Source organism: Puntigrus tetrazona, chromosome 17 (genome assembly GCF_018831695.1).
Source record: "Puntigrus tetrazona isolate hp1 chromosome 17, ASM1883169v1, whole genome shotgun sequence".
NCBI classification, from domain to species: Eukaryota; Metazoa; Chordata; class Actinopteri; order Cypriniformes; family Cyprinidae; genus Puntigrus; species Puntigrus tetrazona.
Window position 1 is genome coordinate 9977977 of NC_056715.1, and position 57721 is coordinate 10035697.

The 57721-nt window shown below is 37.3% G+C and overlaps 2 protein-coding genes across 10 annotated transcripts; both read left to right on the forward strand.

Annotated features, from left to right (window-relative positions):
- Positions 1–277: 277 nt before the first annotated feature.
- On the forward strand, positions 278–48768 carry rps6ka1 (ribosomal protein S6 kinase a, polypeptide 1). Of its 9 annotated transcripts, XM_043263056.1 has the most exons (23): positions 278–852; positions 10052–10096; positions 34945–35001; positions 37499–37615; positions 38996–39077; positions 39811–39891; positions 40667–40746; positions 40824–40930; positions 41379–41416; positions 41507–41649; positions 41751–41821; positions 42295–42383; positions 42545–42609; positions 42697–42799; positions 43429–43559; positions 44296–44424; positions 44626–44715; positions 44834–44992; positions 45741–45902; positions 46026–46102; positions 46207–46324; positions 46412–46549; positions 46631–48768. In XM_043263056.1, the coding sequence occupies exons 1-23, from the start codon at positions 790–792 to the stop codon at positions 46751–46753; spliced, it is 2268 nt and encodes a 755-aa protein (XP_043118991.1). In that variant the 5' UTR covers positions 278–789; the 3' UTR covers positions 46754–48768. The 9 variants fall into 9 exon arrangements, with proteins under 9 accessions (XP_043118991.1, XP_043118992.1, XP_043118993.1 ...); XM_043263057.1 differs by lacking the exon at positions 34945–35001; XM_043263058.1 differs by lacking the exons at positions 278–852; positions 10052–10096 and adding an exon at positions 33437–33566.
- A 2701-nt stretch (positions 48769–51469) lies between these two features.
- LOC122361417 lies at positions 51470–56678 on the forward strand. The gene has a single exon (XM_043262150.1). It carries the CDS (start codon positions 51884–51886, stop codon positions 52562–52564), a length of 681 nt encoding a protein of 226 aa, XP_043118085.1. The 5' UTR covers positions 51470–51883; the 3' UTR covers positions 52565–56678.
- The last annotated feature ends 1043 nt before the right edge of the window (positions 56679–57721 follow it).

Consider the following 57721-nt stretch of genomic DNA (forward strand, 5'->3'; position numbering starts at 1 on the left):
TTGTTAGTAGGCTATTATTGGTTTATAAACATTTGAGTAAAGTATGGACGTGGTTTGGAAGGTGGATTTTTTTTTCTTTGCACTCTAACATTTTGTTATTATTTTTATAAAAATAAAAGACAAAGTAGCTTTAAATGTTGCAGTTTACATTTTCTTGTGTAACTGATTGAGAGCATACAGCAGTATCAGTAAGTGGCCAGAGAGGGGCGTCAGTAGAGGGGTATAGTAGAAAGGGGCTGGCCGAGAACTGTCTTCAAACCAATGATCGGCTGAAGCTCATGCGCTTTTACACTGTGAATTCGGTTCAGAGCGGAACACACTGACAGCATCAGCTCTTCTTTTCCTCTGTCTGCGTGCACACCGATAGTGAATGTCAGTTTAGAGACCATCGTATTACAGCAACATCTTTTATTTCGGAGGGGACGCGTTTTCATCGCAGCAGACGCACGGCGCATGTTCCTTTTAAACCCGAGTCCACCTGTGTGCGAGTAACTGACTGGGAGAGATTTGTGCATTTCCAGGAACGGGGCTGTGCAACTCCTCTTCATCGCCGCACCGAAGGGAGAATCCGTCAACGTCATTTAAACAGGAATAACAGCTTCGGTTTTTCTACGGAGTGACTATGCGCGTCCTGTGCGGATTGTGAGAGAGAAAAGTCGCCCGTTCGCTCCAGATCCAAAAGGGACAGACCGGGTGGTTCCACAAGGGAATACACTGGGTTCGGAAGAGATCCGCCTTCGATTCTGAGCACTTGAGAGAGAGAGAGAGAGAGACAAGAAGGAACGCACCATGCCACTTGCTCAACTGGCAGAACCATGGCCCAAAATGGAGCTGGTGCAGCTGGAGACGGAGGTGAGAGGTGGTGAAATCACAGCACTAAAATTAACTGATTCAATGTGTCCTCGGGGTTACTCTATCCGAGCCAGAGGTCCACGTGTTTGTGTTTGGGGATTTCATGAGAAAATAGGCGATGATAAAGAAATGTGAAACATTAAAATAACTGCAGAGCACTAAACACTGGAGCAGAGTTCTGTAGGTATGGTGGGCTGTCTTTACTCGATGCTCTTTTGGAGCTCGAGCTTGACGCGCGGGGGTTTTGTAACACTTGAGGGTCATTCCACGGAAGGGTGTCCCACGTAACCATGCGTAAACAATGAACTGAACAATGGGAAACTCTCAATAACTTTAACTATGACTTATAGACATTTTCTTTTACGCACACACACACACACACAAGGTGTGGATACGTTTTGGCTGGTCTCTAACCTTGTGTTTCCAACCAGGTTATTAATCAGCCATGTTATTGTCCAGACTTCTGTTATCAACAGCTATACAAAAAAATTGTAGACCACAAATTATGTTTAGAAATATCAACAATAATTATCTTGTACTGACCACCTTACAATGTAGTGGCTTTGGTAAAAAGTCTAGAAATTAATAAATAAACTGCAAAACTGTCAGCCCTGTTGTGAGTCATAGCTTGAAAGCATACATAAATTTTTTTTTTTTTTTTTTGCTTGAGGTTATATAATGAAACTTATCAACGCTTAAGGAGGTTTTTTTAAAAACAAAAAGAAAGTTACATAATCTTTTAATTTTAAAAAGGCAGCGGTTTTGTGGAATGCAGCTTTTATCATCTTTGTACTGTAGTGGAAGCAAGAAATAAATAAATATTTATTATTATTTATTTATTTATTTTTTAAGTTGTGCTCAGTGAACCAGCTTTTTTTCAGTGTTTCTTGGTGTGCATTTTGACTTTGACTCGGGGGAAATGTAAAAAAAATCTAATAAATAATACAGAAGGTCATAAGAAAGTCTGAGAAGTTTTACTTTCTGAAATACTGTGCTCGCTAGAATTTGTGTAGCCAGACTGTGTGTGGCATGTAGTACAAAACTTGTATTTAAATGTTTTTTATTACGTTAAAAATATTAATAGCAATCTCACTAGTAGCCACATGTTTGTAAAAATTCACTGCTCTCTGTACTGTATGTCATTTTTAGCATTCATGCTATGAGATGTTTTTTTTTCTTCAAAAGCTTTATATTTCCTTTTGATTCTCAAAAATATATTCAGTATGCTAATTTGAAGAATCATATCTTTCGATCACACGCACAGACCGCAGTGATAACAGCTCTGAGAGCTAAACTCCTGCTTTATTTCAGTTTTGTACTATAGTCAACTTTCAGACGTTTGCAATGAACAGTACGAGAATTTGCTCCAGCAACTTCGGCTGGAGGCCAGGTTTATAACTACAGGGCAAGCTGAGACAATATGGCCTGTGATGTCCATGATTAATGAGAATAGAAGAAAGACAATTTAATAACTTTTCTTGCTCTCAGACTAATGCTGATCTCTTTTGAGAATCGCTACAAGAGACATGTTTTACAGTCTATTGTTCCCGTCATTGTAATCTGTTCAATTTTAAGTTTAAATTAACTTTCTTTTTCCCTTGCCTTCTGGTCGTTCACCCCTTTAATGGGATCACCAATCAGGCGACAGCAGGTTTGCTGCAGAAACATTTTCCGTACTTCTCTGTCCACCTGAGTGAATTTTTTTTCTTTAGATGAGAAAGAGAGGCAGAAATGAATCTAGATTTATACATTTAGCGGAATAACTGCTGATTAGAATCTTGCTAAAGCATTTCAGCAAGTACCACAAGCCTGTAATGTGTTTCCTGAAGTAAGCATGAAGAACAAGATACAACTAGAACTAGCTACCGACCGCCTGATTTGTATAAAAAAAGAGTTTTGCTTCTTGCTCTCTGGCAGTTTTTTGCATACCGTCACTGCTTAAAGGGCCTCTAAACACATTCATGAAACATTCTTAAGTGTTTAGGAGTAAGTTCTGAGTAATTTGTGTGGGGGGAAAAAAAAAAAAAAAAAACCTTCCCCAAAACTCTCCTCTGGATTTACAAATGCATCGGATTTGATATTTGAAATGTACTTTGATGAATTCCATTCATTCGTAAATAGGGTTCTCATGCACAGTCATTCACAATTTGCATAATCTCCACCTATGAATTACCGCTATGGGAACTGCGTGTCCAGGAACGCAGTGGAATATTCTTGTCTACTTTCTAAAGCTTGGCTCCAGTATATTGCATGAATGCAAAAATTACAATATAGCCATATACCTAACAATAAATATTCAATTAAAGTGTCCATCAAAGCATTTTTTGGCAGGCTGAAAAATGCCAGCTAGTGGTGCTTGAAAACGCTTTGGTGGCACAGAGGTTTTCCAGCTGAGATGCTTTAGTTGCTATGATTTGGAACACCCACAGCAGTAACGTAGAACTAGAATGTTGTTTCGAAAAATATTACTCAAAATAAAAATGCGGAAACCAGATTGGAGATTGGTCGGTGTAGTATTTGTCCCAGCCCTCCTACATCGATTGGACGGCTGGGTAAAAAGTGACAGTGACTAGCACTGCGTTATATCATTAGCTAAACAATTTTTCCAAAAAAACAGATCATCATAATATTTTCTGATGGCAGCGCATCAAAATCCAGTGTCATCAGTTTGCCAAAAAGAACACACATTTACACATGGCAAACACTTTTGTACCAACTAACATTTTGAAAAAAAGAACACTAATGAATTCGAAGATTTATGTCAGAACAGCTTTATGAATGATTTACACAAAAAATAGTTCTGCTCTTGTTTCATGAATGAGGCCCATTGTGTGCAATTTAACAAGATGCCTGGAAAACCGTTGCCGAAGTATCGCGGTTCCTTATAGTGACTGGTTACCTGATTGGTAACTATAACACTTATTGCTTTTAAAAAGTTACCCAAGCCTTTTGCTGCAGATGTGTGAGTTAATTCTTTTTTTGTTTTAGTCAGAGATCCTGCTGTTCACCTTTTTGTTGGCTGCCATGCTCTCTGGGGTCGTGTTTGTAATCATACATACTGCACAAAGATGATTGGTATCATTATTTCAAAAGCCTGTAGTTACATGGAACCTGGAGCTTGTTCGACAAGGACTTCCAACCCTTTGGAGATAAGATGCTGGAGAACAAAGGAGAGCATTTGAGGCTGTATGCTTCTATTTAAACGACAGGCGTTCTGTGTGCTCTAGGAGTCACAAGTTCTGTTCTCGCTCCATCACCAGAAATTTATTCCTGTGAACCCGGAGCTTCCCAGATTTGCTGGAAGTGTGTTGACGGTATATCATGGCGTATGAGGCCCGGTCTGTTCCACAGGGAGGGGTTATGTTTCACTTGAAAGAACCAGTTTGACTGTGTCCTACGAGCCAAGCTGTGAGCTCTGAACTGAGATGGAGCCAGAATTCAAGCATTAGTGTTGGTGGATTCGTGTGCATTGATCAGATGTTCTCTGCTCTAGATGCTTTCAGTTTCCTTAATGAGTTCTAACAGAATTATTAAAAGAATACAAATTAGATTCAGTCCGATTTCTTACACTTGCTTTTTTGCTCTTGCGTTTCCTCCGTTAATGCCACACATGCAATGCCACGTGCTTCCAGCGTATGTTCCTCGGGAATATGAGATTTTTAAACTGTGTGTTTCCGGTCTCAGCTGTCAGTGCGTGCAGCGGTTTGAAACATGAGAAGGCGTAGCAGTTCATGATGGCCGAGAATATGGAGATGATGTGATCCGGACTAGAAGCCGAATTTCATCCTGTCATCTCTTTTTAAATCCCTGCCACCTGTGAATACCAGTCAGTCTCACTCTTTGAAAGTATTAAACATTTATCTTTAATTCATCACAGTTTTAATCATTCGATTAATCTGTGATTCCTTTTGTCTTCCTTTCCTTGTCATGTCGTCACAACCTTTTCTTTCACATTACTCCTGCTGTCTGCCTCCTTTCTTTTAACCAGGGCTCACATATTGTGTCAGACCATCATCTTTGATGTGTCACATAGTCGTTCAGTCTTGTATAACTGCTTACCATGCAGCCTTACACGCTTGTCAGGTTTGACATTGAAATAGACACAAATGTTTTGTGTGCATGTCAAATGCCTGAATCATCAGCATGCTGACATTTCTGACTCATACTGTTTTTTTTTTTTTTTTTTTTTTTAATTAAAATATTTATTTCCTTTCATTAATCCTTCATTCATACATTCAATACATTTCTTATACAGTGGTGGAAAAAATGATTGGAACATTACCAGCTAATAAATGGTTTTAAGCCAGTTATTTCTATCTTTTGCTGTAGTGTGTCAGTAGGAAATATCAGTTTACATTTTCAAAACACTCGTTTTGAGGATTTTGTTCGCACAAGGAGTCTGACGACATCCAGTGCTCCACACGGAGATCTGAGCTCATCATCCGGTCTGTGTGGAACGACACGAAGAAACAGAACAAACTCCGACTAAATGCAGAAGAACTGTGGCGGCGTCTAAGAAGCTTCAAGAGACCTACATGCAAAGCTAAAGTACTGTTAAAGGTTTTAGGCACTTGTGTAAAAATGATGTAAAATGAAGCTACTGTCAAAAATAATGCCAAATAGATTTTCTTCTTCAGTTAACTTCTATTAACTGAATGAAATGTGACCATTCTTTATATTTAAAGCAGCTTTTGCCCTAGGTGCACTTTTTCAGGTTTTTCATGTAGCTTTGCATGTAGGGCATCTTGGAGATGTTACCGCAGATCTTCCGGATTTAGTCTCAGTTTGTTCCGGCTGTTGTCAGAATAATAGTTTCTACTGACGCACTACACCAAACGATAGAAATAACTGACCATATTTCGCTAGTGAAAACACTAGTGTTCCGATATTTTTATCCACCACTATTTACTTCCTTTATACATTTCTTTCCTTTTTAATTTAATTACGGTGTTCTACACTGCTCCTTTTCTCTCTTCTGATATCACTTCTGATGTGTCCCACTCAGCAGCATCACCTGATCTGTAGGTTAAAGGTGAGATTATGTAATGGCCTAGTTGCATGTTCCTACCGCTCTAAGGAACAGTGTGACCTGTTCGGGACTTCAGAAGCATCTAGAAACCCTTCTCCCGCTGTATCTGTCATTTTGTTGGCCCTATGAGGAAGTGAGTCACACGTAGGGACAGCTTTGACTTTTGATATTGGTTTCTTCAGGGCTTGAAAAAAAAAAAGAGTTTCTTATCCTCACCTATAGTCCATATGAGGTTAAAAGGGAGCAGCTGAGTTGATGGTTGACTGGACTGGCATTACATCATAGAAAGAAATCCAGGAAATACAGAAAGTTTCTTTTAAGGTTTTTTTTTTTTTTTTTTAGTTATTTTTATAAATCCCCTGTATCTAATTAAAGGCAATTTCTTATTGAGAGAAAAAAGAGAAAAAGACGGTTAAATTCTTAAATTCTCAATGAGTTTTACTTAAGGAATCGGATTTTCATTGGACATCAAATGGTGATCCAATTCGGCACCAAAATAGTTTATCATACAAAGGTCGAAGGAAAAATGTCTTTAAAATCAATCGATAGTCATTATGGTGTGAATAGAGAAATTGGCATATCTAACAGCCTCTTGAAATTTGATGGTTTCATGCTTCATAAAAGCCATTAATTCAAACCACAAACCAGATTTAGCCTTGTAAGGGAATTTATAGTGTATTTTTCATGCTTTATGAAGATGAACATGTCACATAAAATGTCCATGTTAGCATCTGTCTGATTTGACTAGCTGCTTCTTTCTTATCCTTTCCCAGGGAATTGAAAGGGAATTCTTTCTCTTTACTTTTGAAAGATGTTTTGCTACTTGTTTTATTATTTGCACTTATGTTGTTTTGTAGCAGCCCTGTCTAATTCTCCTGTGCTTGTTTCATTAATGGCCAAGTCACTTAAATACAAGCCTTTTAATTCCTTTCACACCTCTTTTTTTGCCTCTCTCACATTCAAACATCCTCTCACCTCTCTCAGGAACACTTTGGTCCCAATTACTTGCATGCTATTTCTGTAACAGGGTCACATTATAAAAGAGATGTTAATTTTTTGCAGACAACTTTTTTTTGTGCTTTCATTTGCATTGCATTGTCAAGAAGAGAGTTTCAGGGTCACGTGCGACCAGTAGCCATAATCTGTTACGTTTTGGGGTTTACGTGTTAACATAATAACATAATCTGTTCTGTTTTGTGTTTTTACTTTAGTTTGTTCATGCATTTTATTTACGTTTCAGCTTCTTAATCTTAGTATGTGTGTGTTTTCTTTATTATGTTAAGAATAGTTTGGGTTTGTCTTCCTAGAAAGCCAGAAGTTGTGCTTAAGTTTCACTTATATTCTGTTTGTCTTTTTAACCTCCTGAAAGCACACACGTTCTTTAGACACACACATGCTATTTTATGTGTGTTTTTATTTTGTACATATCTCTGACCTTTCACAAAATGCTGGTGGTAAATCTGTTTCATTCTTTTAGAGACCCTACAAAACACAGTCTATCGTGTTGTACATCTTGTATAATAATTTCAATAACCCGGATTCATTAGTGTTGTATGCATTAAATGAGTGCAGTGTTAATTAAGCACGGCTTATATCTCCTTATCGGTTTCATCACAGAAAGCTGATGTTCACAGCTCACTTTGACAGTATATTAATGATTTATGTAACTGCATATCAACTTTTGCATAATTCAGCTTATATATTAAAGCGCGTGTGAAGTGTCTAATGTCTGTGCCGCTAGTGTTGTAAAAACAATGTAAAAATGACATTTTTTCTTGCTCCTAACTTATGGCATTGTTCGCAAAGTAAAAAAAAAAAAAAAAAAGTAAGCTATTTTTAATGAGAAAACCTTGTTAGAAGTTGTATGATAAGTTGATATATTTCATGAGTCATGAAAACATACAGGCAATACAGAATTAATACTTATGACTTCAAATGATATATTGAGGTCTTATGCAGCAAAGTTGTTTATTTATTGTATCTTTTGTTTTTTCTATCGATTGTTGGGTTTGTGCATCCCAGTTTGTATGGTTTATTTATGTTGCTATAAATGTTTGTGGATGGCCAGAAGTCTCACTTCACAATTTGGAGACAATGTCTGGTCTTTCCAGTTACCAAGGAAACTTCTTTACCAGACCTCTTGTGCTTATTGTTGTCAAAAGTGACATTGACGGCAAACCGGAGCTTTTCTAAGACGAGTTTTCAATGAGCAATTTCAACTTCCAGAACACTTGAGTGAATCGATCTAAAGTCAGCATTAATGAACTTCGCATCCTTCGGAATCCTTGATCTTTGCCTGTTTTACTTTCTTTTCTTTTTTTTCTATGAACAGCCAGAAGTGTTTTCTTCTCTCCTCTTATTCTTTTTATTTTTGCTTCTTTCATTTCCTTCTCTTCTCGCTCAAGGTTCTGTGTTGAATGAAATTGAAAGCAATAGCCCGTGCAGGAAGCGATTCTTGTGTTTTTCTGCCGGGTCATGAGAAAATGCCCAGTTTGAACTGCAGAAATTCTACATGTTGGCAATTCAAAAAAACGAATAAACTGTACAAACATTCTCTCTTTGTCTTTACATGTTTAGTTGTTTATGAGGAAGATATTGATAGAACGATTGCTGATTTTTTTTTTTTCCTTATGTCAAGTTCTGATAAACTGTCTGTCACAGAAAAATGCCTATGAACAGGAAATATCACGAGGAAGTGCTGTCTTCAAGTTTTTTCTTTTTTTAGAATTTACATGTATTTTACATGTGTTTTGTTTCTGGGTGGTTATGGTTTGCTCTCACCTAAAGAGTCTTTAAGTTACTTGATGTTAGCCGCCCATTATCAGATACAATTCCCAGAGGCAGACGCAGACATCAGATACAGTTAATGCATTTTATTTTTAGCTCTCTTCAAGGCTTTTTACACTCTAATTAAAGTCTCTTTTAGGTAAATCTGTGAAAAGTTAAAAAATGCAGTTCTAGATTGAAAGTGTACAGTTAATTTAAGTAAACATATTTAAACCCTAATTCAGTACTAACCTAGAAGAAATACAGTATAAACAATATATAAATGTAAATGTCTTATTAGTGCTGTGCAGTGAAATCTGTGTCTGGGGTGCTTGTGACACTGATTCCAGGTATCCTGAGAGGATAGGATGCATTATTTATTTTATTCAATTTCCTGTATCTGAACAAAACAGAGCAAAATGTCCCTAAGCATTCAACCTCAATTCAAATGAAGACACAAACGTTAGTTTATTGCTTGTCACACACTCATTAAGTTACGATTTTCATCTGCTCAAGCCAAACGCTGAAACTAGAGACTTTAATGTTTAAAACAAACAACAGATTTGAGGGTCTCTGGTGTCCACCGTCTCTTCATATTAAACAGGTTAAATGTACATTTAATTGAATCATATCCTGCGATACGTGAACATTGTTGATCTGGAATGTTGCCTTCTGCGATCATGATGACCGACCTTATGAGACCTCTCCACTTGCAAAACCCTTGCTTCGAGTTAACCACCGTATTTATTTTTTAATCTTTTCTGAATAGCTCTGCTGGCCTTCTGTGTCCAAAATTGTGCAAAAACATAGTGAAACAAGGTTTTCACACCGCAGCTGTCAGTATAAAACAGTGTTTGTCCGATGGAGCAACAGTAACTAAGGGGGCGGGGTTTACCGATGGGTCAGTTCATTTGAAGAATCGCAAAAAGAAAGGGGGTATCTGAGCATATTAGAAGCAAAGCCTGTTTAAATGCCCCTGAAGCTGTTGATTATGTCATCTAGGCATAATGCGCTTTATAATTTTGACACCACAGCTGTGAGCCTTCAAGTACATGCATGCATGCATGCATAAATGCACACACAAGCTGTGGCAGTTCTCACGATAATAAGCCTGAGGATTCAGATGTAAACATGCCTGAACTTTATGTACACTATTTTGAAGATTAACGATTGCAATTATATATATTTTGCATACAAGTAAATGGAGTTTAACAAAGTTAAACCTGTTTTAAACGCTTCCCACGTGGCACTTCATGAAGTTTTCTGGTTACTGTACTGTACTATTGTACCTACTATTTGATGACCGTTCTTAATCATGCAAAGAAGTAAAGAGTAAGTAGTTGTGTCCAAACGATAGTGCAGCATATACATATATTCATGAATCTCTTTCTGCTTCTCTTTCAGAATGGGCAGAGCACCACTGAGGATGGGGTCACTTCAGCTGTTAAGGTAGGACCCAGCTTGCAAACACACTTTCAGATGTTTGGGGCAGTTATAATAGACTTATATTTTTCCAAAAACACCTAGAAATGCTTATTTCCCTGCAATTGCTCTTGTTGATCCGGCAGGTCTGTACGTTCATTCGTAGTTTGCAGGACAGATTCTTTTCTGCTGGTTCGCTCCTTATTATAAATGATCGCAGATTGCAAAAAGAAGGTATAAAAATGAATCAGACAATCATTTAGGCCTAATAGGACACATGGTCCGTAAGCTCAGCTGCCCCCAACTTTCTCACACTGGCCATGGGGTCATTCTTGACGTTGAGCCATGAATTTAAGTCATACTGCTGCTTTAGATTTGATTTGATTTGATTTATTCCGAGTGCTGTGTCTAAGAAACCTTGGAGTCTCTTCTGTCTCACAGGAGTGTCTGGGGGTATATTGGCAGCTTTCTGAAACAATCAATTGAACAAGTGCTAAGAAGAATTCAGTCTTCTGGCTCAGAGACTCTGAGACCTCTTTATGTGTCAAAAGGGGTTGGATTACTCATAGCCTCTCTGTTCCAGGGTTCATCTTGACTTTTTGCAGCCTGTCTATCTAACTGTTTGGGGAAAGCCTCTCTCTCCCTAATGAATCCCTGCATTTGTTGCGTTTTTATGTGTAATATGAGCCTGATGTGATGGACAGAGAGACAGCTTGTCTCCTCCCACAGCTTTCACTTTTTTCTGTCTTTCTGAACAGTGAGCTCACCTCAAAACTGCAGTACAGCTCAGTCAAGGTCCTGTAATGCTTAATACCTCAGAGACTGCGGCTGAATATTTTTGGACCTTTAATTTAGTCTGTCCAAAGACAAAATGACCTCACTTGAGCGAAAGTTTAATGAGTTTCTGTTATCAGTGAATGATTAAATATTATTTTTGATTATTACGCATAGCATTTAAGTAGTCAAGTCTATAGCCAATCAACCGTTGGCTAATTATTGATCATGTAACTAATTAGCATTTGTATGAATATGCCACTGCAGTACCTAAATTGGTTGTATTTCTTGAAGTTATTTTGCATAAACGTACCAGAGCTACTTGTGACTGGTTTTGTGCTCCAGGGTCACGTTTGTAGAAACTGCCAAAATACATTGTATGGGTCAAAATTATCGATTTTAAAAAGGATATTAAGTAAAGATCATTTTCCTTTACTAGATATTTACTGTAAATATTTCAAAACTTTTTGATTAATAATATGAATTCCTAAGGACATAATTGGACAACTTTAAAGGCGATTTTTCTCAATGTTTAGATTCTTTTTCACATTTTGAATAGTAGTATCTCTGCTAAAAATGGTCCTATCCTGTCAAAGGTCCTATTTATTTAGTTTTGAGGTTTAGTTTTAGATTTATAAATGCCAGTTTTGAAAACATTTTAGACTGGACACTTCTTGTAGTCCAGGCTCACAAATAGTAATTTATGTTTTGTTGGATTTTCATGATAATTTAAACATTTAAGCCTGTTTAAGCTAAGGACCGTTAAGATTTTTTACATTGTGGCTTTTACTTGTCTTTAAATTCCAGACCTTGCTTTTAAACATTTTATAACTTATCGCCATTATGGTTATTATTATTATTATATTATTACTGTCATAGATTTAATTTGATAAAAAATGTATATGGTGTTTAAATTTATGAAAAAGCATTTTGAAATATTTCATCATCATACACAGTTTGTTATTTGTATATCAAATTTTTTTTTTTTTTTTTTTGAAAAACTTGGGTGTGGGTCAATTTTTATTTAATTTTTATCATTATTATTTACAGTTGCTTTATTACTATTTTTACATTATAGTAATGAAAATAAAATTTCAGGTGGTATCTGTGTAAATAATGTCAAGTTAAATCTTAAAAAGGTTCTAAAAGTAGATTAGGGTCTAAATATACAGTCTTATTTCTTTTAAGTGTGATATTTGTTCTGGTTATCTTTTTGAGAACTAACGCAGCATATAGCAACACATAGCAGTACCACTGATAGTCTGAGCCCATGATTCATGAGTCCATTACTGCTGGCCGAATCACCAGCTCACGATCTGTCACTGGTTCCCTCGATACATGCTGATTGGTTGTTGTTGTTGTAAACACTTAACATAAATCACACAAGTTTTTATTTCATTGTACGTCAGCAAAGGGTCGTTGGTGAGGGTCATTTAACTGGTGATGAACTTAGATGCGATCTATGGTCGTCATAAATACAGCAAAGTCAATCTGTTTGAAAGGACAGAGCTGGCATGACAATACAGCTATTTGATCTGAGGCAAAATACAAACAAAAACAGACATTATGGCAGATTTACTGTGAACACTTCAAAAGTCCTCTACTCCTATCGCTTGTCCCTGTTGTCTAGTTTTGAATTGGGTCATGTGGATAAATAAATGGATGTCCGCCTGTCGAGGACTTTGTCTTTAGTCTCTTAGTGCAGCTATTTTGAAGCATCCTTTTCTTCATTATATGGGAACACCATGTCTAGGTGTAATATAATGATTTGTGAGTGGGAACAAGTGTTGAAGAGATAGATGGATGAGGTCAATTATGAAAAAAGAACAGGAACAGCTAATGAGGCGAATCCTGTTGCCCTTTATTTCACTCTCACTCAGTGTTTTATCTCCCCAGTGTGTTGATATTATTTGCCCTTGTTAAAGCTTTAAGTGTGTATTTTTCAGTGTTAAAATCCTTTTCTTTCCCAGTTTAAAATGCCATATAGATCTGCAATTAAACAATGAAAAGTATAAACACTTGCTGTTTATGAACATCACAAATAACGTGGCACAGCAATAGCGCCTCAACCAATGGCATGTATTTGGGGGCTGGAGTGTTTGTGGAAACCTGTTTAAAAACATAATTTTTCGGGGATAGTAGTTAGCCTGTGATCTACCCACCCTCGAGGCATCCTTGGTATATATTACTTTCTTCTTTCAGACGAATCCAATCAGAGTTGTTAAAAATTGTCCTGGCTCTTCTAAGCTGTATTATTGCAGTGGGTGACAACAGTCCAAAACGCTTTAAATAAAGTGCGCACATCCATAAAAAAAAACGTGTCTCACATGGTTCCGGGGGGATGGGGGGAACTCGTAGATGACGTAGGACCTCGGCGTTGCGTGATTATTGACAAATGCATACATCCTACTTCATTTGCTGGAACAGTCAAAATGATAACGCTTGAAAAAGGCAGGACAATTTTTTTTTATATACCTTTTTATTTGATTCATCTGAAAGAAGGAAGTCATAGGCATATACACCTAGGATGCCTTGAGGGTGAGTAAATCACTTTTATTTTTTTAAATTTATTTTTTCAACATGCCCACTTGAAGTAGATCTAAAGCCTTTTTTGCATGTCTTCAGCTGTAGGACCCAAGCTTCAGGATCAATACTGTGGATGAATGTTGCTAATAATACCTCAGTTCTCCTCCATCCTCCCCAGCGAGAGCGAGCAGGAATAAATAACTGCTTGTCCAGGAATTTCTGTCAGCCTGGGTCTTTAGTTGAGCCAAGTCAAGCATGACATTTCAGAGCCACAAGCGACAGTCTTAGGTGATAAGAACAGAGAATTTAATGAAACCTTATCATCTCTATTTCATGTCATTTTTCAACTCCTCACTTCCTTACCTTTTTAGTTTCTCATCATCTCTGACTTCCTTTGTCTTTAACCATCCCAATTTTTTTTCATGTATTTCTACAGTTTTAAAAATTAAAGATGCACTTCCTTGTTGTATTACTTTATACAGTTCTGTTATGTAATATTTCATTCTTTATATTAAAAACGTTTTTTGGACCTGTGGACCTGTAACTTTGCTCTCTTAAATTGTTTTGATTTGTAATTTAAAATTTTATCTTTTTATTATTGTTGTTGTTGTTCACATTTTTAACTTGAATTATTACATTAGTCGGCCCTAGTTATTTTCTGCCCCAGGTTTGCCATTTTAGTGAAACATAAGATATAAAAGACAGATTGCCTTTCTGGTGTCTTCTGAACCAAATGCACACAGAGTTCAAAACCTTGCATCACTTTCCAGTGTGAGCTTTGGCACAAATTGGCTGTGGTGACTGTCAGATCCCATCTTCGCATATGGTGAGCCTCATCTGCCCTAAGGGTTTTTGTAGGCAACATCATGCTATTCTTAGGCTGAACTTCATTGCAATAGTTTTGTAAGTTTCCATGGTTAATTTGTATGCCATTCGAAAAAATGAAAGCTAAATGATTATACAAAAGTTGTTATAAAAGCAAATTGACTTCACATTACATTTTTTCTAACAGAACTAAAAGCCTTCACCTAAATAAAAATATACCTCATCTGAGAATATAGTTTTAATAAAATGTATGCAAGATTAAATTTGATTGATTCTGGCTGCAAAACTGCGCACAAACATTTCATACTCATTTTAATAAATTAAGGTTTTTGCTTTATAATTGTCTCAAGCACACTGTGTACATTGGCTCCATTACATCTAGTCATTTTGATATAAAGTGGAAAACAATGATCCTCTTCCATTAGCTTGATAGTGGACAATTAATGGCAATGACTCTAACCATTACATAGTTTCCTGGGTATATAGAAGTGTTCTCATTTGAGCAGAACGTGTATGTACGGTTTTACAGTCAGCTAATCTAAAGCTCATTTTTTTGTAATTAGTAAATATTTTCCAAGGCTTGTGCTCTCTAGTCAAAACATGCTTCAGCTCCTGTGATCGTTTTGTTAAAGGGTGGTTCCTCATGCCTGGATTAAATTTGTCATATCCTCCCCGGTTTTTCTCTTTTCCCGGCCAAAATAATCACGTTGATAGCACAAAATATATACCATGCAATGCAAAACCTAACAACATGATTTGTTTTTGTTTTTTTTCTGGTAAACATCATCTTATCAGGAGGCTATTCGTTTACTAGTATACCTAATTTTTCTGTTTTCATCTTCACTGCTCCAGTGATGAAAGACAGACCTCTCCTCTCTTATCACTCAGGTTTTGAACATTTCTGCTAGTGTCTTTTGCCAATTTAGGGAGTCATTTCCAGAGCTGCCTTAGAAATTGGAACAGAATCAAAGACTCATGTTAAAATTGAAAGCGAGAAATTGGTCTTGTATGAGACAGTTCAGCTCTAGAGAGCAGCAGAAGTACTAAACTACGAGTCAATTTCATCTGATGGATGTATTAAGCTTCTCATCTGGCCTCGTGGTAGAGTTCAGTCCTCTTGGCTGCTCTTTCTGTGAGTGTATTTGCTGAAGTTTGTTTTAAAAAGTCCGAGCTGTTCTGTCTTCTGTTCTGTTCTGTTCCTCAGTTTCTAAGAGCAGGAACGCCCTTCGGGGAGTCTTCAGTCATTTGTTTTGTCTATAAAGTGCTGTCAGAAGTGCTGCTGCTTATTGTCTAGAGAGCGAGAGAAAAAGAAACAAATATTAACACGCATGTTGTTGGACGCGTAAATTGGGAAATATGGAGGGAATGTTCATCCAAAATATTTTTTGTACGTTTGTTTCAGCACTTAAAGATCTGCATGTTAGGATTTTCTTGCTTGCCTTCGCACATAGTCCTACTTGTGCTATTTTGCTGGATTTTAGAGTCCCTCGACATAGTCATGTGATTGTGTTTGTGTCCTCCATAATTGATGTTCATGTGATGTGTTGTCCTGTTTGTTATAAAATGTTAAATTGATGAATGTTGCCCCTGTTGTGTGTTCGCTGTGTACCGCTTTGCTGACTATATTGACCTTGTTGTCATGGTGTTTCATAATCGGCATGGCAACAGCATGAGATATCGATGCATTAAAAAGAGAGAGATAGAGAAGCAAGCGTGTTCAGCGAAACATTGCGGCTCATTGTCAGTTGTCAGAGTTGGAGTAAAAGGTTTTTAATGAACGCATGTTCATAAATACTAACTATTGGCACTAATGAGAGCGAATGGAGTCTTGCCATCAAAATTGCTTGCGTGTGTGTGAGAGAGTGGTTGTGTTAACATGAGAGGTTGTCTTCTGATATAAACACGCTCAATGTGCATAATGATATAAACAACAACAGTATAATCATTTTCAAACTCTTACAATATGTTTGCCAGCTAAAGACAAAAAATAGAATTCAATTACAATTTAAAACTTCCATGAAGTGAAATCGTTTGTCGAGCAAAACCCAGATTTTTTTTGTGTCTGTTGAAACTATATGTGGTCCCTCTAGATGTCTGGTTTTTGTTTTGTGCTGAACCTTGCCTGAACTGAGCGTAAACACTGCATGGCTCTATGAAGACTTTAATATTTAATAGAAGCGATTATGCTTCTACGACTGAACATTGGGCTTTTAATCACACGCGACTAACTATGCTCCTTAACCTACGCACACACACACACACACACACACACACACACGGTATGCCGTTCTTTATTTGTCCATTTTTGTGTGTGTGTACACTCCTGTTCAAAAGATTGGTTTTGGAAACATGTTTCTGCATTTTTGAAAGAACTATATAGAAAGAACTTCACCAAGGCTGCATTTGTGATGTAAAAATAATAATAATAAAACTAAAAATAATATTGTGAAATATTATATTTTAATATGTGTTTATTTTATTGGTTTTAAATAATTTATTATTGCGATGAAAGTGTAAAAACGTAAAAATAATTCTGATTCAAAATTTTCAAAACATTTCTGTGTGTTTAAAACAGTTGTGTTGCTTTATATTTTTGTGGAAACCACATTATATATTTGTCTTCTATTACTTTTTGATTTAATGCAAAATTGCTGAATGAAGTTAATTTCTGATCCCCAACTTTTGAGCAGCACTATTTAATATATAAAAAGATTTTTCTGTTGTCAAGAAATACTTTCATTGTGTGGAATAATTAACATTTCTGAGCTTGGAATCTATGATCCTATCGTAGATATGTATCATATTTGCTGTCTATGTGTAAGCAACTTGGACATTTCTACTAAACATCTCATTTTGTGTTCAGCAGAAAAGTTGTTCATGCAGGTTTGAAGCAACAGGCTGAGTAAATGATGAGGACACACTGTTCATTTTTGGGTGAACTGTCTCCCAGTGCTGTGAAATTCATGATATAGGTGGTATTCAACTTAGGACCTGTGTGAAATGGGGGGAGAAATATTTCAAATAAGTGAAACTGAGTCTGTGTGTGTGTTTGTGCGTGTGTGCGCACTCTCAGTGGAAGGGAATGGGGCTGGGGTTGGGGGGAGCAATAATGTCTTTTCCATTGGTGTGAATTTGATTAGTATGCGCTCTTATGCTAGATAATGGCCTTTTAGGTTCGATCGGCACAGCTGGGGTGCTTTGCACACCATAGAGTTAGAGTGTACACGTCTATGTTTAAGCCTAGTGTGTTATAGAAGTCTGCATGCGTGTCTTTGAGAAGTGGGGGTGTGTGTGTGTTTTTAAAGAGAGTATTTGATATCACTTTCAGCATCTGAGTGAAATCTCTTTGAGGTCATCCTCCCTGAAGAGGAACTCTTGTGCTTGCTCATCAATTTTTCAGCAGTCCCGGTCACTTTGTGTCGCTCCCCGGCACTGATGTTATCTGATGCCCTTAGCCTGTAGCGTGTTTGAACCCCGGTCTGTGGGTGAGAGTGTGTTTCTCATGATCGGTGTAATTAAAGCTTCTGTTTGGGTTTCTGCTGCACCGACTCACAAATCACAGCCAGGCTTAAGTGGACATCAAGGGCTACCTCTCATTAATAGTGAAAGATAGTTCAGTATTCTGGAAATGTTTAGTAATTTTTATTTTTTTTTTATACTTGGAAGCACTAAGTATAGTGATGGAGATGTAGAATTCTTTTTAGTCATGGTATCACGTTACCTTCTTTTATCATGATGGATGTCCAAAAAACATGACTGTGCCAATAAGTAAGATGATTTTTTTTTTTTTTATATAAATTTTTTTTATCCTCCACGAAAACCTAAACATTTTGAATTATCAAGATGTCTTATTTTTCAGGCCCATGCCCTCAACTGTTAACTGACTGTCCTGTATTAGCATATGTGAGCAATAGCTTGTTATCTTCAAAACCTATACCTGGCAACCAGTCTCCTGAATGTTGGGGGTTTTGTCTTGTATTTATTTATGAACTGTCCTGAATTTTATGCCTGTCTTTTTAAATGCACATGAGCTGCTACTCCCCACCCCCTTTTTCAGAATACATCTGCGCCATTATATCTTGTACGTGCTAAAGAAATCTGTTTCGATTCTTATTGTCATGTTTATCGCATTGAAATCTTGCATTTGGAGGACACAGACAGAAAGTGTCTGCTAAAGGCATGCGGGTACTAAACTAAGTTCTCATTCACACACAAGTTTACATTTTAAAACACACAAGTTACAAAAACAGTCAGTTAATTATGTCTGTGAAAGTAAACGGCTGGGAAATAAAGGACACGTTTATATTAGATCTGTGCGGCAAGGGGAGCGAGATCAGATGCTCTCATTTCTTTTCAAAGGCTTGCAGAAAAAGGCTTACTAATACAAAGTTACTGGGTTAAACTTTTTCCTGTTTTTTTGGTTGGTAGATGCACCAGGGATCTGATTTTAGCACTTAAAACCTGGAAAATTTTGATTTAACAAGTGTGTATGACACAGCTCTGTTTATGGCATTAAAGAAAAAAATGTGCTATTTCTTACCTTACTCCACAGAATCTCCTTTCAGGTGTAGCACACTGCAGTTTTTCAAACCTGTTATATAATATGGAAATTATTATTATAATAATATATTCCCATATATTAACATTTGACACATTTAAATTAGTTTTAATGTTTCACAGTGTCAGTGGGTCATTATACATGCATGAAAAATGCATAGCTACAGTTAATATTCTAGGGGGTCAGGAATCATCATAAAAAATACCAGGTGTTAATATAAGGATATCGTCAGTGAAACTTCTTGTACCACTGTAACAGTGGTGTGTGTGTGTGGTGGTGTTTTGAAAGTTGTCGTCGTCTTCGTCGTAGCCTTTATACTCGTCCTCCAAATGTCAGTTTTGTGCCCGTCACATTTTGTTGGTTTAAATTAACATTATTTAAAAAAAAATAATTGTATATTTTTACAATAACGATGCAATCAATATAAGACAATTATGAATCTCATATTGTCAGTGTTTTTAAGCATTTTACATTTATTTCGAAATAATAAATATTTAAATAAATGTCCTTTTTTTTCAACCATCTGGAATACTGTAAAGACTGGTCACAGATGTGGTGATATACTTTATATTTGACCAAGCTGACTACTCAACAAAAATTCCCACAGATTGTTTTGTTATATTAAGTCTATGTAACAAAGTGGTTATGTCCAAGTGTGTAAGATGTTTACATTTTTAAATGAGTCTTTTCATTAACACCATAATATGTTGCTTGAACACACGACCCATCATAAGCAGTCACATCCAATCATGTCCTCATGTGACTTTTCATCATTCATTCTCAGTCTAAACCCACCCCACACTTAGGACGGTCTGAGAGGTGAGAGAGACACAGGCTACTGCTGTCACTTTACCTGCTGGTATCACTGTTTGAGGAGCATTACTTTCGATAAATGAGCGATTTATATACTTTTAAATGTTATGTTTTGTAACATATTATACGCTTTAATTTTTGTTCTACAGATATTTTTTTCATCCAATATTTTAACGAGGTACTGCCTCCCTGGAGGAAGTGCTTCTGCATAGTTGAAGTATCGTGTGAATATCATGTAGCGTAGTGCATTTTCATATGAATAATATTTCATAAAATAATTCTGTCTTCGGAAGCAGCACTACAGGAACATGTTTCTGTTTATAGCAGAACTATAGACCTTGCATATTGAAGTCGAGCTGGAATGTGGGCAGAGCATTTTATGTATTTGTGGATTGGGTCTATAATAGTGTATGTATATGTTGTGTAACCATGGTGATGTGTAACCATGGTGACACTGCAGGCAAGCCAAGGGGTTGAGTAGAGTAAGTTAATGCTCTGTGTGTGTGTGTTTGTACGTTCGCTGTGAGTACAGGTCACACTCACTCACTCAGTCTGAGTAATCGCTCCCTTGAAAATGACAAATCGCCTGCCATCCTCACACTCTGTGTGTGTGTGTGTGTGTTCCTGTTGCAATTATGATCCACTTTGAAAGGACCCCCAAGCGGTCTGTGTTCATATCCTGTGCTGTGACTACAGGACAGTCTGTATGTATATGTGATCATGCTCTGTTTAACAGAATCTGCTCGGACTTGCCTTTGGGAGGAGATGTTTTACATTCCAGCATCATCAACTCCATCCAAGGAGAGCAAACTCACAGGTCCTGCTCCGAAAGACAGCCTGAGACATGAACAGAAAGAGGGATTGTTCTTTAATGGGATTTAAGGAAGAAAAGAGATGTTAACAGTAGACAGATGTCATCAGGTTTATTTTTCCAGCCTTCGGGGAAGGGCAGTAACCATCAAGATTTTCATGTTTTATTTCTACTTTTTGATTTTAATTCTGCATTAATGCTGCACGAAGGTAGCGCTGTTACATCAAATATATTTAGATATGAATTACTGCTGCAAAACAAATGGTTCAATCAATATAGAACCAGAAATTATAAACAAATATAATAAAAAAAAAATAATAATAATGATAAAGCATACAGTACATTACTCTTCAAAAAGTTGAAATTACTTTTCTGTCTTAAAATGTAGTTTATATTAAAAATTAAAATCTTTTGTAACACCCATCTTTACCGTCAGTTTTATAGAATTAATTTGTATCTTTGTATTATGGTAAAAATAATGGCTTTAATTTGCACAGAACCAAAGCATCATCAGAGCCAGCATTAATGCTCTCGCTGCACATCATGTAAGCCGTACATTTTTTTTTGTAAGTGGTTGAATATGTGCCGTATTATTCTGACTCCAGTCAGTCGATTCGATCCAAAATATGAAATGAATTAGGTCATACTGTTCTTATTTGTAGAGGTGTTGTGGGAGATCTTTTATCGTCACAGACATTTCATCTGTGGAAGATCTGACTGCAGCACTCGAACGCTGTTCTTTTATGTCTCTCATGAGTCTTTGACTCTCACTCTGAATTATGCTCCTTCATCTATACATTTCTCAAGCTTGCACACACATGCATGCTAAAAGTGATGTGTTAAATGAATTTTAGAGCAGTGCTTGTTGTGTGTATTGCTCTCTATTTGATTGAGGTTTTACACAATCATAAGATGCCTCAAGTTTGTGTGCAGAAATCAAATAAACCCACAGCTATTGCATTTCTCAAGTAGTAAAAGTCTTTGTCGCTATAATGGTTTTCTGTCAGTTAGATTGCAGAAAGTACATATATAACATCAGTGCAAATCAGGGTCCGATATTATTGATGACAGAGCAAATATGTTCAAGATATGAGAGCAAAGTGAAAGAAATGGATGCAAAATATCTCAGAACTATTGAATCAAATACTGTATGATTCCTGTGCTAAATTAAAATGTATTACTATTTCTGTTGAGCATATGAATGCAGTAAACAATTGGAGGCATTTTCAGTAGTCACCGATAGGCAGAAATTCATTTCAAATGCTTGCATACTATATTCTGCAGTTCCCCAAATGCCCCTAGACACATTTAAAAAAAAAAAAAAAATTGTATTCTGTTTATTAACATTACTAATCATCATTACAGTATAAGTGGCAAAAAAAAGTGGAAAGCACTCATGCTCTGTATATGCATTTTTTGATGTACGAATTCAATAAACTAGTGTGAAAAATGGAAAATAAACTCTTAAAACACACTTAGTACGCAGGCTAAAAGGGCCTACAGTTGAAGAAATCCCTGTCGAGGTGTTTGCACTAGCTTGCGTTGACATGTTTTCTTGTGTTGCGCGGCTTGGCTCAGTGTCCATTCATATTGTTGCTGATCCAGGACACCAGCAGTGATGTGCTGACACCTGCACATGCTCTGCTCTCAAACTGAGTCATTTTAGACAGGTTTCGGCACGAGGGACTTCTGTACTCTTACTCAGCACTGCGAGCACAGGAAAAATATGATCTGCTCTTTATTCTCTTACATGTTGTTGTTTTTTTTTTGAACCGTTTGTGTTGTTTCTTGCTCTTTGGACTGTGTTCTTTTAATAGACTGGCATCTTTTCCCTTCTTATGCACTGCGGCAAAATTGCTGGCACATTTTACCCATATCATCAGAGCCGAGCGAGGATTTCTGCCTCTCTCCCAGCAGGATGACATCATCTCGTGTGACATCACAGCAGCGTGCGCTTCGGTTAATCTGTCTGACTGCAGTGCAGAATACTTGAGTGAACTAATCCGATTGCCTTTCAAACACACTTCTCACTCCTACTATCACTTTTCTCATTTTAGCACATTTCCCTCATGGGTTTTAAGTTGATTTAGACGGAGGAGGAGTTGGAAGCAAATTAATAGAAAGGGAGAAAAGGTTAGGGCAGTCAATGTAGTTATTTGAGGAACATCATTATTAATTTATATTGTGTTTGACTTCATAAATCTAATTGGTAGCTCCTGTAGCTCAGCCGTACTGCTGAATGTTAACAAACTCCAGCATGATAGGTTTGATTCTCAGAGAACATACAAAGTGGAATTATATGTACCTATACTGTGTTTCTTATACTCACCCCGGGTGAATTTATTTGATTCAAAATTCAGCAAAACATCAGTATTGAGAGGTACTGCAATTGAAAATGTCTGATTTAATGTATTTGAAAGTGTGTTTCTGTGATAGCAAAACTGAATTTTCAGCAGCCATGGCTTCATCAGTATTTAAACAGTTGTGTTGAGTAATGTAGATTTTTGAAAATTAATATAGTTTATTTGAAATTGAAATATTGTAACAGTGTGTCTATACAGTGAGTTTATAATCTTTGGCCCATTTAATACAAATACAAAATAAAAAAAAAAAAAAAAAAAAATTTGCTGACCCCCAAACTTTTGAACATTACTGTCAAGTGAATAAAAGTAATGAAAATGTGAAAGTGTCTGCTAATAAGAACTCATTCGTTAAAACCTCAACATGACTCAAGAGATCACTAACAGGAAACCTCTCCTCTTCAGTCATTCATTTACTAGCATTTCATACTATATTTTACACATTGTTTAAAGGTTACATGTCATGCATCTTTTTGAGGTTTATTTTAGGTGTTGATGTCCTTAAGTATGTATATTGTTGGTATAAGTCACAAAAAACATCAATATGTGTCGATTTTGTCCTGTTTAATTGCTATTCATTAGCCTCTCTTCTGATTGGCCTGTTTTCTTTCTGAGTGATGCATGAGCAGGCCAATCAAATTTAACAATGTCACAAGGTCGTCACAGTGCTAGCTGGACGCAAAACAAAGGGAAGACTGAGGCTGCTTTTTCAAAACAACACAGATTCGGGTACATAAGGAGCTCAAAATATCTTCTTCTTGTGATGTTGGGTGCCAGAATTGACATAATACAGCTTCAAATTAGAAATATGATCTCATGCAAAAAAAACTATGACAACTGTAGTAAAACACTATAAAACGAGCAGACTGGACAGAAAAGACTGTAAAAAATGCTTTAGTTTGCACACTTCTTTATCAAAAAAAAGGTAAAAAAAAAAGTATTGTCTTTTGTTGTTTTGGGTGCATCTAAAGTTTAATTGCATCCCATGACTGTTATTTGTCTGTGTGCATGTGTGCAAAACAACAAATTAAAGATTTATATATATAATCGTGTTTTTCGTTTTGCATTGGCCATGATTAGCTAAACTAGTGACTAGCTGTAACGTTAGCTAGAATAATAACGTAGCTGTAAAATTTGTTGCTTGATGAAACTGAACAACATCATGACTAGATAGATAGATAGACACAGTGAGTTTGTCCTTATTATACACATGAGATCTTATTCACCCTAATAGTAACAATCATGTCAGATCGTCCATCCTTGTGAGTCTACAGTTCAGCAGATCTGCTATCGTCTGTTAAGTTCTCTGGGCGGGCAGAGCAGAGGAAGGGGGGGGTAACCTTTCCCTGTTTGACAACATAAAGGGAAGATTCCAGATTGGGCCATCTGAGCTCTCATTTTCTCTAAAGCGAAGCAGGATACCCAGGGCTCAGTTTACACCTATTCTAGCAACTGGGGGACCGTATGCAGGCCAGGGGAACTCCTAATAATGTTAAAAAACCTCATGAAGTCAAATTTTCATTCAAAACCAAGTGATTCCATCCCTTCCAAATGTTTGATGAAGAGAAAAGTGATTAAAAAGTTGTACGTCTGTGTTAGCTCTCATCCTGTTTGCATGTAATGTTCTTCACTATTCTTTGTGATTCACACAGACACCGAGTCAATAAAGAGAATCATCCACCTATTGATGTCCACAAAGCAAGGGAAACACTCTGTTGCTTCATCACTTCCTTTCTTGCTCTCTCCAGTAGCCTAGTTATCTTTTCTTTTTTTTCACACAGCTTCTTACACTGTTTAAATATTCTCTTTGAGTTATTTTGTGATATTGGTTTATTACACGACTTACTGTCATGGCTAGGGCCGCGTCTTAATAAAACATTAATATGTTTACGCTGAGATTTCTTGTGAAAATTTGGCTTTGACTGGACTACTGCAGGGAGAAAACACTTCAGCCCCATCAGCTAATGATGGCTCAGCCAGCAGTGGATTTAGACTAACAGACCTTAAATAGATTTCATGTTGATTATCCGCTTAATCTGTGTGATCTGCTGTAACTGCTGATAGTCTGGTCAAATTTGCAGGCCAGGGATTGAACACATCAGGTTATGATCTATGATTCGAGCTTTGCAACTTCAGCCAAAGGATCTTGAAGTCTCCTGAAGTTGTTTTTTTGTGTGTAAAACACAAAAGGAGACGTTATATGAAGAATGTCCGGGTTACTCTTGAGTCTTGAGGTTCAATCAGATCTGAGAGGAAGATTTTTAACAAATAATATCTTACATTTCTGGATGTTTTTTTTATATGATATTATCATATGAGTTCAGAAAATTGACTGTGGACCTGGCATTTGTTTAGTTTGTTCCTTTTGGAGCTCAGCAGCCTAGGTTCCCATTGATTTCCAATAAAAGGAAAAGAGCAGTCTGGTCACTCTGCTTAACAGCATTTTCAGTTCTGTGAAAGAAAGATGACCTGAGGCCAAGTAAGTGACGATTTTCAATTTTAAGAGAACTATTCCTTTAATAAGTGATCATTTTTGTGTCCGAACCCCCAACTTGTCTTAAATATTCCCAAAGGCGCGTAATGAATTTATTGTGTTGATTTTATATATTATTCATTACAATATTTTTGTGAATCTTGCTCCTGAGCGGCCTTTTGTCAATTGGCTGATCACATGGCTTTGTTAGCAACTGTTGTTGTTTTGTTTTTATCTATTCTGTTTCAATAATACATACACGTTTTAATAGGCTTGTTTTGTTCATTAGGGTTGCTGTTAGTTGTTAGATGACTGTTTATATTTGTTTTTGGCTGCAGAGCTCCATGTGAGCAGATTCATGCAGGACAGATGGTGCGTGGAGGCAGAAATAGATTCAGACGTCTGTAGGTGTTGAAGCTAGATTTTTTATTTATTTATTTATTTTTTTGTCCACAGCTGTCTGGCCCGAAGCGTGAACCTACTCGTGACCCTGCTGTCAATGTCAGACGGAAACTGCAAACAGATCTCTGCTCAGAGGCTCAAGGTTTCCTGCTGTGCGCCTTGGCCTCACAGAGGTTCAGTTCAGTCAACCCGATACTGTGAGGAAATGTTTATTTCAGAGATGCAGTTTCGTGAGACTTGTTAGGGCCGTTTTACACTGTTCGTGGTTTTCTGTGTGAATCCGGTTTATTTTCAATGGGAGAGGCGGTACTGAAAGCAGCACTGTTTGCCGAGCTTGTGCAGAAAAATCCTGGTGTTTTCATGCACGGCTGCTAGCAAGATAATAAAATACGTCCGTTTCAAGGTTGCCATGTCACTGACCAATCAGGAGCGTTCTCGTTTATAACAAGTAAAATAGCACGTAGTTTGGGTAGCCTGTTTTGTAGATAAATAAGTGCCTTTAGACTGTGTCTCCATTATAATGTGCTGCCTGTATGTTTTACAGCTTTCAACCAAATAGTATATTTCATCAATTAATGCATTTTGTAATTGATGCATCATAGTAATGCTGATTGCACAATCAAAAGTTATGTGATGAATAAAGGTTCATTGTAAGTGACCTTTCCATGGCCAATACTTGTATATGGACATTCCACAGTCTGAATAACACACCTTTACAAAAATAACAACACAGTAACACAAACTGCTTTATGAAATTTCTAGAAATTAAAACATTTGACACTTTTTTTTTTTGCAGTAGAATTGCACAGAATGTTTACAGTCTTTCATAGTATACAGTAAAGTAACTTAGTAAGACTTGCTGCTGCCATTACATTGATAGGCTAGTTTCTAGAAGCATGTAAGATGTACTGTTGCCGCACAAATAGCACATATGAAATGAGCCACTAGCAGATACAGGTGGAGCTGGGGGAGGTGGAGTGTTTTTAAAAGTGAGCTGCGAAACTACAAAACAAAAAAGTGCACAACCAACTCGTTTAGCTTATGACTAAACTAGATATTTAACCAATTTAGATTTTTTTACAAAAATATTCTGTATAAATATTGCATGTGCTATAGAGCTATGATATTTTTTAATTAAATTGCCCAACAAAAAAAATGACAAACATTTTAAAGTGCAATTAAAATAATAACCTCATTAGAGATGCATTATGCTTTTGAATGACTGGTCTAGGAGGGATTATTGCAATGACACTTTCCACTATCTATTTTCTTTTTTTTTTTTTTTATAACTAGATGCTAATTTTTGTTATTATTATTATTATTATTAGTGCAGTGTGGGGTTTAAAGGGGTCATTCTTTCATCATTTACTCACCCTCATCTTGTTAAAAACATGTAAAACACAAAATGTCATAAGGTAAATGACGAAAGAAATTTTGAGGTGAACTGTTCTTTTAAGGCGTCCTCTAAGGCTCTTCCTCTCACTCACTCTTGTCATGTTGAAGTGACAAACACAGTACTGCGGCAGTGTTTTAAATTACACACATCTCTGTTCCATTTATCAACAGGCCTGTAGAAATGAGAAAGTCAGCCAGGCTTGAAGATGCCCATCTCTACTTCCCATCCATCAATTGTTTAACTGCTCAGGATAGTGCTGCTCCTGGCTGACCTTCAGACACTCATTTCAGGTGTGAGCGCATCACGATTTATCTCCACCCGAGCTCTTAAACTACTGCCCTCTCTGTGGACACAACACCCCTGCTTTACAAAGTCTGATTCATCTGCACTTGTCCTGTCAGTTTTTCTACTTCTACATCGCCCTGGTCAAAGCCAAAGGTTTTGAGTGGATTAATCATTACCCTTTATTGCCGCTGTCTGTGCTGAGGTGTGTTTGACCTGCTGGAAACACAATCACACCAGATATTGTTTGAATTATTGGTCGTTATTGTAAGGTTGCGCTTTGGATGGCAATGACTTGCTGTGCTTGCTGTGTTGATTCAGCTCGAGTCAATATTGCAGTGAGTCACCAAATCGACACTGATGTGTCTGTCTGCAATCACACGTGTAAATCTCATTCAATTCACGCAAAACACAAATGACTTTTAGCAGAATGATGGTTTTGATCTAAAAGCCTTTACAGACTCTGAATGCAACTCCCCCGCGCCTGTGCCTGATCACCCTTTGCGCCCTGTACTCCTAACCAAAATCAAAGCGCATGGAGAGTTCATTGCCACGTTTAACCCTTCAAGCAAGAATGTATCCACATTTTTAGGGTTGTGGGAACCAAAAAAAGATGATGAAATTTGGGTCACTGTGACCCAAACAAGATCGTAACCCATTGACTTTCATTGTATGAATGACTTTCAAAACTTTCGGAATTCTTTTATTTATTTTTTTGTTGCACTTAAGAAAGGAAGTCTTGATTGTTTAAAGTGATTTGAGGGTAATTGATGAAATTCAGTTTCACGATTACAGATGTACTCATATTGTACATATACACGTTTTACATTATGCTTCCATTTAAAAAGAATTACCTGCATGTAATTACATTCGTAATTAATTTCTGTAACTACATTTTAAGATGCTGACCCATCCCTTATGCCTTAACTAACTTTTAAACAAAAGTGTTTTGCAATAGGAACATCATACATCATAATTTTTTGATTAAAGTAGTGGGGTCATTTGTGAGATATTTAATTACTTTTTGAATTTTCCAAGTTTAGAAATGACACTTTTTTTAAAAAATCAGGCTACTTTTAATGTAATGTTTGAAGTTTGCCAAAATCAAAATATTTTTATTTAGGCTAGTTGTTAAAGCTTATTTTAAAATCTGTTTCATTTTTAAACCCTCTTGAGCCCTGGTCTCTGATCCCCTTCTTGAAAAATACTGCATTTTAAGTATTTTTTGTTCTTGAAAATCCATTTTTCAACACTGTGCATTATGATGTTGTCACATATAAATGTCTTTGTAGCATTTAAAAATACAGGTTTTATTTTGTGATGTTTAATTTTTAATTCACTTTAAAGTAGTCATAGTAGTTCAAGTAGTATATATAATTTATTTTTTGAACATCAGCCATTGAATTTCTATTGAGGTGAACAGAAGCTGACTGGGGTTTAATATTAAAGAAAAGCCAAAGCCCATGACTTCCCTCAGAGGCGTGCACATGGGATGATTCACAACCCTTGTCTTGTTTTATTGTTTAATTGTCCAGCCAGCTGGGACAGGCAGCTATTTGGTGCCCTTAAGAAAAACATGTAGCTGTAGTTTTTGTATCCACAGAAGAGCCTGGGGAGGAAGTGCTGGTGTGTTTGGGGTCTGTGCGTGTAAGGTGTCCTGGGTTGAACAGGCCTCCACAGAACATGCTTTATGAATTAATGAGCTGTGCTCTTGCGCTGGGGGACAACATTAATCTCAGAGCAAGTGTGTGCGCGCACGTTAATCAGTTTTGTCTGGGTTTGCATATGCACGCAAGCAAAACGTCACCTCTTCGAATATTTGTGTCCAGAGTCAGCATGTGACGCAAGTATTAAGGTCATCTGGTTTTTCGTCCTGCACAGGTGTATCGGACACTAGCTCTGTGTGCTCTAACAAAACGAGTTTAGCTAGGTCCGCGCTGTTCTAATCCGATAGCTTATCAGTCTGAAACTGCATGTGTACATGTATAATTCATGTAAATTACTATACATGCATATAGTTCTATAGAGCCTTCTGACGCTCCCATGGCTCTCGTCATCAAACCTGTCTTCATCCTGACAGCAGTTTCCATGGTTACTCTGCTCGTCCTCATCGCTACAATGACTCCCATTATTTTCTGACACCCCCTACAACCCTAATCTTCCATTCACACCTGACCGCTGTAACTCATTCACAAATCTCAGACACTAGATACTACAGATGGCTTTCTCTCATCGCCTGAAGTGTTGCAATTACTGGTTTACTAATTAAGCACTGATTAAAACCCTCTGTACCTCCTTTCTGATGTATTTAATTTTGTGTCTTTAAGTGGAAAAAAATATTTTGGACGTCTTAGCTTGAAGCAATAGTGGACAAAAAGCCTGCTTTTCTTTTTTCCCCCCTCTTCTTTTTCTTTGTTCTTCTCTTGTAAAGGCTGTATCAACGTACTTAAGGCTGTACTTAACATGAGTCTAGTTTGTCACCTTTATTTCCTAGATCAATTTGTCTTTTATTTGCACTAATCATTAACATAATTATTCATATCATTAAAGTGACCATTATTTTAATGATTCCTATTCATCATAATTATTGTTATATTGTTACATTATTTTTTATTGCAGTATATTATAGTTTAGTCGTCATCGTCGTCTTAATAATAATAATAATAATATGTGTCTCTTCTTTTACTTTGGTTTTCTTTGTCAGTTGCACAGCTTGCAACAGGATGCACTGAAAATTAGAGCATTCATAATTCTTTAAAAAAAAAAAAAAAACCCTGAAAGCTGTTACACAAAGACAGGGAAAAAACACGAGTTTCTTTTTCTTTTGACAATCCTAATGACTTTTGTTTTTAGTCATCATTTCTGTTCTGTGCATTTTAGAAAAGCCTTTTGTATCATGTTAAAGCACAGTACTTCATGCGGTCTGTGTATGCAGTCACCATCTTAATGGACCATTTCACATATTCATCTCACAGGGATTGTGAACCTACCTTTGATCTGTACATAATGGGATGCTGATCAAGGCTAGAAGTTATTTCAAATGAGAAAATGTTTCCCAAATTAATGAGTTTAAACGGAATATGTGACTCAATTTTTTCGAATATCATTCTAATCAGATAATTAAACATTTTTTTTCCCATTATGAATAACTGCACATTCACAGAGCACTTACATGGAGCAGTGTGATACATGAGATGATATTATTATGCCGTGGCATAGTCGGTCTTCCTCCAATCTTGAATATTTGGTGTTGTTATTGGTTTTTTTAGGTACACAGTTCATAAAAAGCGAAAAAATATTTGGTACCTAATTGAGTAATCAGCCTTTCCTTTTTTTCTGTTAGAAAAACTGCATATATTTAGCCCTTCCAGACTTGACGTGACTCACTTCAAACTCCCTGAATTTATTTGCATTTTAACAAGCTATTATGTTTCAGTATTCTGTGTCAGACAGGCTGTTCACTTAAGCAGCAAGGTTAGGTTCATCTGTGCTTTCCAGTTATCACATTCATCTGATTTGCATGGATGCTGCCATTGCCACTTTTTTTTCTTTCTTTTTTTTTTTTTTTTTTTTTTGGTAAGGCAGATGTCATGCCACTATCAAGACCCTCGCCGAGACACATACATGATGTTTTTTTTCTATCACTCAATCAAAATGAAGGGGATTCATACTTTTTTGTTTAGTTTTTTTATATTGAGTTCTATTGTCCAAAATAACAATTGCAACGGTGATCCGTTTGATTCTGTTTCATCTGCAAGCCCAGATTGTCATGCTGCTCCCTAACCAGGCGCAGTGCGACAAGTAATTTCATGTCCACACTGAAACTGAAACTAAGGTATGGTGTCGTATAATAATGCACTGTTACATGTGATAGGAATTTGAACCAGTGAGATTTTACCATGAACACGGAAGTCAAGAGCGAGTCTAAATCAGACGGGAGTATTCATAAATGCAGTTAAAAATGCAGTTAATGTGATTAATGTAGTTTAATAATGTGATACAACATCCTCGTACCGCAAGCACCGGTGTTTGTGTAGGAAAGCAACCGGAATCACAGAATAACAGGAAACAGGAATCGGAATTTGATAACAGGAACCTCCCCAGTGTGTTTAGAGCAACTATACGGCTTGTTTGATCCTCAGCACTTTACACTTTTGGCGGAAGAAGGTTTTTCAGTGGACGGATGGAATCTTGATAAAAAAAATTGTTCATCTTCAATGATTTTTTTTATGTGTTTTATACAGAGAATGTCACTCATGTATATCTGAAGCTTTCAAGGTACACGCTGACCTGTGCTATCGAAAGTCTAGCGTTCAATAGAGTCTCTGACAGTAATAAGATTTATCCTACCGAATGAGCTGCCCGTCAGATTACAGATGCTCGTTCAGACTAAATTTGCCCAAGAATCGAACTGGAGTATCTCTGAAAGGAAATAATTGCTTTATTAAAGACTTGGCAATGCTGCTTTCAAGGCTTTCTGAAATGAATACGTTCATGTTTGTTTGTGTGTGTGTGCAGTCAAGATTTATTGTATCGTGGGAACCAAATGTGCGCACAAGCAGAGTAAAACAAATGAATAAAAATACTTAGACGATGACCATCTGAAAATACAAATGCAGAAAGATTTCCGTGAGGATTAGGTGTATTGGATAGAAAATATTATGTCAGTGTAAAAACAATAGAAGCCTACGGCAAGCCCCACTGTACACGTGTCTTTTCGGACTGTGCTGCTTTTAACTTTTTATTTCTTTCTCTTTTTTTGGGTGTTTTTTTTTTTCTTCGCCCTATTTTATGCAAAACATTTACACTGTTACACAGACATACGCTGCCCTCTAGTGGCCGCTGCACCCATTCGCCGCTTCCAAATGAACAGTCTCTAAAACAATGCGTCCCTTTCAGAGACTCTTAAACTATGAAGTGCTCAGCCACTTACCACCAGCCCGACCAGACTACTCTCCGCTCATTAGAATCTTCATGTTTATTCACTCGGTTAATGAGTTTGGCATACATATTCATAAACACCTTTTAACTGATCAAAGAGACTCGGAACAGTTCTTCCCCACTTCATGTTTGTCAATTAATTCTTAAGCCTCTTCGAGCCGTTTGCCAGCTGATTGGCGTGACCGATGCACACCGCTTCCGCTCACGCAGCAGCTGCGCGCGCGTCTTTGTTCGGAACGAGCGGTTCCGCGAATCCAGCGCAACAGGTGGCCGCACAAAGAGACGCGGCGCTCGCTGCCTAGCAACACGTGCAGAGCTGAGGCTGTTGCGACTCGGGTTCTGATGGTTTTGGAGGCCGAGTGGTGAAGGTGTTCAGGGTGTGTTGTTGGGCTGGGTCGAGCTTGACCACGGGCATCGTTTTGTTTTAACTGAGGAAATTGGGACGTCACAAAGCGTTCGGTGTGCTGGTAAAGGCTCATAAATAGTAATTAGATCGAGCGCACATTTTAAAAGGTTCTCATTTTTATTCAAAATTTTACAGTGAGAATCGAATCAAATCATCATTGTAATGAATTATTGCATTGCGTATCATAAACCAACATGAAGCGTTTGTTACACAATCTACACTGTTGTTCAAAAGTTTGGGACACCATTAAAATGATCAGTGATGCATGCTACAAAGATTATTGTAAAATGCAATTGCAGACAGGAATATTAACCCAGATTAATGAATGCGGTATAAAAGTATTTTTATTGTTACTGTAGTTTGATAACCAATGCAAAAACTAAGGTTAACAAAACTGAACCAGTGCAATTAAATTTTTTTTTCTTTTTGCTGGGAATATGAGGTCATTTCTTTTACTTTCCACCATTGTTGACAACACCGCCATTAAAACCTTTAAATACCAATAATTACCTTTTTATGGCTCTAAACGTAACGACAACAACTGGAGATGCGAGTTTTGCAAGTTGTGAGCAGAAATCATCGGGACCACTTGGTAACGACTTGATCGCTCTTTCGCAGCTAAAGCCATCGAAGTGTGGAAACACGTCTGTGTCAATACCAAGAAAGGAATGAAATAAGTCAGGTTGACATGTGGTTTCGTCTAAAGTTTCGCCATTTCCTACCCAGGCCCCTCACATAAAGAGATATCACCCATCTGTCTGTTTTTCGACATTTCCTTATTTCTAATGACTCAAGAGGTCTGTGTGTTTGAGAGAGAGAGAGAGAGAGCCCTGTGACGGACAGCGCTCGCTGAAGCCTCTTTTCTTAGTGACATGGGTCAGGGTGGAGATGTGGAGGCATATCTTCCGCACCAAGCCACGCATGCAACAGGCAAGTGTACTTGTCCTTCACCAGAGGGAAGAGGGGTAGAGGAGTTTATTTAGGATGAGAGCTACAGGAAACACGGTTCATTCTGATGAGGTTAGGAACAAGAGGCATAATCCTCAATGTTGATTTGCACTTGATGTTTTTCTTGTTAAAATACTAATAGAGGGTTTTTTTCAGCAAGTTTTGTGGGCACGTCCCTCATTTGTAAGCTGTTTCACTATGACTACTCTGTGTGACCGAATTTTTCTTCTTTTTTTTTTTTTTTTTTTTCAAACCGGAAACGTCTGGTTTACGGTGCAGAAAGCTGCAGCCTGTAGCTTTGTGGGTTTTTCAGCATTGCGAACAATATATTTGGTGTTTTAGTTTCTTGCATGTTTTCTCTTTTTGGTTTTTGGATCAATTATTAACTGTCCAGTTAAGATGTCCGTCAGAAACATGAGTCATTTTGGACATAGATGTGCTCATTACAAAATAATGACTGCGGAAGTGCCATTTGTGACTGTTTTTCCCCCTCTGGGGGTTTGTGTTGTTGTATTGGTGATTTTGAAGCGGAGTAAAAGTCAAGTGATAGATGAAATAAGTAGTTTTATATAGAGTAACAAGTTCTGTTACACAGTGTTAAAGGTCACCGGTGACTGCAGAAGGAATATTAAGAGAAGTTTATCTTTTTCTCTCAACGTCAGCTGTAACAGGAAGTTTCGACTGATACTGTGTTTTTGTTTCAACACTGAGCAACTACGTTAAATTCACTACATAAATTAAGGTGATTAGTTCATGTGGAAATTGAAAATGCTATTATTTACCATCACGATTGTGCCGGTCGTTGTTTTAATGGTACATAAAGGTCCATATGACTCATTATGTTAAACGTCTTTTAAAGTAATGGACCGAACTTTAACCTGAATGTAATCAAAAAAAAAAATCACAATCAAGTTTGCGAATCTGACTGATCTGGTTCTCAAGTTCAGCCGACTGGTTTAAGGTATTTTCACACCTAGCTCATTTAGGCCTTTTATTTTAGAACCAGAGGCATCTTTTCTCTCTCATTGGGTTTGTTTAGGAATATATGAGCACATGAATCATACCCAGATCTGCACTAAAACAGACTGACTGAACAATGTGGTCTCGGTCCAATTCAATTGTAACATTTTAGTCCTCTTTTCGGACTGAAGTGAACCCACTGAAGAGGAAGATTACTTTTGAACAGCATTTCAGTCTTGTGTTTCTCACGCAAAGCTTTTATTGACTTTAGAATTGACTTTAAACTTCATAAATTCTTTTGGTTGCTTCATCTGTGCAAAGGAGCCAAAGTGTAAAGAGAACATTCATTTTGTTCTTAGTTCTCTTAATTCTCTCTTTGTTCGCTTCAACCCCACATTAGCAGTACAAGTCACAGATCACCTGGGTAGAGAAAGAGTTTGCTGATATTAATGTGAAGGTAAGATTCCTGAGCTTTCTGCTCCCGCTTGCTTTCCTCTTTGGGCTCTGTCACTTTGTCTGTCCACCTGGTTTCTAACAGGATTTGGAGTAGAGGAAGAGAAGTGCTGGGACATTCCTAAAACTGACCTTTGATGGCCTTGATGAGTGTTTGTTGCTTCTTTAATTATGACTTCCACTTGTAATATCAGGCCGGACCGGTCAGGGTCAGAGGAAGATCTGTATGTTTTAAAGCACCGCCATATTTTTAGCTCTGCTGAGTGTGAGAAGGGAAATCATCAAGGTATTATGGGACAGGATGAGCATTTAAGTGTCAACTAGAGGGAAACTTTTATCTGGATCTGTGTAGTTCCTTCTTTTTTAAAAACCTCTTGATATATAATGTTTTTTTTCTTTATTAGCCCATCAGTAACACATTACTGTCACATCCTCTCTCTCTCTCTCTCTCTCTCTCTCTCTTTCTCGCTCTCTCACTTTTTTTTTTCTCTCTCACCAGTTCTGTTTTCAGTTCTTGGTCTCTTCCTTCCTCTTCCTGCGTGGCTCACTGTAGTTGTCAAATAGGGCAGAACACACACCCTGACTCCACACACACTGTCAGACTCTGCTCACTCCTTCTCTGGGATGAGTTTTGTTGTCCATGGCTGCCCCGACAGCAAGCGGATGGGGGTAACCGTGGAATGCCCTGGCTAGAGGAGGGATGAAGAGATGGACAAAGACAAGAGGAAGTTTAAAGTCAGTCAGTTATTGAGATTCTACCTGTTCAAGAGGCAGCACAGTAAGGCTTTAGCAAATGCCACTCAGTCCACAGAGGAGACTAACAGCACCACAAACTCGGCTCAGTGTAATGCTGCTTTAACCGATGAGTATGCGACGTGGACGGTCAGTGCACACAAACACGCACACACACCTTATAGATTCATTGCTTTGTAGAGGAGTTGTAATGTGTTGTTTGTTGCTAGGATGGTTGTATTTCGACACGGTTACATTTGTTTTGTTGAATAGGACCACACTGGTTGCATGTATTGATTTTCATTTTACAAGTCGTACACTCAGCTTTAGGTTGTTTTTGTCTGAATTTTGTTGTCCCTAAAACAAGACGTCAAATGCATCATTCATGTGGTACATCAGCGGGAGAGCGGGTATGATATGTGCTTCAGAGCCCTGTTTGTTTCTCCTTTATATGATACAATGTTAGCAAAACCATAAACCTGTGACATGCTGAAATCCTCCTTTTCTGAACATTAGCTGACTTGTGTCCAGCATTACAACTGCAACAAATAAATAAATGCATGTCAGACTTTAATAAAAGTTTTGATATTACAGAGCAATAAGATTAATAATTTGCCATAATTTGTACAGATTTTTTATAGAAATCAGTTAATTAATCTGAGCTCAGGGCCTAATTGATTCATGTGCAGAAAAGTTGAACATAAACTGAATTTCTAACATCCACCTAGCATTTGCTTTTTTTTTTTTTTTTCTCTCACCCATGTCATTCAGTAGTGACTACTGCCTCTATAAAGTATAAGTTGTTTTGAAATGTGCTGAGAACTAAATTTCGATGACCATTATATGAAAAAAGAGAAATCTTTACTTTTTTGTTTGTTTTTTGCATAAGACGACAGACTTTTAATTTTAGAATTCAAATTTTAGGTTGAACCATCCCTTTAAATAGTTTATTTGTTGAAGTATTACTCATGTTTCCATCCAAGGAATAATTTTGTCGGTCAGTTAGTCAGAGTTGTAGGTTGCCTTTGCAGATCTGATATTAGTCAGGTTTGATACGATAGTACAATAAAAGCACACAAGCACTCCTCACTAACAAGCGTTTATATTCTCAGACCATTAACCATTTCCTCTTAAACATGTTTACCCCTTCTGTCTTTCTCTGTAGTCACAGTGGAAATTTAACACACAACACTTTCAGCATAGCCTACATGCTTTCTATCAGCTATAATGAAGGAAAAACTGCTACTCATCACACTCTTTTATCTGATAGGTTTAAAGTGTTTTTCTCTGTGGCTTTAAATCGCACAATTTATTCTCCCTCATCTCAGCTTCACCCTTCTTCTGAAACTTGTAAAAAATGTGTGTGTGTGTGTGTGTGTGTGTGTGTTTTTTTTTTTTTACAGCACCTAGAGGTGGTGCTTTGAAAACCAAATACCTCTTTAGGCCTAATTCAGATCTCATAAAGTTGTGTAGGTCCCAGGAGATTTGTCATTGACCGTAGTATTGATTCAAGTAGTCTTGAAATAGTGAACATCAGTCAGTGACATAATATACGTGATAATGTGCTTTATGATAAAGTATAAGACAATAATAATGATTAAATGGCTTATTGAACATTGACGCCCATTATTGAAGATTATGTCCACTTAAGCCAGCATAATTAATAATCAAGCTCATCTTCCTGACCAGTCGGCTGTCTGCTCTGTATATGTTTTATGCCAACTGACAGAAGTTGTGGATGATAACCGTCTTTGTCTCGTGTGTTGTAGGAAGATGGTGACATCAAGGAGATCAACATCACGCATGTTGTTAAAGAGGGGGCAGAGAAAGCAGACCCCTCGCAGTTCGAGCTGCTCAAAGTGTTGGGGCAGGGCTCCTTTGGAAAGGTAAAGAGTCTTTATATGCACAAACTTTGTTGACCTCTTGTGTTTGTTGATGTTGATGTGTTTCCCTCGCATTTAGCTTATATAAGATGCTGTGAGAACTAATAAGCAAAAGCTAGTTGATGGTGATTTGTGTGATGATGTTCAAAGGGGTTTACTGCTATGAACAAGAGCAAAGAGAATGAACGTGGGGTCTGCGATCCACCAGAACATCCCTTGCCATCGTTTCAAATTAAATAAAAATATAATTTAACTTCCATTTCATTTGATGATTTTGAATACATTTTTCAGACGATATCAAATTTCTAGATCTAAAATTTTGTATTTTAATAAAATAACCAATGTTTCCAATCAAACCAATTGAATGTGTATCATAGTTTTTGTTGAAATTGATTTAGATGCACTACCGATAAAGAAAATAAAAAAAGTACAAATAAAATGGTTATATTTGTAATAATATAATATTTACTATTCATAATATGTTGCTAAATGCAGCACTGGTGAACGTAAAATGACTTATTATATAGCATTAACCAATTTTCAAGAGTTAAAGTCCCGACCTTTCCTGATCCTGTCCCCCATCTCTCTCTCTCTCTCTACCACTTCACTTCCTGTCAACTATGATCTGTCCTATCAAAATTAAAGGCAAAATGAAAAAAATAAAATAAAAATCGGAACACCTCACTTTTCTAAATGTTCTAATTTGCCTGAAAAGATGTCTCGATGGCAAGTTACTTGAGGATGTTTTTGCTAATTAAATGTGAGAACATTTAGTAATGACTTGTTCATTGTGAATATTTACACTTACTGGCAATGAATGGAATACAATTCAAGTTCTCTTCCTGTCATTCAATTCAATACAACTTCCTAAAGGAAGTTTATTGTCTAATAAAATAAAAATGAACCAGTTCCTTTATTGTGAATAAAAGAAATTTTTTTTTAAGGGTTTTTACATTCTTTTAACCGTAGCAAATTTTCCAGTGCCTTTATAGGGATAGTTCATCCACACATGAAAAAAGTCAACAATCAAGTCAAAATCAGAACTCCTGCATCAGCAGCATATCATGCATTGTGGTACTCTCGTCAACACGCAATGGAGACTGACAAGGAAGATAAGAAATTATAAGAGTAAAGATATTATTTTTGTACCTTGGACCTTGAACATGTCAGTTGCTGTCTGTGCAGGTTGAGAAAGCTCAAATATCTATATAAATTTGTGCTCCGAAGTTGAATGTAGGTCTTGAGGAGTTTGGGACAGTATTTTCATTTTTGGGTGAACTTCCCCTTTAAAAATGGCCTTAACCTGAACCGCTTTGTGAACTTTCAGCACAACATTTTAATAACACTGTAGAATGAAAGCATGTTTTGTTTGTGTGCTCACAGGTGTTTTTGGTACGAAAGGTAACCCCTCCCGACAGTAACCAGCTCTATGCCATGAAGGTCCTGAGAAAGGCCACACTCAAAGGTACAGCATCAGTGTGAACGCACAAATACACACACACACCACAAACCACACGAGCTTCCTTTACTAACATAAACAGCGCTGCAACAACAGCTGCTTTCATTTCACATTGTTCTCTCGGGCACTTTTTCTTACTTTAATCTGTCACTCCCAGTATTTGCGCAACCACAGATACCAGCCCTGAGGAATACACCAATCATAAACTTACATCAGATTTACTAGATTTTCTTATACTATTTTCAGACTTACAGCAACAGATGGGATTTGCAGTGTCACTATACACAATATTTTGTTGTGTTTTACATTTTGGCATATTTCTTTAACTGTGAATCTGAATTTGTGTTCGTGTCAGGTTGATGACAGGTTAACGGTAACTCTTCTGCGGGTACACTTGCTTCCTGTTTTTTTTTAATGTGCACCCCACTTACAGAAAATCCCACCATGCTTACAAACCTGAGGTTTTAGGTTCAGGTGTCGGTTCACTGAAATCTCAGTAGCTATCTCTTCTTTCGCTACTCCTGCTTTCTATCCATTCCTAAAAAGATAGCCTTCACAAGGCTGATAACAGCACTTCTTACAGACATATGTTGTCTGATGAACTTCTGCTTCAGACTTCCTGCAAAGTCAAAAGCAGAAACCTCAGTCGCTTGCAGAACATGTTTTCGTGCTCAAGTTAACTTTATTAGCTGTGACCAGATATTTTTTCAAAACCCGTGTGAAATTGTTCTCATCACAGTGAGGGATCGTGTGAGAACAAAAATGGAGAGGGACATCCTGGCAGACGTCAACCATCCGTTTGTGGTTAAACTCCATTATGGTGAGTTACCAATAATATGTGATCATGCCATTACCCCTTTCTTAAAGGAATAGTTTACTCAAAATAGAAAATTACATCATCATTTCACATTGTAATGCAATTTTAAATTCATAAAACTCCAAGGAGATATTCAGAGGACTTTAATGGAACCGCTTTCTCATGTAATTTCAGTGAATGTTGGCTGTTAAAGCATTATTAAAGTATCATAAAAGCAGCCACTTCCTAGACTTCAGAGCCACACAATAGGTTTGTTTGATGAACATGAAAAATTAAAGTTTTTAAGAACGCAAGACTGAAAATCTTGCCATTTGTTTACTGACAGTGAAGTCAGACTGAGTTGGATCACAAATCAGCCTACTTTGATTCTCAGATTCAACTCACCGCTTTAAGCTTCAATGACATGATAGCGATTAAATTACGACAATTTTCAATTTTGAATGAGCTATGACTTTATATGTGACAAAAGACACGGTTATTAAATGCTGTTTGTGATTTTATTAGGTAGAAATGATTAAATCACTTCAGTTCAGTGTTCCTGAATGACTGTGGTCCTTAATTTAATGTCAAAAAGATTTGTTTACAGTTCAGAGTCCATGTTTGCAGGGTCATTAAGTTCTTTGAGTAAAATTTCAGAAAATATATTGTAAAATAAATCGTAATCTTGCATTTTACCTGCTTGACGGAGCTCTTAAATTATAGAGGAAGCTGTAGGAGCGTATCATTAATAACTAACAGATCAGATTAACTTCACGTGCACTTCTTTGTGGGTGTTCAGCTTTTCAGACTGAGGGTAAACTCTATCTGATTTTGGACTTCCTCAGAGGAGGGGATCTATTCACCAGGCTGTCAAAAGAGGTATATAATACTCATATCAATGAGCGCAATGTCCTATTGTTTGTTTGCATTGTTCACAACGTCTCTTTGGTGTTCAGGTGATGTTTACAGAAGAAGATGTGAAGTTTTATCTAGCTGAACTGGCACTGGGTCTTGATCACCTGCACGGTCTCGGCATTATCTACAGAGATCTCAAACCTGAGAAGTACTACACACACACACACACACACACACACACACACAAACAAAACCTTCTGTCAAGTACAAGTATGATAGACTTTAAATTTGACGTGACTAACTTAAAGGTGCTGTATGTCATTTTTAGAGTCTACTAAAACATAAAAATACTATAACATGTTTGCAGATACTTAAGAAACCTAAGAAAATGCCAAGTTAACTTGTTTATCTGAAAAACAATGCTACAGTCAGTTATTCTCCTTTGAAATTGTGCGTTCCGGCACAGAATGTCTGTGTTGGTTTTGGTCTTTGTAACCCGCTCACTGCCAGGTTACCCAACTGTATTTTGGCATCCCGGGTTCCCAGTTGGTGGAAAACAGCACATTTCATTTGTCTCATGCACTTGTTCCTGTGGGTCTTGATAATCTGGCAACCTGCGTGTGCTTCAAGTACATTTTTTGTGGTCTATTTTCTAGTATCCTCCTGGATGAAGAGGGACATATCAAACTCACAGGTACAATAGAAACACTGGTATCAAAGGATTTAGACACACTTTGGCCATGATGTTAATTGGTGCATTTGGTTTGGGGTTTTTTTCTCTCAGATTTTGGACTGTGTAAGGAGGCTATCGACCATGAGAAGAAGGCTTACTCCTTCTGTGGGACGGTGGAGTACATGGCTCCAGAGGTGGTTAACCGGCAGGGACACACGCACAGCGCTGACTGGTGGTCATTTGGCGTTCTGATGGTATGAACAGATTCATGTATAGAAAACCTCAGATATATTTTTTTCATGAATATATATATATTTTGCTTATTAAATTTGTTTTGTGTTTCTATTTTTTACAGTTTGAGATGCTTACAGGTTCACTGCCATTCCAGGGAAAAGACAGAAAAGAAACAATGAATCTCATCCTGAAGTGAGGATCCATTTAGTTTTGTTCTTTTTATATAAAATCTTTAAATAATATTCTCAAATTTAGCTTTTAAATGAAGCTTTTAGAATAAATGTCTTTTACGTTATGATTAAGCAATTTTTTTTGTCCTAGGAAACGGTAGTTTCATTTTCCATTTCATTGGTTTTCCTAATTTGTTACTAGCAAGCTGTTGGAAGAAAAACAATATAAGCTGTTAAACAACAAATGATCTCTATTATGTATTAATATTGCCTTTGCCTTCTCTAAATTAATACTTTTATTCAGCAAAGAGACATTAAATTGATCAAAAATGATAGTAAGCAATTTATAATGTTATGATAATTCAATTTCTAATGAATGGCGTTCTATTGGAATTTTTTCTTCAAGATCAAAAACTCTTACTGAAACATTTGTATAGTAGCATATACTGTATGTTGTGAACATTCACCACTTATTGAGTCCTGTTTTCTCTTTAGAGCAAGGTTAGGGATGCCTCAGTTCCTGAGTGCTGAGGCTCAGAGCTTACTTAGAGCTCTGTTCAAGAGGAACCCTACAAACAGACTGGGTAAAGAATACACAATCAGATTGTTTTATGTACACCTTTTAAAATGCAATCATGCTATAAGCTTCCTTTTCCAGTTAAGTCAAATTTATTATACTAAAATTATATTTGGCAACATTAGATAAATTCCATTTAACATGCAGTTTTTTATGTACGGTTACCAGGATCTGGACCTGATGGAGCTGAGGAAATCAAACGGCATTCATTCTACGTGACGATTGATTGGAATGTAAGTTCTTCAGATTCCTCTAGATCTATTGGAATGTTTCTAAAAAAAAAGACTTCAGTACAAAAATTATTTTATATTCTTTTTCAGAAACTTTTTAGACGAGAAATAAAACCTCCATTTAAGCCAGCTGTGGCCAGACCTGACGACACCTTTTACTTTGACTCAGAATTCACTTCTCGTACCCCTAAAGGTTAGGAATCGTTTCTAAGATCTGTGACTAGTCTCATTAGTTCTTGTGGACAATGGCAAGAATAGTTGACATGCAAAACAAACTACTGGAGAATTTAAAGAGATGGTTCACCTAAAAATGGAAATTCTGTTATTTACCCATGCTCACATTGTTTTGAAACCTAAACGATGGCCTTTTTGTTCAGTTAAAAACAAAAGGAGTTTTTTAATAGAATGTTATCAGAAAGCTCTCCAAACAGGATAAAAAAAAATACAATTACAGCGCCAGAAGTTAAATATCAAGTATTATGAAACTTTGATTGAAGGGCAGACCTAATTTGAACTACTCGCTTGCAAAATTTTTGTTACATATAATGATGGCCTCCATTCAAGTTTATTTCATGGAAAAGAGCAGTGTGAAAATTCAGCTTTCTATGTCACACAAAAGAGAAAAAAATAGAATTGAATGACATAATTATCACAATATAAATTTCTGGGTGAACTCTCTCTTTCATAGTCTCTGTGGTCTCTTCATGGCTGTAGTTTCATCTTGAGCTTGAGCCCGAGTTTTTTTTTTATCTCAGCTTCTTGGATAATGAGGGATATGGGTGTGGGCTTAATAAGGTTTCTCTGCTTCTTGGCCTTTCTCAGATTCCCCAGGCGTTCCCCCCAGTGCAGGGGCTCATCAGCTTTTCCGGGGCTTCAGCTTTGTTGCCACGGCGATGCTAGAGGAGGAGGGCAAAGAAGAGCCCTCTCAGCCCCCTCCACACCCTGTGGTACAGGTTAATGATCTATATTATATGTCAAAAGACATCTGAAAATAACTTTGTATTTAGTTACGACATTCCTTGTCAGCTTTTATGATCGTTTACAACAGTATTACGGAGCTCAGTTTAAACTTCAGTTAACCAGTGGAATGGCATTAATTAACACAGAATTTAATTTAGTTTTTTTGCTACAGTGTAAATTTTTTTTTCTTGTCGTGGCTGTTTAAAATGAATAAATTCATTTTTATGCAATGATGAAAGTAATAAGGATATCTGACCTTAACACCTGCAAGGACTGTTTAAAGGGTGTTCACTTATGAAACCATTAAATTACTTGAGGTTAGACTCTAACCTGTTTTGAACCCATAAACATAATCATAAATCATAGGATGATTAAACTATGTGAGCTTGAAATGGCTGACCACTAGGTAGCAGTATTTCTACCTTTTCACTTTGATTTACGTAAGAGTGAGTGTAATGCACTTTAATGGAGATGAAGATGATACAGTGGTTAAATGTTAATGAAGGATGCGATTTAGTTAAAAAATAAAAAATCTGCTGTTATTGAGAGCATCCTGCGCTATCCAGCATGCACCGTGTTGAGTTCAAACTGTAGTAATGTGATGTTTGTGCCTTGTGTAAAAGAATGTAATCAGTGTGTACAGTGTTCATTAATTTTATTAAATGTAAATATTGGTGCATGTGTGTGTGGCTGTTCTAATACTCCCTCTCTTGTGTATCTGTCTCCAAGCAGCAGCTTCATGGTAAGAACATCTTGTTCAGTGACGGTTACATACTGAAGGAGGACATCGGCATGGGCTCTTTCTCTGTCTGCAAGCGCTGCATACACAAAGCAACCAACACAGAGTATGCAGTAAAGGTCCGACCCTCACACTGTTAACCTCTCAATTTTTTTACTGACATCTTAAAATCTGTGTTTTAGATTTTTTTTTATTATATTTGCTTTTGAATGCTCTTTTAACTGATTATCATCAAAAAACAGTAGACTATGTTTACTAAAAGAGTAATGTGGTCTTCGGGTGACTAATACTGTGCTTTATTTAACGTATTATTCTGATAGGTGATTGATAAAACAAGCACCGACCCATCAGAAGAGATTGAGATCCTGCTGAGATACGGCCAGCACCCCAACATCATCACTCTCAAAGATGTAACAGCATATCGTTTCGCAATTAAAATATCAACTGCATTTTTGAAATTTAATATACGCACACAATACAGAGAGCTAAAAATGCCATATTTAATTAACAAAAAAACCTGTGGTGCAGGTGTACGATAATGGGAAGCAGGTGTACCTGGTCACTGAGCTGATGCGAGGAGGCGAACTGCTGGATAGAATCCTCAAGCAGAAGTTTTTCTCAGAAAGGGAGGCTAGTGCTGTGCTGCACACTATCACAAAGACTGTGGAATACTTGCACTGTCAAGGGGTGAGAAAACATGCATGGACAAACATAATTACTTGTAGATAAAAGCCTGCCGCTGTCACTAAATACGTTCTTACGATTCCCAGGCCTTTCTTTCCCCCTCCTCTTTAATGGTGTTCCCCAGGGCTCCTCCCTAGGCCCACTTCTGGTCTACTCCCTTTGTTCCTTCTCCATTGTTTGCAACAGTTTATGTGATTAAATAGTTTTTATGTTGACATCTTTCCCAGAAGAACCACAATAGATATGCTTTCTAGGCCTAATGTCATCCTGTAGCCTTTTATATCACATTATAGCAGAGCTTGAAAAATGAAAAAATGGGCTCAAATCAATTCCATTAAACCACTCTTCACTGAAATCTTACTCCAGTATAGTAGTAAAGAGGGATTGAGGGCAATTGTAACACTACATGTATATTATCACAGTATTTGATAGAATTATAGATCTTTGAATTAAACGCATTCCCAAAAGAATTAGTGCCATATAAACTATAAAATAATTAAAAGTATTATTAAAACTGGTTGAAATGGGTTAACAAAATGTATTTTTCGGGTGGTACATCTGCCTATTATGGGGGAAATTTTAACACTCAGCTTGAAATTGAATGTCTTTTTCATAAATACTGCACTATTAATGTTACAAGCTGGCACATATTGATACTTTTGTACCTAAAGATGGCAGGTAAAATTGTAGCCATCTGTGAAAATGTATATGATTTTAAAATTCCTTGTGTGTGTGTTGTTTTTTCTACAAGGTTGTGCACAGGGACCTGAAGCCAAGTAATATTCTATATGTTGATGAGTCTGGAAATCCAGAATCTCTGCGCATCTGTGATTTCGGTTTTGCCAAGCAGCTCCGGGCAGACAATGGTCTCCTCATGACACCCTGCTATACTGCCAACTTTGTAGCACCCGAGGTGAGTGTTTTTTCTCACAACAAACTGAGGAATTCTGTGGACTTATTTGTAGCAAAGGACGATCAGTACTATCTTTATATTTTTCTCAATAACTGTGCTGAAAGTTATCGTTTTGTGTTGCAGGTACTGAAAAGACAGGGCTATGATGAGGGCTGTGACATTTGGAGTCTTGGAGTATTACTATACACTATGCTTGCTGGGTAAGAATGCACACAAATTCACTGTAATTATTAATAAATATAGTACACATAAAATTCGAAAGCACGCTCACATTCTTTTTTCCTTTCATTTTTATTTGTCCCAGTTTTACACCATTTGCTAACGGACCAGAAGATACTCCAGAAGAGATTCTGAGTCGGATAGGGAGCGGGCGCTTTACTCTGACAGGAGGCAACTGGGACGCTGTGTCTGATGCTGCCAAAGTAGGCCATGACCCCACCCCCATCCACAGCCATTCTAACCGCTCTAACGCGGCTTTTATTTTCTCACACACATGATTTTCCACGCAGGATCTGGTCTCTAAGATGCTTCACGTGGATCCTCACCAGCGACTCACAGCCAAGCAGGTCCTGAAGCATCCATGGATCATTCAAAGAGACAAACTTCCCAACAGCCAGCTACAACATCAAGATGCCAAGCTTGTCAAGGTATCACAGCCATGAGGCTCTTACATTTATTACATAGAACGTAAATGGTGGTCTGGTACTTCACCAACTCTCTTTTTACAGGGGGCGATGGCCGCCACATACTCAGCACTAAAGAGTTCCCAACCACCCCCTGAGCTGAAGCCCATCGAGTCCTCATTTCTGGCGCAGAGACGGGTGAAAAAGCTTCCTTCCACATCTCTGTAGAGACCGAGGGAAGGAGACGTGAAGAACTCCAGACTGAATGCAGTTGTGGAAAGGATGGATGTATGAAAGAACCACACTGAAGCTCTACAGACTAAAGACGGTCTCTTGAACCTGCCCATGACATCAGCACTGCAGTGGAGCTGTCAAGCAAGCTAGGCAAGGGTGGTGATTGGCTGATGAAGTTTGAGGGGCGTGGCCAGTGAGGATTCCGTTCTCCCTTAGAAGTAGGGGTGTGTGTTTGTGTGTGCGTGCGTATGAGAGAGAGAAAGAGAGAGAGAATTCAAAAAACCGGGTAAAGGATAATGTTATAAAATAGATGATATTCCCAGTGCATTTGTCTTGGTACTGTAATACCTAAATATCAACACTGCTGAATTTTTGTTAGTTTTGCATTTTGTAAATTCTTTTTTTTTTACCTCTATAGTTTGTTCAACTGGATTTCATGTTTGATCTGTCTTTTCAGCTGTTCTGCTTCCCATTGTCGAGTAGATCTCTCTTAGTCAGTCTTTTACTAAAAGCTCAAAGCGGCCTTTAGTGAGAATCAGAGATGATCCGGTATAATATTTCACCCACATGGTCGAGTAAAGGTTAAATATATCTTCCATAATGATCCTCTGAGCATGTTCACACGACTAAACATAGTCATAGACTAAACATAACCTAAACATAGTGGAGAATGGAAGTGCTTTCTGCATGGATTTGTACAATGCTGTCTTGTTTCTTTCTTGTTTTCCCCAACCCGGCACTTTTGCTTGGTGAACCTGTCAGCACTGGTGAGGACTGTTCAGAAAATGTCTTCTCGTGTGTTTATTAAAGTAAAGAATGAAAAAAGTGTGTACGTGAGATGACATCTGAAGCTTGTGGCATGGAAAAATGTTGCTCTTGTTAGATCAGTGCTTTTTTTGGATATTGACTGCTGTCTCTTGTGCTTTGATTTTGATGTTGTTGGTTTTTTTTGCTTAGAGAGAAGTTATTTTATAAAGGCACATTGAGCACAAACGTGTATAAATATGACAGCTGAGGAAATGATTTAATGATTGTGTATATTTTTACTCCTTGTTCTCCCGGCATTCAGATGCCTAGTGTGGTTGGAACTATCAACTTTATTGTGCTCAGGCTGTTCTTAGCGATGCCTTGCAAATTCATGAAGCCTTGTCTTGCAAGTATTGCACCCTTATCCAGTCAAACGCATCTTCAAAGTTTTAGGATGTGCTTGGAGTGTTGTTTTGCTTTTCCCTTTCCACAATTCTTGAATTAAAAATTCTGAAAAAGTCAGTGCTCTGACATAAAGAATTAGAAAAGCACCTATTTTTGATTGTGTTTGACTATTAAAATGAAGAGTTTTACTAGTAATAGCTCACTCCAAAATGAAAATTGTAATTTACTCACCCTCGTGTCTTTCCAAACCTGCATTGTAAGACTGTCTTTATTCCACAGAAAATATCATGTCCAACCTATATTTTTAGGACCAAGAATTCACTTAAGAATTCATCCAACTGGAAAGAATATCATGGCCATTCTACTATAAATAGAACGTTACACAGGTTTGGAATTGCACTGAAATGCACAGAATATTCATTCATTATTCCTTTAAATCTTTCAGTCACTTTATAAAAAAAACGTAACTGGAACAGAATTTGGAATTGTCTAAAGTATTAAAAATAAAAAAACGTAGGCCTAGTCTCTCTGTAATTGTGCATTTTGTTTCTCCTAAACCCTGTTTGCTCTTTGTGTGCTGTTTGGGGTTATTCTTGCCTAATCTTTTAAAAAAAACAGTTGTGATTTATTTGTCCTTCCTTGAAGAAAAAAGATGCTTTATTTGCTGGGAGTCACAGCATTCGGTCGTATTACTGTGTAAATGTGTTTGTTTCTCCTGCCTGATGTTGGGGTGGGTGGGCTGGGTTTTTTGTGGTAAAGGGTTGTAAATGAACTCCCTTTGCTTTTATAGTAAAAGGGGCTGAATTAAAGAACTATCATCTTGATGCCTTTATATTAAAAGAAAAGAAAAAAGGTGATTTGTCCTGTATCTCTTGTTTTATTTTAGTTTTATTTTTCATTCACTGAATCATAATTTGTTCCACATGAGGTCTCCACCTCAATGAATTTGGCGGTCTTGAGGCATATTATATTTTTAATCTGCTCATTGGATTAATATACTAAAAGTCAGACAAAATGAGAGCTTTGTACATTCGAATTTAGGCCATGATGTAGTGGGATTATTTGAGTCTAAATCCATAATGAATGAATGACAAAGCTCTTGTATATACAGTATCTCTGTCTGTTCACCTGTCTGTCTGTTTTTAATCCTGTCCTCTCCAACATATTTCTTTCTTTCCCATCTGTTTTGCCTGTTCCTCCTAGAAAGCTCCCATATTCTCCCTACTGTTCTTTAAACGCAAACATGGTTCTGAGATCCTCTGGATCAAAGGTGTGTGTGTGTGTGTATGTATGTATATATGCAGTAGAATTTTTTATTAGTAGAAGTAGTACTTTTTCAGGATTCTTTGGTCTTTTGTGGCATTATACACTATACCACTCACCACTCACTTTTCTATTCAGCAAAAAAAAATCTACTCTGCTGTTTTCAACAATGAATGTTTTTGAGCAACTAGTCATAATATTGTAACTATTTCTAAAGAATCATGTGACTGGTGTAATAATGCAAAAAGTTCAGATTTGAAATAAGAAAAATAAATTACATTTTAAAATATATTACAATAGAAAAATGTAAAGAAAAAAGTTTTTATCTGCTTTGAATCAAATAAATGAGGCTTGGATTGAAAAATGTATATCATAATGTATATGATTATTATAAATATGATAAAATTTGATTTTATATATATATATATATATATATATATATATATATATATATATATATATATATATATATATATATATATATATATAATATATTAGTTAAATATTTATTTGAAATCATATTCAATTTATTTCTTTTTCAACCAAAAAAGCTTATTCTTTCCAGAGCTACTCATCGTCTTTAATGCAATTTCATGCTGTCTCTCTCTTACTTTGTCCTCTCATTGTATGTAATCACTAAAGTAACATCTGCAGCACCTCTCTGAACATTACTGATGGAATGCCTGAAATAAATCCATCATTAATCCAACATTGAGAGCCCCCTTCCCTCCCCCTCCTACCAATAACTGCTCTAATCTCAGATGGATGGGGCTTTTAAAAAGTTATTTAAAGCATGGCTGAGTGATTCTCACTTTGTACTGTGCCAGCTTATTTTCACTGACCAAACCACAAAAATGGGGGTCAATACATAACTCTTCTCCAGGCTGGTATGTTTTTTTTTTTTTAATTGCCTGTTCGGATAACACTATGACACTATGTCTTTGAAATGTATCAAAGTGGAGTTCAAAATCACAACATCCTTGAAATATTTAAATGATTAATTAATACAGTGATTTTAAAGCCTATTGAGTTCATTATTTGTAGTGTTCTTGAGATTTGACTTTCGTGGCTGTCTCTTCCCAGCATCACTGTAATGATAGAGGCTGGTTTCACATTAAGCTTTCCTGTAGTGATGTGGTGTCTGGGGAAGAGTCCACACACATCAGCTCTACACGCTACACATAAAGGTACTTCACGATGCAACAGAAGAACCCTTTTGTCTAAATGTTCCATAAAGAACCTCTAACATCTGAAGAACCTTTCTGTTTCACAACAGAACGGTCTTCTAAATATTCCTTTAACACAACATTAAAGTAAAGCAGAAGAAACTACTTTGTTGGGCTACATTATAAAGCATTTAGTGTTTTGATTTTGTGATGAAATCTGAAATTTTCTGTTTTAGACGTCACAAAGCTCAATGCCGTTATTGAATGGCTGGCAGGTTATGAATAATATTTAATGAAGCTTTTTTTCAACCTCTAGTCCAGTGTTGCCAATTTAGCAATTTTGTAGCTAGATTCAGTGACTTCTCCACAAACGTTGGAGACTTTTTCCAAAAGTTTTCAAAAAGGGGCAAATATAGCAACTTCTTAAACCTTATCAAAGTTATCATCTTGCTCACTGATCTATATTCATTCATCAGTGAATTTGCCATTATGATGCCATTTAGTGACATTTAGCTACCAGTTTTAGCTAGTTTCAGTTGAAAGCAGTTGGCATATCATATTTTCTCCACTGCATGTGTCACACACACAGTGCTATTGTGTTTTAGTTGAATAGGAAAGAGGATGCACATGTAGAGGTGAGATCATCAGTCTTTATGCAATTAATTAATGCAGTACTGTAAAAAGCAACAGGGTCTGAAAATGTATTATCATACCTTGAAGAGTTGCAAATTTATCATGTTTTCACAATAACCATCACAGATTTCATATTTGAAATTATTTCAGCTAATTGTTTATTTTTTTATAAATGAAATTTTTAGGGACAAAAATGTGCAGTTTGAGATAAGCAGCTTGTTCAATTCAAATTCAGTCAATTGGCCTAATAGTTATCAGCTTTTTGGACAGTAAAAAATACTATAGTTTGATGGCATACCGTATTACATAAGTTTGCTTCTTTGAAAAATATTTTTGTGTTATTTTGGCTTAAGCTTGAACACAAATCCATAACAAATAGCAAATATTGTTATGTTTTATGAATGTCAAGATCTGTTGCTTGGCAACAGCAGATCGTGGAATGTTGAATTTGCAAATGATCTTACATCTCTGGCTATTTATTACCTCAGCGGGGGAGGGAAAGAGTGAGAGGGATGCAGAAAGATAGAATAACTTCAAAGAGAACAAGAGAGGGAAATGTGTATGAGTGTGTGTGTGGGTAGGGCGGTCAATTCTACTTTCCTACAAAATCTGATATTAAGCCGTGTTGCCAAGGGCAACACACAAAGGGAGGGAAAACGGTATGATCAAGCAGGGATGGTGAAAAATAACCACTTTTTTTGCCTTTTTTATTGCGTGTGCTGACGTAGATAACTGTGAGGACAGCAGAGAGTGAAAAAGAGAGAAAGAGAGGGGATGCTGAGTGGGCAGGAAAACAGAAGGCGAGCATCCAATCAGCTGCAGCAAAGTCAGCGTCCTTTTGTCCAATAGAGTGTGACGAGTCTCTTCCAGTGTGAGCTAACAGCGCTGGTGGCTGCTGTCTTATTAATGAATGGAGCGTCTCACAGGCAGCAAAACGGTGCTCGAGTTCTCTCTCCCTCGACGGAAAAGGCAGCACAAACAGAATAGTACTAGCGCTTCGCACCTCGACAGAAAACAACTGCAGCAGCCGTGCGCAAACATGAAGAAGCACCAACATGAGGACGAGAACTCTGACAGCGATGCAGAGCTGGAATCTTCTGTTCCTTCTACGGCGAATGTCCGTCCTTCTGCTTCCTCTTCCAACATCCTGCTTCCCTCATCTTCTCAGCGGAGATCCATCTCCATGGGAGACTTTCGGAGAGTTCCTGCTGGACAGGCGGGCTCCGAGCCGCCTTCTGCAGCCGCCACAGCACCCTCATCCAAGCTGGTCACCCCCAGCTCCAGTATGGAGTTCGAAGCAGCTCGTCGACGCCTCCTGGAGGTGGAGGAGCGCCAGCGTGTCATCAGGGAGATGGAGAGACGGTTAGAGGAGCTAAGGGAGGTGTTTGTGCGCTCCGAACAGGAGGCGGTGGAACATGGGGAACTGGTGGCCCGCATCACTGCTGCCGCCCAGCAGGGTGAATTATACGTAGCGGAAAATGGACAGCGGCTGAAAAAGGGATTGCGGTTCAAACGGCACAGGCCCACCATTGTCTTCTCCTCCATGCTGGGGCTGAGAACGTGCCTCCCTTGGCCTGTTAAACTCAAATAGCCAAACATCCGCTGCAAGACGGTCTTTCACCGCTGTCACACGTCACAACATCATCCAAGGATGTCCGAGGCTCATTTTCTACTCGCTATTAGTCAGGAAATGCTGAAACCTTTGCTTCGTTTGTATATATTGTTAACTGAGATATTAGATGGTGCTTCATTTGAGCCCATTGAAATGGCGCAGGCCTCATATTTGCTGCTTGAACAACCCAAGACACTGGGCATTTTCTGTATTGCGTGTGAACTTTGCTGATGTTTAGAGCTCTGTGCATGTGTTACACTTCATGTACCTGGGGTTGCTTGGTGTGCGTGTGAACGTCAGGAGACAGCAGGGTGCTAATCTTCCAGGAGTAGTCACTCAGGTTTCCTGTGATTGGTTTAATTGAAAAGCTTTCTTCTGCAGGCCTTTCACACCAAGAACAACAATAGCTATATCAGCGTCGACACCAATGGATGATAACGTTATGGTTGTAATGTGACTGGCTATCAAAGATTTTATCATTCATCAGATGGAAAAAAGGCTCTGAAAGGGATTTCAACAATATTTGTTATTGTTACAGTTGTAGTGCTAGTGTGACCCTTTACAGTTAAAGTTCTTGCTATAGTTATCATCCATAGTGTGAACGACAGATGAATAGTATGCTTTTGTGATTGTTCGATTTGTGCACATATTGGCGGCTTGCAAGGAGGTGTGCACATGTGCTTAGGTCCTCTTGGGTACATCTGGGGTGCCCACTGAGCATGTGTGGACAGAGAAGAGAAGTGACGATTTATCTCTCTCCGTCAACGTTCCATCTGGGGCCTCTTTCATCCCCCGGTTGCTTAGCAACCAGGACCTGACTTTCATTTCCTTCAGAATGTATTTGACATCAGCAGATCCAAAACTACAGCTCATGAATGACAGGCAGAGGGGATTTTGAGATTCTTCCTGTGTATATTAATTCTGTTGATTAGTTTGAGTGTACACGATTGAAATTGCCTTCAAATATGTAGCTGAAAGACGTAAGCAAATGGCAGTGTCAGTTAATGACCCCACAGGCTTTCAGACCAGGCTTCTAAAGCATCATACTGTAATGATCTAGAACTAATTATTGTGAGAGATAATATTATCAAAACAAATATTTAAAGACTACAAATGCTTAATTCTTGCCAGAAGATCATTCATTATGAATGTACATTCTCAATGTATTAACCACTCCATCAGATACCATCTTGAACCACACGCACAGAATAATAGAAAATCACAGGCTCAAAAACCTTCAAAACGAACCAGAAGAAGGCATGTTAGACAGAAAGGATGTTATGCTAACATCTAATGCCTTCCTACCTCCGTAGGCTACCTGCAAACGCTGCTTTTTTCAGGTTTCAGGCACAACCAATATCGCTCATTTGATACTGAGTGCAAACAGGCTATTAAGTGTATCGCATAATCTTTTTGGTTGGTTATTTGGTGCAACTGCTCTCATGGAAACTTGCTTTCTGTTCTGCGTTTCCTCACTCTCTTTGAGAAAATGGCTCTTGCTCAGTCTTGTTTGAGAGGAGTGCGGTTGGGGACTTCAGCAAAACACAGGGGACTGCTATTCTTGGCTTGAACCAGTTAACACTGGAAGATTATGGGCTAGGTACAGAGAGAGAGAGATGATGTGATGCTGGCTATCCTTGTATGTCTTTAGCGAGCAGTATAACCTTTCCTTCGGCAGATAAATTTATGCTGTACTGCAGGGTATGCCAGCAGGACCGTACATCACCACTGAGAATGTAGCCTGCACCTGGCATCTTGCCTCATTGTGTAAGCAGACAGTCACTTTACTCAATGCATCGTTCTCACTGCATCGTAAAAACGGTATATCACTATACGCAAATATACTTTTCAAATGATTAGTATTAAAAATACAAATTATAATAATAATTACATTTAATGTGCACAGGTAATTATAGAAGAAGTACACATTTTTGCATTATCAGATTCTGAAGTCTTCAATATGATTTAAACACGTATTTACTCACGTAACATTAATTATAAATCGATAGGCTGTGATTACAATCATTGCATAAACATAGAATGTCTTTTAACAGGGTCACTTTGCAATCCACTCTATATGCTACTGCAGCACGCATGGTGCTTTTTGTCTGTGCAGCTCTGCGTGACACCCACGCATCTGCGTGTGACGCTGTTAGATTTGCGTCATTTGACGGGGCAGGATGCCTGCAGACCACAGTCTTTATTCATTTATATCGATCGGGCGTAAAGCAAAGACAATACAAGTGGCTGAATCTCAGTTCAAGGGCTACTTACACTTCCTTATTGACAGAGCATCTGAGTGTCCTTTAACGGTTGTGCTGATCTCCCTTATTTTAATGATCTAAGCAGCTGTAAATTATGCTACATTTGGGACACACGATTGATTGGCTGCTGTAGAATGTGAGAGATGATTGAAAATGCCTGCAATGTTCTTCAGTGATATATTAACTGCAAACCAAATTTTGTTGTGATGAAAACCTTGTGTGAGGACGATTATTGCTGGAATGATGTGATGAATCTATCTGGGGTCCCCTACAAACATTTACCATGGTACCTGCAGTTTTTGTTTAAATATATTTATTTGTAGAATTACTACTGGATCTCTAAAGTGCTTGATTCTGATTGGTCAGTTGTGGTAATCAGTGCGTTGATGTTGCATAACGCAAAGAGCAACAGTGCCCACCCACTTTTTCAGTGGCCTTAGTTCTTTAAATGTTCATTTGAGAGTTATAAGCCATGAACAAAACCAATCAGCTCCAAGGTGAATCACAACATTAAAAACTAAAGCATAAATTTACAAAACTGTGTACTTAACATTAATAAGTCCCATAAAGAATCGAATGACATAACTGAATTAAAAAGGATAGACTAATATGAATGGTTGCTTAAAGATGTTGATTTTTTAAGGGGAAACATTTATTTTTTGTTTAGTGCAAAATACACACATAAGGCTATTCATTTTTGCAGTGCTTCATGGGAATGGGCAGGCTTTTTTTAGTGTGCAAGATAAAGGTTTCTTTGCAGGATTTTGGTAAATGTAGTTTTCCACCAGAATTTTGAATGTTGAACAGGATTCAAATGTAAATGTTGCACAGCAGGTCTATATTTTATATTTCAAAATGAATCTACTTGAATGAGATTTTTACCTTCTCAAACTTGATTACTGTGGTAATAACTGCTGTCAGGTACCATGGAAAACTTTTTAAGGGATTCTTGGTTGTAGAAATCCAGCAATGCTACCAGATGACTGGCTGGATGGTTTGACATAGCATTCGTGATTTGTAGGCCACATTTTGTCAAAAGCTATGTAGAGTTAAACATTCATCAAATGCCTTATCTCGTTTACTGTACATATGTAATTCATTCACGCTGTGTGGTTTAAAGACGCCTCAGATGGAGTCTCTCACGCACTGATTTTTGCACTGCACCTTTTATGAGTTTTGCTATGACAGATATTAAAAGAAAAGCTTTCCCAAAGATCTCTCTGGGCCCACTTGCAGGATGAATGTATAGTCTGTCCTTGTGTTCATGTATACAATTATGATACCACATCCTATAGGTTTCATCAGGTAACACTAATCTTTGCAAACACTAGTCTTTTATTGGATATCCTGCTTCTGTTTTCACATCTACTTATTTTTGATTAGCTTTAGATTCATTTCTTCTTTTCTCAACTGTAAAATAACTTGTAATCTTAATGCTCAACAACTATTTACAATAGCTGTTATTTTTAGTGACAGTATAAGAGAAGCTTTTCTGATAAAAAAAATACATTTAGTGGAGTTCACAAACTTTAAACTTACTTTTGCCTTTGACTGTATTCTTTTGAACACTATAGAAATCGAATAAGAATGTATCATGCTTTGAATTAATGTATTTAATGTGCTTTTCAAAGTTTTATTCACAAACTTTAAAATGGCCTATTCTGTAATTACTGTTATTTCACTGTTTCACAGAACAAGAATCAACATTCAAAAACGTTTGTCTCTTGTCTAACACTGAAATTATATATTTCCACTTTATGCTGAAATAATAACTGAATTTTTACTATATGTGTGGTTTGCTGAACAAAAAGATTTCACATGCTTCTGTATATTTATTGATGATATACTGAATTGCTTTTATTGACCTTTTTAATGAACCTTTTCGCCAATGGAAATGCTGATCTTATGCCAAAAAGAGAAACTTATATGCCTATATCTATTTTAAACTGTGAGTCTCTCAGCAGAATTTGATAGGTCAACAGGACCGGAAGAAATGCTTGATCCAGCACAGCTAGGAACAATTTCCGCTGAAATCAGTACCAACACCCTCTTTTCTTTCCCTGAGCCATCTGGCAATCTGACAGACATCATCATTAGAGAAAACACTAAGACCTCTAATGTCAGTCCACCTGACATAAACATATATATACGCAAAGGTCAATTGCTTACTTGGATTAAGATTGATTGTAAATCGATTGCCTGAGTGTCCTACAGCAGGAAAAAAAAAACGATTATATTAAATAATAACCCTATCTTTCTCACCACATTCAGAGACTAAATCCCAGACTTCCGGTATCTGCAAATATAATCATTTATTGTTTTTTTGTTTGGTCTTATTTTAAAGTAATATATATATATATATATATATATATATATATATATATATATATATATATATATATATATATATATATATATTTTTTTTTTTTTTTTTTTTTTTTTTTTTTTAAAAAAACAAACATCCTTAAAACATGGTAGAGGTTAAAGCTAAACATGTTTAAATAAAAATAACATTCAGCCTACAACATCAATATCATTAAAGCTCTGGAGTTCAAAAGGGTAACCATTATCTGTTGCCTCATTTGCTGTTTATACAAAGATTAGTAAAGCTCTGTTGTTTTAGGCCTTGCGTAATTATTACTGCTAATGACAGCTATGGCATTGTAATAGGCCTGATCCAATGGTTAGGTTTAGTTGAGTAAAAAGCTTACCTTGGTGATTATCCGTGACTGATGAGGGCCTTAGGGTTAGGGTTAGGTTAGGTTAGGTTAGGTTAGGTTAGGTTAGGTTAGGTTAAGGGTAAGGGTAAGGGTAGAGTAAGGGTTAGGTTAGGTTAGGTTAGGTTAGGGTTAGGGTTAAGATAGGGTTAGGG

Coding starts and splice junctions, on each gene's coding strand:
- rps6ka1 (XM_043263052.1), top strand. CDS start 35,706: ATGGACAAAGACAAGAGGAAGTTTAAAGTCAGTCAGTTATTGAGATTC. Junction 37,616..38,995: donor GGCAGGGCTCCTTTGGAAAG/GTAAAGAGTCTT, acceptor GTGTGCTCACAG/GTGTTTTTGGTACGAAAGGT. Junction 46,550..46,630: donor AAGATGCCAAGCTTGTCAAG/GTATCACAGCCA, acceptor CTCTTTTTACAG/GGGGCGATGGCCGCCACATA.
- LOC122361417 (XM_043262150.1), top strand. CDS start 51,884: ATGGAGCGTCTCACAGGCAGCAAAACGGTGCTCGAGTTCTCTCTCCCT.